Source organism: Astatotilapia calliptera, unplaced genomic scaffold (genome assembly GCF_900246225.1).
Source record: "Astatotilapia calliptera unplaced genomic scaffold, fAstCal1.2 U_scaffold_27, whole genome shotgun sequence".
In the NCBI taxonomy this organism is placed as follows: Eukaryota; Metazoa; Chordata; class Actinopteri; order Cichliformes; family Cichlidae; genus Astatotilapia; species Astatotilapia calliptera.
Genome location: NW_020535764.1, coordinates 52,292 through 124,380, shown reverse-complemented (window position 1 = coordinate 124,380; position 72,089 = coordinate 52,292). Strand labels below are relative to the sequence as shown.

At 42.4% G+C, this 72,089-nt stretch overlaps 2 protein-coding genes across 6 annotated transcripts; one reads left to right on the top strand and one right to left on the bottom strand.

Annotated features, from left to right (window-relative positions):
- Positions 1–16,764: 16,764 nt before the first annotated feature.
- LOC113017908 (phospholipase D1-like) lies at positions 16,765–38,078 on the bottom strand. 5 transcript variants are annotated; one of them, XM_026161005.1, is made up of 4 exons: positions 18,784–19,349; positions 18,246–18,494; positions 17,729–17,822; positions 16,765–17,390 (listed from the first exon to the last, which is right to left on the bottom strand). In XM_026161005.1, the coding sequence occupies exons 1-3, from the start codon at positions 19,003–19,005 to the stop codon at positions 17,769–17,771; spliced, it is 525 nt and encodes a 174-aa protein (XP_026016790.1). In that variant the 5' UTR covers positions 19,006–19,349; the 3' UTR covers positions 16,765–17,390; positions 17,729–17,768. The 5 variants fall into 5 exon arrangements, 2 of the variants coding, with proteins under 2 accessions (XP_026016790.1, XP_026016791.1); XM_026161006.1 differs by having other exon boundaries at positions 16,765–17,386; XR_003271621.1 differs by lacking the exons at positions 18,246–18,494; positions 18,784–19,349 and adding an exon at positions 38,047–38,078.
- A 23,019-nt stretch (positions 38,079–61,097) lies between these two features.
- Positions 61,098–63,753, top strand: LOC113017911 (interleukin-17C-like). Its single transcript, XM_026161015.1, has 3 exons — positions 61,098–61,203; positions 61,339–61,574; positions 63,191–63,753. Exons 1-3 carry the CDS (start codon positions 61,189–61,191, stop codon positions 63,432–63,434), a joined length of 495 nt encoding a protein of 164 aa, XP_026016800.1. The 5' UTR covers positions 61,098–61,188; the 3' UTR covers positions 63,435–63,753.
- Positions 63,754–72,089: the final 8,336 nt, after the last annotated feature.

Below are 72,089 nucleotides of genomic sequence, written 5' to 3'. Positions count from 1 at the left end.
AATATTAAAATTATCTATAGAAATTAAGAAGCTCTACCGTATTTTCACGACCATAAGACGCACTGTGCTAAAAGGCGCAGTCTCAGTTATGTGTGCCCTTACTGTATTTAACACACACATAAGGCGCACTGGATCATAGGGCGCATACAAGTACCGTATGCGTATTTAAAAATAAAGCGGGAGCAAACCTGAGTTCGGTACCTTACTCACATTTCTATTGCCGGTAATCGTCATCATCAACAACACACAAGCATACAAGTGTGCATATTTAAAAATAAAGCAGGAGCAAAACAAAGTTTGGTACTCACATTTTTATCATCAATCAAACCCATCGAAGTCCTCATCCTCTGTGTCTGAATTGAACAGCTGCGCTAAATCTCCATCAAACATTCCAGGTTCACTTTCTTCACTGTCAGAGTCACTTTTCGTGCCGTGCGGCTCCTCGGAAACGATGCCGGCTTTTGCGAAAGCTCGAACAACAGTGCCAGCAGACATGTTAGCCCAAGCATCTACAATCCATTGGCAAATTGTGGCGTAACTCTCCCGGCGCTGCCTTCCACTCTTGGTGAAACTGTGGTCTCCACCGGTCATCCATCGTTCCCAGGCCGCTCGCAGCCTTACTTTGAACGGGCGGTTCACACTGATGTCCAGCGGTTGGAGTTCCTTTGTCAGGCCTCCTCCCGGAATGACAGCAAGCTCACAGTTCATTTGCTTCACAAGTTTTTTCACATCGGCTGTGAGATGGGCACGCATAGAGTCACAGATCAACAGCGATGGTGATGCGTGGAAAAAACCACCTGGTCTCCTTACATACACCTCCCTCAGCCACTCTTTCATCATTTCCTCATCCATCCAGCCCTTTTCATTTGCCTTAATGATGATTCCTGCTGGAAACTTCTCTTTAGGCAAAGTCTTTCGCTTAAAAATCACCATAGGCGGCAGTTTCTGTCCATTAGCATGGCAGCCAAGCACAACAGTAAAAGAAGACTTTTCATACCCCGTTGTGCGTATTGCTACCGTGCTGGTCCCCTTCTTCTCCACAGTGTGACTCACCGGGATGTCAAAAGTGAGCGAGACCTCGTCCATGTTTGTGATGTGGCTGGGCTGGATGTGTTTGTCGCCGATGTGTTTGCTGCAGTAGGAGCGGAAGACGGCCAGCTTTTCCTTATAATCCGCTGGAAGTTGCTGCGCTATCGTAGTCCTGGTCCGGATGAAAAAATGGCACCGTTTCATAAAAAGTGAAAGTGAAACTGCTTTTAGCCGAATGGTGACCGTCGAAACGCTTCTCCCGCTCGTTCTTTGCTCGATGATCGCCTTATGTCCGCGGAAACTCAGCTGCGTCTTCTTGACCTGTCGGAGCTTGTTTTCCAGCTTCCTCCACTTGCGAACCATCGATTCGTTAATCTTAAATTCTCTCGCCGCTGCTCGATTTCCATGTTCCTCCGCGTAGCTGATGGCCTTCAGTTTAAACTGTGCTTCGTAAGCGTGTCTCTTTGCCATTTTCAGGGTTGTTAAAACAACGATGTCCTGCATAATGCACATACCTGTTCTTTTATACAGGTATGTGCGATTGTCCCGGTATATACGATCAACGCCCACACTTCACCCTTTAACGTTCTCATGGTGTTCTCTACTACGTCCTCCTTACAACACATAGGGCGCACTGCGCTATAGGGCGCGCCGCACTTTTTGAAGAAAATCTAAGACTTTTAAGTGCGCCTTATGGTCGTGAAAATACGGTAATTTGAAAATGCTGAGAATTTTGACTTAGACTTTTTGACCACATGAGAACTAAAATGAACAAGAAATATATAATTATTACAACTAAAACGTAAAAATGATTCATGATGTATCAGGATTTTGCCTCTATATGATCTTATGACCTGCACACTAAATTTGGATTTGACCTAGCTAGTAACAGGAAATTTGCAACACTGAAAGCATGGTTACATGTTTTAAGCTGCAGCTCACAAAGCTCAGCTGCTGCCCCCAGTTATGAGTTTAAATAAATCGTTAATCATGATCTTTTCCCTCTCAGCACTTTCACTTGGCCTTGGGCTGTTTCGACTGAGCTACACAGTATGTTTCAAATGTTGTAAATAACCAAAGTCTTGAACTGGGAGTGATTTGGTTGTATTATTGGTTTGTTTGTTGGTGATATATTTCCATGTAGATGAATGAAGACAGATTCATTCTTACCTTTTCCAAATGACTGTGAGGTCCAGCACGTCTGTGCTTTTCTGCCTCTTCCTGCGATCACCCCAGTGATTTTCCCTCGGTCTGAAATCTCACCTGATCTTGTGTAATTGTGAGTCATCTGGCAGCGAACCATTCTTACTAGACTGTATCACATCATCTCAATAAGAACTGAGACGTGTTAAGTAGTTAAGTTTCATGCGGATCGTATACAGGGAGTGCAGAATTATTAGGCAAATGAGTATTTTGTCCACATCATCCTCTTCATGCATGTTGTCTTACTCCAAGCTGTATAGGCTCGAAAGCCTACTACCAATTAAGCATATTAGGTGATGTGCATCTCTGTAATGAGAAGGGGTGTGGTCTAATGACATCAACACCCTATATCAGGTGTGCATAATTATTAGGCAACGTCCTTTCCTTTGGCAAAATGGGTCAAAAGAAGGACTTGACAGGCTCAGAAAAGTAAAAAATAGTGAGATATCTTGCAGAGGGATGCAGCAGTCTCAAAATTGCAAAGCTTCTGAAGCGTGATCATCGAACAATCAAGCGTTTCATTCAAAATAGTCAACAGGGTCGCAAGAAGCGTGTGGAAAAACCAAGGCGCAAAATAACTGCCCATGAACTGAGAAAAGTCAAGCGTGCAGCTGCCAAGATGCCACTTGCCACCAGTTTGGCCATATTTCAGAGCTGCAACATCACTGGAGTGCCCAAAAGCACAAGGTGTGCAATACTCAGAGACATGGCCAAGGTAAGAAAGGCTGAAAGACGACCACCACTGAACAAGACACACAAGCTGAAACGTCAAGACTGGGCCAAGAAATATCTCAAGACTGGTTTTTCTAAGGTTTTATGGACTGATGAAATGAGAGTGAGTCTTGATGGGCCAGATGGATGGGCCCGTGGCTGGATTGGTAAAGGGCAGAGAGCTCCAGTCCCACTCAGACGCCAGCAAGGTGGAGGTGGAGTACTGGTTTGGGCTGGTATCATCAAAGATGAGCTTGTGGGGCCTTTTCGGGTTGAGGATGGAGTCAAGCTCAACTCCCAGTCCTACTGCCAGTTTCTGGAAGACACCTTCTTCAAGCAGTGGTACAGGAAGAAGTCTGCATCCTTCAAGAAAAACATGATTTTCATGCAGGACAATGCTCCATCACACGCGTCCAAGTACTCCACAGCGTGGCTGCAAGAAAGGGTATAAAAGAAGAAAAACTAATGACATGGCCTCCTTGTTCACCTGATCTGAACCCCATTGAGAACCTGTGGTCCATCATCAAATGTGAGATTTACAAGGAGGGAAAACAGTACACCTCTCTGAACAGTGTCTGGGAGGCTGTGGTTGCTGCTGCACGCAATGTTGATGGTGAACAGATCAAAACACTGACAGAATCCATGGATGGCAGGCTTTTGAGTGTCCTTGCAAAGAAAGGTGGCTATATTGGTCGCTGATTTGTTTTTGTTTTGTTTTTGAATGTCAGAAATGTATATTTGTGAATGTGGAGATGTTATATTGGTGTCACTGGTAAAAATAAATCAATGAAATGGGTATATATTTGTTTTTTGTTAAGTTGCCTAATAATTCTGCACAGTAATAGTCACCTGCACACACAGATATCCCCCTAAAATAGCTAAAACTAAAAACAAACTAAAAACTACTTCCAAAAACATTCAGCTTTGATATTAATGAGTTTTTTGGGTTCATTGAGAACATGGTTGTTGTTCAATAATAACATTATTCCTCAAAAATACAACTTGCCTAATAATTCTGCACTCCCTGTATGATTTAATTATGTTCATTTCAGAAACATGTTTTCTTCAAACTCCTGTAAATGTAACAGGCATCCAGTTTCTCTTTTTTGAGTGAGTGATTAAGAACAAACAGATGTTTCTATATGGAAACACTCTGATTGTTCTTCAGTCCATCGTCTGATTAACCTGACGTTCATATTTCTGAGTGGAACTAAATGATTCCTCCATCATTTCTCTTCTCTCTGTATTCAAGTGCAACATTTGGACTTCTGTTGCTTCTGTTTGATAACTTTAAGTATTAAAAAACAAACCCAGTCTTCCACGTGTCACTTTACACCTGATCCCAGTGATATTTCATTCATTTCTGATAAAGTCCAATGGTGTTCATTTATCTGTGCTTAGAGAATCAAAGGCAAACAGTGTTCTGTAAACTTCATTTATAACTTTAATTCTGTGCCAGTAGCTCCTTAATATGACTTTAGTTTGATCAACCTGCAGCAGGTTTCTGCTCAGACTCTGCCACACACACATGTTCTGACCCTGCTGATTCCTGCAGGTCATTTAAAGGAGAGCAGCCTGTGAGTTTAAAGAAAAAAGAACATTTCGGGTCAGATTTACTAACGTCTGCAGCAGCACAAATACTTCTTTAGATGGTAAAAAGCTGATGGGTTTACTGACGAGGCTCAGAGTCAGTTTGGGACTGAAAGCTGTGGACACGAGGATTTTTGTGTCCTTATGTGTTTGTAAGAGTTTCACTTTCAGGAGGAGAAGATTTAAACGAGTCACACAAATGTGAACTACAAAGTCTGTGACACACAATTTATGCAAACTGCATGAAATCTGACCTGAAGAAATTCAGTCTTCTGCCTGTTGTGGTTGTGACAGCTGCTCGTAGGAGAGTTTGTTTGTAGGAGGTGGAGATGTTCTCAGATCAAGTGCGTAATCGTCTCTTTGTGTAGACGCTAAAAGCTGTGAGCCAAAACTCTCTGCTCTGAAACTCTTCACTCAGTCCTCATGCTGAGAGTTTAGAGGCTGAACTTCTTGTTCCTCCATAACACTTTTCATGAAACAGCAGAAATGAGCTTGTGTTTCTCAGCAGTGCGCACACAGAGAACCGATCCTCTCTGCTCAGTCTGAACAAATCAAAGTGAAACGTCAGTGAAAACACAGCTGCTGATCAAACTGTGTCAGATTAATGCCTCAATGTTTCACTGTGAGGTTAAAAAATACATAAAAATGATTTAAAGAAGTAGGAGGCAGATTTTCACAATAAGAGCACTTTGTTTTTAATTCAGTTAATGTCAAACTGTCATCAACACCTCTGTGTTGTCTCCGTCTCTGAGCAGATTCAGGCATTACTCAAATAATAAAGGCTTTTTTTCACTATTATACTTTTCATTAGTCTCCAGGTTGATGATTATAAACAGAATTATTAAAGTTTTTATCATTTCAGGCTGAAAATCAACATGAATTTGGTTCTAATCAAAGAAGCTCCTTTAATGTGTGTCATTAAAATCCTCACACAGACTTAAAAAGGCGACATTAACATTAAAATAAATGAAAGAAGCTTCAGCTGAGAGCTTCATGCAGTCATCATCAGCAGCTCATAGCAGTCACAGCTCTTTATTACGCAGCTTTGCAGGAATTAAAGTGGCTGAAGTGTCAGAGTTTGTGTGAGAAGCTGCTTCATGGACAGCTGTACACACGTCTTTATTATTTCTTCATAAATCAAACACACAGGTTTGTCTGCAGATGATTTAAAGTGTGTCGTTGTGCAGTTAAAGCTGTTTGTGTGACGCCCTGACCTCCTGTGAATGAAACAGCCAATCAGATCCATCAGAGAGAGAGCAGGAAGTGTTGTGTGTTTGTGACAGAACAAGGAAACAGTGATGATGATGAACATAAAGGTCCTCTGATGTTTCCTGTTACAGTAACGCTTGTTCATCTGTTGCTCTCCTACACTTTCCTATAAATAAAGGAGAAAAAGTCCGTTTAGTTTCATTTCCTACAGCTCAGAGTTACACTTCACATTCCTGCTGTCACATCAAAAAGCTTCACTTTGGTCCAACATCTACATGTTAACATGAAACACAGACAGACTCAGAACATCTGGAACATCTGCACTTTGACCCAAACTGTTATAGCAGGATATTTTCTGCATATTTCTTATGTTGGACCTGTTTGAACTGTAAACGACCTGTAATCATCTGTAAATGGTGTGAGACACACTGAGGCCACCTACAGGGCAGCTGGGGAACAGCAGGGATCTGAAATCATATGAGACGTTAGTGAGTGAGAAGAACAAACGGACTTAAGATGGCTCGAAGTGATCAAAGTTGATCTAAAACAGAAGATAAATCCACTGATTCTTTGTAAAGTTCATCTGCTGCTCACATGAATCCATGAAAGATTTATTTCACTGAATGTTTCTTCAAAGCTCATTTCAACCTGTTGAAGTCATGAATGAAAGTGCAGACTGAGAGTGGATCACATGATGTTTGAGGTGTGTCATGTGACATGTTCAGTATTGTCACACATGTCTAGATTGTCCCTGATATCATAACTGCTCAAACACTGATGATTATATTTGAAGAATTATTCCTGATGGCAGCAAAGTTTGAATGGAGCTCTCTGTCTGTGCTGATTTGTCGCCCTCTGGAGGTCAAAGCACAAACCTACAGGGCAGCTGGGGAACAGCAGGGATCTGAAATCATACGAGATGTTAGTGAGAAGTTAGAACAAACGGACTTAAGATGGCTCGAAGTGATCAAAGTTGGTCTAAAACAGAAGATAAATCCAAAGCAGCATCAGATGAATGTTACCATTTCCACTTACGGTGCCCTTCATCTAATATGGAAATGTGTTGGGTTTTTTTTAGCCGTGTTGTTGTTCTTCCTATTGTGTTTAGGCCAGAGATGCTCTTCAAACAGCTGACAGACATGACCACATTACAAGAACATGGTGTGAGTCCGATTTGATATTCCAGTCAACGCTGAGAGACCTTAACCAGGAAGTCAGAGGTCAGCTGATGCTGCGAGCAGGAAGTGAACCAAGGGAAAGGTTCACTCTACTCAATCTCAAAGAAAATATGCTGGTATTTGTTGATGTTGATGGTACAATAAAAATATATAATATAATAAATAATAAAATATCATGTGATGATGAGATGTGTTGTTGGTGTTTGTATTTTCTGTAAATGTCTTTTTAATGTAAATGCTTTGTTCCAGACGGACAGGGAATCAGTTGCTGTACGATGACATCATCTTGATGTTGACGAGGAGGGCGAGAAAAACTAGTTTTGTCCTGCAGATGGCGATCTTGCACCGTGTTCAGAGAGCCGACACTTTGATGGTGCTGCTCTACTCAGCTTACTTTAGCCTGGGTTGGACTCTATATGAGCAGCTTCCACTCTGGTTTCACTCTTAAACACACTTGTTTGATTTCACTTGTAAAAGTTGAAGAATAAATATTTTATTACAAAATTATTTGTTGATGCATTTTTTTAGGGTCAAATATCTTGTTTGATTTGAGGAATGAACTGTTAGGGTGGAAAAAGTGAATCAGGTTAAAATAGTGGTGCTTTATATCAGTGAAGATGTATAATGTAATTTAAAATGTTGATGATGGGTTGTAGTGGGCTTGTACTTACAAAACTGCCTCATTTTATTGGAACGATCCACAGTTGCATCCATTCACGGATGACATCTGACATCATTTGACATCTGGTCTGAACACGTTTGTACACAAGATGCCTCAGTTCTGGATGTTCCCACAGACTCCTCTGTGCACCTAAAGAAAAGGTCAAGGGTCAGCAGCACATGTAGTTGGGACAATTCTTCAGTCGCACAAACTACACAATCATTTTCCTCCAATGACGACTTTTCACTTGCAGAAATGGTCCTGTGTGATTTCCAGGCTGTGATATAAAAACTAGTTCCTAATGGCAGCGACTCACTCAGTAAACATGTGTTTCCTTCACCAACCTCACACACAGATCCAATAAGATCAGGAAGTGGGCAGTATAGTACAATATGTGTTATTCTGTGCTGCACTGCCCAAACTAAAGATCTGCTGAAGTGTTGGAAATGATCCAGATGTTTATTTTGGACGATACAGCAGAAGATCAGACATGAAAGTGGAGATAACACAGAAGACCTGCAGCAAAGGTCAGAGGTCAGACTGGGCCCTGGATTCAACAATGAGCCAATGATCATCAAGCAGTGACTAAAGCAGAGCCCTGACGTTCTGACATTCATCACACAGTCAGAACAAATGTCTGCTGATGACTTCATCTCATGAAACGACTGATAGATGTCAGTTCATTGATCAGCTGAGCTGCTGATCTTCATCGTCACAGAAACATTCAGCTTGTTTCAATCAGTAAATAACTCCCACTACTCCCAGTTTGAACTGTTCCCACTCAAAATGCTGTGAGAACAATGATCATTGTAGAACTTCACAAACATCACGTGTTGTTTTCCACATGTAAGATCAGCAAACACACAGAAACTTCCTGTTGCCACACACGGCCTCTAAAATCTCTTCCACGCTTTCTGTCTGAAGTCCACTCTCTGTGTCGGATCCACAGGAAACAACAAGATCTTATTAACATGGTTTTCAATGTGTCTCCTTCCAAAAAGTCCAACCAATGAACAAATGTGTGTATTTGTGGAGGCCGAACAAAAGCATGACACATTTCTCTGTTTCTATAAACTGGAGTCAAACACAAACATGAAGAGTTTCACTGACAGACTCCAAAATGCCCCCACAGTGGATCAAAGGGAAATCCTACAGTGTGGCCAGAGACTCTTAATGGCTCCAACATCAACACATCCACAATGTTGGATCCAGTTCTGCCTCACAGAGTTACTAAGACACACCCTCTGCCAGCATCACAACAGCTCCACCTGCTTCACCTGCCTCCTCAGCATCTGTACACCTGAAGAGAAAAGAAAGGCTCCAACAGCTCAAATCTACAAAGGATTCATGAAGTTTCATCCAACAATAACATGTTTGCCTTCCACAGTGTGCTGTTAGACACCACTGTACCTCTGCCATTTCAAAAAGAGCAGCTTGGGAACATTTTGGCTCCAAACACTTTGTGTTTAAGTTCTTTGTTTTCTTTGTGAAGCCGACAACATCTGGAGCTTTGTGACTCATAGAAACATCATTTTGTTCTTTAGATGACAGCAGATTGGGACTGAATAATCAATCACTATCAAACCAATAAAGACAAACATGCTGATTTTACAGGAACTTTGTTGGAGAAGCTGCAAAGACATGAAACTGGTGGAGATCCCAAACCAGTTGATAGTGCTGGTTATTCCAAATAAAGCTGTTTCCCTTTGAGATGAAATGACTTTGTGTCCTGATATATAATAAAGATGTTGTTGTTTTTGAGCCCCTGTATTAAAAGTAGTTTAAAGTCAGCTTGAGTTTGATGTCTTTATGTCAAAGCTGCTCATGATGTTGAGCTGCTGATGGAATAAAAACAATATAAAAGCATGTAGTCCAGACTTAAATGTAGCCTGTTGTTAGCTGAGGTCCACACACAGTGTTTGACAGTGTAAAGTGTGTGAAAGGGCTGCTGGTGGAGCTCACTAGGATGAGCAGGTGACCACGAGGTGGAGAGCAGCTGGCCTGGCTTTGACCCGGGCCACGCCCCCTTTCTCTCTGCTTTGCTGTCACTTATCTTCACTGCTCTGTCCAATAAAGCTGAAAAAGGCCCCGAATCAAAGAAATCTGCTGCAGCCTCTGAAATGTCTTCTGTTTCCTTCCCGACGGCTTTTTCACCGTCAGCCCATCAGACAGTCCAGCAGCATTTATGATGATGTCATGATGTTGAAGAGGCTGCTACGGTGGCCTCCCGTGACCCCCAGCCTCATCACAGCTGAGATGCAGACATTTGAAAACATTCAGCAGACAACTGAATAACAGTCCAACACAACAGTCTGTGTGCAGACACACACTGACCTTTCATATAGTCAAACACAGCTGGTTGAGTCATTTCTCTGTGAGTCTAAAGTGAATCTAGTATTTGAAAGTCCACTTCCTGTATTTGTTGTTGAAGACTTCTTCAGCTTCTTCTCAAGGACATCAGCTGCTTGTTTGGCAGCAGAGGCAGTTAAGAAGCTTCCTGAAAAACACTGAACAGTGAGTTCACTGTGGCATATGACAGATTCAGCTTTCTGTGTGCAAATGTGTCTGTGTCGACCTTTCAAATGCTGTTGAATCCAAAACATCAGCGGCTCCTCGGCTGCTCACTTCATGCACTTCTGTCTGTGTGACAGTCCAATGACATCACAGCTGTTTCCAGCCCCAGTGTCTCAGGACTGGACACCTTTAAACATGTCGAGGATCAAACAGCGTCCAGCTAAACACACATGAAACTATCAGAGCTGACAATCATTCCAATAACATCTAATGGTTCATGTATGTAGACACAGGACTACAAGGAAATGGCTCTCAGCATCTGGCTGTGGGAACACATGAGTCCCTGTTTGTGTTCAGATTGTGTGCATGTTTTAGACGTGTGTCACATGTAGAAACACAACAATCCCACAATGACACACAGATGTGTTTGACACAGCTGTGCAGCTGTAAGTTGTTTCTAATGATTCATTGAAGCTCTTCTAACATTCTGGAGACGATCAGTACATGAATCTGTTCAACACGACAACAATTTGACTTCAGTGTGAACGTTTGCATTAAATAACCTTCTTCATCCAGCTGACAGCATCTTCATCCTATGATGTGAACAGTTCCTCCTGTTGATGACAAACCTCTGACAGGATCTGCTTGAGGAGCTTTTTCATGTGCAGCTCTCTGAGCTCAGGGCTGAGCTGCTGTTTCATCTTTAAGAGCTGCTGCCTCCTCGCCGGACTTGTTCTCCTCTTCTTCTCCTAATGACACCATTTCTGCTTCATATTAAATTCAATAAAGATGCTGACATGTATCTGTAGCAACAACATCATTGAATCTAGAACAACTGGAGCCAAACCAGTGGCTCTGCTGGGATCACTGGTGAGCCAACACTTCCTTGTTGATGCAGATTTCAGGGCTTCCTTTTGCTCCTCCGTTATAACTGTTCTCTCTTCTCAACACATGATGACACAAAGGAATCAGCAGTGACAAAGATGATGCTGAAGAGAAGCACACACTTCACACATATAACAGAGCAGTGCAGTTACACACACCTCTGCTCGACATCAGGCCTCAAACAAAGACACAAAACACTAACTTGACTCTAAACAGAAGAAACGAGCAGCTGTTTCTGTTCTGTGCTTATTTATATTTGACACACATGCTTCTCTTTGTGCAAACACACATCGCACTATAAGGGTAACCTCGCACACAATGATTGGACAGCACAGTGATGATGCTGGGAGATCCTATACGCAGCAACACAGAAACACTGAGAACTTTAAACAATGATGGAAAGTGTTATAAATGACTTGTTGGCCTCTGATCTGTCACAAACAGCTGAAACGTGTCTCTCATGAGTCACATGAAGGTTTTTGACAGAAAGGACAAAAAGTAGCTGCAGTCAGTTTGTGTCATTTTTATATTTATTCATCTGGGAGAAAAATCTGAGGGACATTAAAATGTGTTTTCAACAGAGACAAGAACATGAATATAACAGAACAGGTAAATGAACATGTTTCAAGTAAACAGCTGGACTGATCAGGTCCAAACACAGAGTGATAAACTTGTCAAACAGCTGTCATATCTTTATATAGAAGCTCTTTATAAATGCTGCTCACTGCAGTCTGTTTACTAATAATGTCAAAGTGTTAGAAACACAGAAACATCAGAATGGTCTTTGTTCACAGAAACCTGTCTGGGATCCTTTGTTGTTCTTTTGATGCAGAGTTACATTATAAATATAAAGAGTTATTTCAGAGTCTCATCAGTTTTCCTGCATGTCTTTATTTAACACATCAGCAGGGCTGAAGCTCTCATGTTAAACACACACTGATCTATGGACACGTTCATGTGTTTCTAACAGAACCAGGCTGTTATCAGCCTGCACTAACATTATGTCACACACACTGAATGTAACAGTGACAGTTTACATCATCACACAATCAGCTGTGATTGTTTCACTGTCATCAAACGAGTCAACAGGAAGTAGAATCAATAGAAACCAATCATTTACTGACAGCATGTCTGATGGAAATAAGTGCAGATTATGTATGAAGTCTAACTGCACACAGTAACTGTGTTACAATAAGGACTTAACAGCGCCCTCTGCTGGAGTGTTTCAGTACTGCGTTAACTACAATACACCACCTCCTCCTCACACCACCTGCTACAGCTCTACTCTTCTATGACTACAGTCATCCACAGCACTGATGTGAGGTCACATGGTTCATATGTAAGGAGCACAGCTGACCTCAGGTCAGTTTAATGACTGTGAGCAGCAGCTGTGTTATTGTCACTGTGACAGGGAGACACTCTCAGACACAGCGCTCATGTCAGCTTGTTCTCATGCAGGAGGATCAGGAGCTCCATGTTTGTCTTTCTGTTTGAATCATGATGTGTTTGTGCCATCAGAGTCTGTCATGAGTACTCAGGGTTTCACAGCAGCTCTTCTGGATGCTGACGAGGACTCCAACCTCATGTTTCACCTCTCTGAGCTTCTGATGTCTGTGAACACTCGTGTTTCTTCTCTGGGCTCATCTGGACAAAAACACCTTTCTGTGTTTGGCTGCAGCCTCATTCTGACTGACAGGAAGTGTGTTATCCATGAGCTGCACTTCTGTGAGGAAGTTTCCTGCTGTGTTTCCTGTCTGTGGACAAACACGAGTGTTCCAGCTGAGGACTTGCTTCCTTCCACCTGTCCATACAGGACATCACGCTGTCTGCAGCTCTGTAAATGCAGCTCCAGGTCCTTCCACGTGCTGCTCTGTATTTGTGCAGTTTGTAGTGTGTCCTGGGAAACGTAGCACACATGGTGTTCTTCTGCTGTTTCCTCCTTTCACTGAGTGTGAAACACTGACGCTGTGCTGTTGTTCACAGAGGGGAGCTGATTCTAGCTGCAGCTGGACTCTGTCATCTAACTGAATGTGTTGGTGCTGATCACGGGGCTCTGAGGGGGGAGCAGCAGGAGGACTCTGGATGCTGACGTCAGTGTATCTGTGGAAGCTCCCACAGCGTGTCTGTCATTCAATATTGTGCTGTATATTGTATCTATGCAAAGATGAACAGACTGTGTGTTCACTGGTCTCTGTGCTGCAGCTCTGATGTCATCATCACTCCCTCCTCCACCCTCAGCAGTCCCAGCATGCTGCTGTGGTGCACCCCACCCTCACTCTACACCTGAGCCACAGACCACACCCTCCACCTCAATATACACCACAGTTTTCTCTGCTGTGGAAATGAGATCAGGAGGAAATCATCATTATTATTATTTAATAAACGCTCACATTAATGTGGGCTTATTTGTTTCATATTAGAAACATTAGTTGAGTGTTTTCAGTATAAAATGGTCAAAGTCCCTCTTTTTGCTCCTCCCCTCACCTGTGGATGGGCGGTGCTGTTACCGTGGTGACAGCTTGGATGTGTTTCAGTCCTGCCTGGTTATCACTGCAGGAATCTTTCACATTTATTACAGGTAATAACTCTGATTTTTCTGTGTATTATGAACCAAATGTATCCTGATACACACAGAGATGGATGAGCAGAGGTTGTTTTTGCAGTTTATGTAGTTACTATGGACTTAATGCATACATATTATTAAAATTAGGGCTATAACAGTTGTATTGATGTATAGCAACTTGAAATGCTCCCACAAATGGCTCCACAGCATGTAAAAATATAACAAAAGCTCTGGCGGACTTGGTTCTGTGGTCAGTCTTAAAGGGTGAAGTTAAACTCTGTAATCTTCACTGTGTCACAGAGTTCAGTGAGTCCCGTTATTCACAGTATCAATCAGATCATCAGAGAACAGCTGATCAGCAATCAGTGGTGCCAACAGCGCCTCCTGTGGTGAGAGGATGCAATAATGCAATGTAGCATTTTTCCACTCAACACTTGCAGTCATGGAAACTGTCTGTTGGATCTGTGTGACGTTGCTTTCTTGGTTAGAGTTCCTCACAAATGTCCAGATGATTCTTCTAATGAGGCGTCGACCATGTTTGCAGCTCTTTGGAAGAAAACGTCGCCCTTTGCCATCCTTACTTTTCTTTGACTTCTTCAAATGCAGCTGAACTCCAGCTGGTATTTTCTTGGACTTTGCAGCTGTTTCTGGTCATCAGTTCATTCCTGCAAACCTCTGAAGCTGAACAACAATGATGCTGCATTGCTGGCTGATCCCAAAAGGTTGATTCTGTTCATCTGGACCTTTTCAGAAACGTTTGCTCACTGATCAGGTGACTTCTTCAGTCTCAGCTGACTGCAGCTTTACAAGCTTACAAACAGCACATTTGCACAATGACTGAAAGCAGCAGCACCTGATATATATGATACTAATATAATACATATACATATATAATCCATACTAATGATGAAGGAACTGAGCTCACAGTCCATTGTTCATTCAGTGAACTACTCAGTTTATTTTGGGCCTCAGAAATGCTCACTCTGTTTGTACATCACTGTCAGCAATAGACTCATTCTGCTGTGTGGACAGGAACACATGTGACATCACTTCCTGTTTGTTTGTGACTGAAGAGGAAGAAGTTTACAAGGAATCATTTAGAAGAGTTTCAAACATCAACTGATTGAATCCATGAATCTGAAAACGTGTTTGTGAGTGAAAGAGACAGACATGTACAGACTGAACTATCTGTTCAACAGTCAGAGTGTTTCTGTAACAGGAGACACTCTTTACACTCCACTCAGCACAGGGACACTGAGGAACCAGGAGACAAGAACCAAAACCCAGGATAAAGAGTTTGAGTGAATGTGGTGTTGAAGGTGTGGAGGTGGATCAGAGTGTCAGAGGAGACTCTGTAGAAGGACAGAGTGCCAACAGGACAGTCCACATACACTGCTGCTCTGTTAGAGACAGAGGAGGAGGAGGAGGAGGAGGAGGAGATGGATGAGTTTTGTATGTATCAGAATCAGAATCAGAATCAGAATACTTTATTGATCCCTGGGGGAAATTATTTTTTGTTACAGTGCTCCATTTTAAACCAACATTAAGACAAGACAGACAATACGCTAACTAAGAATGTATTGTGTGTAACACAATAATGTGTTTAATATGCAAAAGAAGAAGAAGAAGTAAACACATATGGGACAAATGGAGACCATTGCAGCTCATCCACTTTGTCACACAGTAACAGTATAACTGGAACACATTTGCAATTTAGATCCAATGTTTCTGAGAGAAAGAAAAACTGATAGAGATATATGCATGTGTTATTATATTTATGTGTCCCAGATAATTGTTTTTCATCTAGTCATGGGACACCCACCCCTTCCTCCCAAGTTAACTGCAGCCAAAGCGAGCTAGTGGGGGTATTTAGACACTCACAACCAGTGGGGTAAAAAGAGCAACCAAGAAAGTGGCAGCCTGCACGGCCACAGATGTGCTGGAGGAGCTAGAAGCTCTACCCATGGAGAAACTCCTGGAGAACCTTGCTAAGCCTAACAGGGGACAGGTACTTCTGCCCAACCTGGCAGCCACAAAGTGAACTCATTTAGGTAAAGATAACCACATGCACCTAACCAGCCTGCACCAGCCTGACATTTCTTCCTCCTAAGTAAAAACGAATGGATGGATTGAACTTAAGAGTCTCAGCTCAGTTTTCTATTTTGACCACCTACACCCCAAGATACTCTTTTAAAAAGTGTTGTTTTCAGATCCCTTTGAAGTTCATAAAGGGCCTGTTCATTTTCATTCAGATGTTTTATTACATAAATGTTACTGTTTTCTTTTGATTTATGCTCCCACTACACTGCACCTCTACAAACAACAATGCCACGGACTGTCAGCTGCTTTTACATGCTGTGAACATGAGTAGGTTTGATCAGAGTTTCAATTATCAAAGAAAAGACAAACTGAGCAGAAAGAAGGAAAAAAAGACCAACTTCTTCCCAACTGACAAGAAAAATACTCGTCATGTTTTCATAATAAAGGATCAGGCTCCCCATTTATGACAGCTTGGACCAATAATGTATGTTACACTGATGCTACTGTAGAGACAGGGTCAACATCTCTATTTAAATATAATTAATATACAAAACACAATAAAAGTTATACATGAATTATTCATTATTTTGACTATTGATAAAATTCATGTATACTAATCAAAGTTATACATGAGTAACGACATTATTAATAATGATTAATAATAATAATTCTAATGCCAACATGATGACTGTTCATAGCTCCTGCTTTGAAATACTGAACTTAAACATTGACCTGATGAAAGATCACAATTCACAGTGGCCCACTGTCAGAATCATTCTGAATATAAACTCATCGAGTTAATCTGAACCTTTCTCAAATGTGCTGTGAATAAATGCTGCTGCAAGCCACTGTGGGAAAGCTGTGTTATTATCATGGAAACATCTGTGACACATTCACAGAGGACGAGGACACAAAGGGACGACACGCAGAGGCTGTGTTAAAGTCAAAAATCCAAATCTTTAGTCCTAAACAGGCAGTGGTTACAAACAGGAAGACGAGCAGTCCATTAAACAGTCTACAGGGTCAAACATACAGAGAATTCAAACAGCTATTAAAAACAAATAACTGGACACTGAAAAACTTCAGTGATGTGTGAGGCACCAAAGGGAAGCAGCTGAGTATATTCAATGAATTCTCTTCAAATACAAAGACAGAAACTCCTACAGGCAGCATGTAAACTGAGCAGGATACACAAAGATCAGAGATTACAAAAGAAATCAGAAAAGGATTTCAAACTTACTGAGAGCAAGGCCTCTGTTACAAATCTGTCTAATAGAAAAACATGCTGTACAGATACAATACGCTCAGTGTTCATGGTCATTTAAAAACTGGCTCTACCTGAACCACTTCAATATTTTATGAAGTCACTGAGTCGACCATTTCTACAGTTTGTTTCCTTCATTGCAGTTAGAGTGCGGCTGGTAAGGATGAAAACACACACAGAGCGTAAATTGTCTTTGTTAGTAACAAACGTCAGCAAAGAAAAGACAAAACACACAAACACTCTCATGATATTCATGAATCATTAGAAAGCATCCAAACATTCTGCTCGTGGACTTTTACAGTCTTATTTGCACTCGCTCATCTTCATAATCATCCTGATCAATACATGACAGGGGAGGCTTTGAGGTAGGCGGGGCTCTCTGCTGATGTCAGCATGAAAGGCAGGACCAGCGTCTGCCACATGTTGGTGAAACATCACAGTACACTGGCGTGGTTTCCTTTCCAGATGTTGGACGTTTGACACTTCAACGTTGAGGCCAACAAGAAGACACAGTTTTGGGTCGGGTTGCTGCAGGGTTTCTAACTGAGCAAAAGCAGAAGCACACAGACCAACAGGGATCAGATGCTGAGTGTTAGAGGAACATCTGTGCTGATCACTGAATGCTGCTGTGGTCTCTTGTTGAAGTTGGCTGGTGGGACAGTCTAATAGTGATATCCTGCCCATCGGAGGAACACTTTTAAAAACACATGCAATACTTTGTTTGTATTACAGTCACAGTTTATCTTATTTTTGTCCTTTAAAAGTGTTGCTGTACTATAAAGTCCTATAATTTGAGGCTAAAATGGCTCAGAGAGTCTCTCTCTCAGAGGATCTCCTTTGAAAGTGGAGACGGCTTTATCCGCTGATCCACATCACTTTACCTGGATGTTTTCTTTGAAGCTGGATGAAGACTCCTCTCCCTCACTCCTGCTGCAGCTGTGTGGTCCAGTTGGCCTCTGAGGTCACAGTCAACATCTGTAGCAGAAGAGGGGAAATAAAAGTCCAGGTTACCAAAACTGGGAGCTTTTCCAAAATAGAGTGTAACTGGACTTTTTCAGCCTTACAGGCAGATAGTCGTCTGAAGCTGCAGCTTTTTCTTTTTAGCTTTTTCCAATCTCTGCTCTCGGCTTTCTTTGAGAACATGTCTGCTTTCTTGGCATGGGTCTGTCTGCTGTTGGTGAAGAGACTAAATCCACATACTCGCTACTAAGATCTCCTCAAGTAGTCTCAACCAGATTACAGTTTAAGAGTAAACGTCTCCTGAGAGTTTCACCTTGGGGAGATGCTGTCTTGCTAACATGCAATCATGAGCATTAATCTATGAGGTGAAAAAGTCATTTTAAAAGCTCCAGCCACAAGTTTTATTTCATCTGTGTTTTGGTCAGAGTCCCATCAGACCTCCAGAATGGTGTCAGAGTGTTTTCTATCCACGTGATGAGCACAGGCCTCAGGTCCAGACCTCCAGGGGCACCATAGCCTCTTTGGAGCTAATAGGTGCAAGAAGGTTTTGTTGGGATAGGAACTGAAGAGGAAACTGACGAGGAAGGCAAGGATCTTCTTCAGCTCCTCCAAGCCGGGACCTCTTTGTGTAGGCCAGCATTGGCCAGGTAGCCCTCCAGCATCGCTGGATGGCCGACAGTGGAAAACCTAGAGGAGTAGGAGAGAAACAGCAGCTTGGAGCATGTCTTTATACTGTTTAGTTTTTAGAGCCACAGACTTTCTTTTAATGTCATTGTTCAGGATCTATGACTGATTATGTATTTATTGTATTCCTCCATGACTGTGTGACAGCAAGTGGAAAAAACCAGCTTCACCTTTGTTGATATGCTTGTAATTTTAATAGTGATTAAATGGCCATGAAATAATAGAAAGCTCATATATGAAAATGTATTTTAAGAAGTAAAATGTTAATCTGAGTACAAAGGAGTACACTCACCTTCTGGTAGATGGAGGTGTAGCGAGCGCTGGTGAACATCCAGGCCTCCTCGTAGAACTGATCACTGATTGGATCCAAAACATCGATGGAGGATCTGTGTAAGCACTGAGGATCGTCCTGATGGACAGAACAGAAGGAGAGTGAGACAAGTGAAGATATACTAAACAACACTGTGACATGAACTGAGCCACACACAGTTTGATTCACAGGTGATTGACACATTATTTGACCACGAGCAATCTTTTCTGGTTTGACGCCGTCTTTGTAGCCAGAAACCAGCTCTCTCCTCGGCTTCCTCCACTACACGCTTCCCCCACGCCAGTCTCCTCCGTCACTATAAAGGGGAGAGTCATGAGCTCCATCACCCTCACCTGTGCCGTCCAACGTCCCGCCACCAGCCTCCACTGCAGCAGGCCAGAGACCACACCCCTGCCACAATAAGTAAAAGTATATCCTTGCTGTACCCTTAATGCTAAATGTGCTAAATTAACCGCTGCCTTTGCCCCTTTGGGATTATTCTTATGTCACTGGGATGTTGACCTTTGACCTTCACATTAGAGTGATGGGCAGACATAATTAGTGTATGAATTTTAAAGTAACAGGTAATAAAGAGAGTGTAGCAAATGTAGTCAGGTTTATTACTCTGTATCACACATGAGTGCCCGAGGGAGGCGGGGCTGACTGGGGAGACACAGGAAACAGAGAGACAGGGCTGACTCGACATGAAACGATGAAACGTGGGACACGGGAACAGAAACTAAACACAGGCTGAAATGAACACTGAGGGAGGGAGAACTAAGATTACTGAGAGCCTGATAAATAAGAAGAACAAAAACCAAGAAAAACAAGAGTCAAAGAAAACCAAAAACACAAAGCATTGGGCCAGGACCCACTGCTGTGACATTTATATGTGATAAAAACATTAAAAACTGCTCAGATGTTGAAATCTTTCTACGTATACTTTAGGTTCAGCTCTCCAGCCTGGCATTTGGTTAAGCATGATTCAAACATTTGATTTTGTTTAACTGGTTTTAATTATAGTTACTTTTTGTGAACATTTGTTGCAGCATTTAAAAATACATCATTTATTTTCAAACTTTTATTTGATTTAGAGCATCATATTTGACCAACGTAAATGTTTTAATTTCATATAAAATAACTGAAACAGTGAACTAAATATCTGAAATCTTTCCTTCCTTAAAAGTTATAATCCTACTTAAGTTATAGTGCAAACGCTTAAGCAACAAATATACTTGATGCTAATTAATTAATATTTCCCTTTGATGTTGCAACTATGCGGTCACTTCTGTCTTTAAACAAAATAATATTTTCCAGTTACAGAAATCATAAAGTCCAAACTAAAGTGCTACTGTTGCTATATGCATTTTATATAAATCATGGATGATGGTCCTGACATGAAGGAAGAGAAAGTTACAGGTTGCATCCTTTGACTTTGTCTCCGTGCCTTTGGGCGATTTTCAGAAGGACAGATGTTTCTGTTCAATTCTTAAATCAATTTTTTCAAACACAAACACTATTTTAAAGCTTCTAGAGAGTAAAATATTAATGATAATTATAATAACAATAATAAAAACAAAAGCTCTCAGATCCATCAAACCAAGCAGCAGAAAGAACAATAACTGAAGAGAAAACTTTAACCTTGTAGACTTCATTATGTTCCAGCTGCTCTACAGACGCTGTGACCTCGAACTTAAGCAGGTCGTAAAGTATGTGCAGCTCAATAACTTCATAATCAGACCCTGTGGTATTTAGGCAGCAGAACAACTAAGAATAACAACTACAAATAATGTTTTTAGGTTTCTGTTGTACTGCAAGGTTCTGTACAGGAGAACCAAACCAAGAGCAAATATTACGTCTCATTTACACCTGAGCACGAAGAGCCATCAACATTTAGCAAATTGAATCATCTTTGTTTAGATGCAAGAAGAATCATATAGAAATGAAAAAGTAGAAATAGAAATCCAGAGCAAAGATATCCTCTAATTCAGCGTAGCACATGTGCAGCTGCTGCGATTCACGTAAGCATTCGGCTCGTCGCTGTTGCAGATTTTTCTCTCGCTGTTCTGGCTCACAGCGCTGCAAACACAAAAATAAATATCCCCAAAGCTGTGGAAGGGAGCTAATTAGTAAGAGTATTGTTACTCTCCGCAGGAGTAGTCCAGCAGTAGAAATCAGTCCAATAACAAGGTGTGTAACATCTAGCAGGGTGACAGAAAAACCCAGGGTAACTTCTAAGGACCTCAACGTCTTTCACATTGTGTTTTTTAAACATGCTTCCATTTGTCACTTCAGTCTTTACTCTGAAATACAGGAAGAGAAATCATGGCTGAAACAATTTCTCATGAAACCAGGGGTGTGGTCCAACAGTCAGTTTGGTGAGGAAGGTTCCTAACTGAGAGAAGTGACCCAGAAGTATCTGTGTAGCAGCCACAATGAATCCAGATCATGAGCTTTATTAACTGATCAAAGTCTCTTCTTTCATCTTCTGTATCATTCAGTTTGCATTGGTAATGCCCATTATTGTAATGCTTTTTTAAGACGAGCAAAACTTTATTTCACTTTGGGTTAGCTGGGATAAGTGATGGATGGAGGGAATTTTACTTCAGCCACAGAAATCCTAAACAGGAAGGAGGAGCAGAGTTACAGTGGATCACTATCCAGCAGGGAAACAAGGTTTATTTCAATTTCTTGGCCATGAGTGAGATTTACTGAGTGGGCAAATTAGGGAGACGACACCATCAGATCCCGAGCCCTCCATGTGTTAATCAAGAGACGGCTGCTGTGCTACATCCATAAATAATGAATAAATTAGGAGCTAAAGCTGAAAGGACAGTTGTTAAAGAAGAAACGCTTTTATGAGTTTTATGTTGCATTAAAGTATATGTTCATATTTTACTCTTAATAGGAAAAGAACAAAATGTACTACTCGCTCTGTTTATAGAAAGAGGAAGTTCACCCTATGACATTTATACGAACTTAGACACACACACACACACACACACACACACACACACACACACACACACACACACACATATATGCAAAATTAGAGGAAACTGCTATGCTTGTGTAACCCACATAAAAATAAAAAGAACTGCGTCTATAACTAAATTGGAATCTTAAATTCCAACCGGAGCGTGTCCGTGAAGGCATCGTGACGCGTCATGACGCACGCCACGCCGCGAGGCTGCACGTGCCTGTTGTGACCAATCCTATTCGTGAGGCACTATCATATGCCTTCCGGGTTGTCACCTCGAAACGACGCGGGGGAGAGGCGTTAGCGGATGGAAGCAACAGGTACGTAGGGCGAGCGCTTTTCGCTGTTTACTATCTTGGCTTGGCTTTGAATTAATTGTGGATTGCGTTCAACAGTACTTTGATACCGCCGTGGGTAGATACGTGGGGGGCTCGTATGTGACATCGCACGTAGTGAATGGTGAGTTGAGTCTGAATGTCTGTTTGTATTTGTAACCTGTATCAGTATGCCAGTGCTATTAGCTGATGGGATAGCTAAGGCTGAGGCCTACTACATTACTACTACTCTCACTCTACGTGGCTGTAGTCTTGTTATTAGAGATTGTCATTTATTTTAATTTATTACAATGGTTGTATTTGTTGTATATTGGTATTTTCTCATGAACTTTATTGTGTACACTGGAACTAAAGCTCGCTTGGGAAATTTAGATGAATTTTGCTAATAGTGGTCCTGTGATTATAGTGCAGGCTAGTGGTGCCCTGGAGAGACCACAGCGACACCACTACTTTGGATGGCGAGCTAGGCCCAACGAGCCAGAACCCCAGCTACAACTTTCTGCGGTCTGGTAGGAGGCTGCTGCGGCCTACACTCTCCCCTCTTGGTTTTCAGTCCCCTAAATCTCACTTCCGAGATTTCCGTCTTGGAATCTTAGTGCTGATCATCATACTTCAAATTTCAACCTGTCTAGACTGTCATACGCGTTGGACTTCTATCAATCATGAAATAAACTTTATGGACATTGTTTGCCAGAGGTTGGACGAGGTTGCTGCACCGCTGTGCAGCGGATATTTTAAAAGCTTGAATTATGTTTTATCTTTTCCCTGTCTGCAGAATTTGTAAATATTGGTATTTGGTAATTGCACTTTATTTTCACTATAAATAATAACTGTAATCACAATATCTGTGGTTGTATGTTTATTGTACTTCACTCACCTCCTAGAGCCGAATCTGATATCTTCTGAATTAGCCCAACTACTCACAACCAACTTAAATTATTTTAGCTTATGTACTTGCTACATAAGACAAATTAGTGGCGAGCCAGCCAGTAGGTTGTGTCAAGTATAATATTGTTGTGTACATTCAGTCTCACTATCTCACCATATTACTATGAACATGGACTTGTTGGAGTCATTAGGTGTTAAAATACCAAACGCGGTATTGGTCAGTGGCGTCCCCGCATATGAGGTTGAGGAGGTTGAAGATTTTCTTCTCCAGTATGGTGCTATTGAACGCTCTGTGCCAATAAACTCACCCGGCTCTGAGTTTAATAATATGCTCGTTGTTGAGTTTAAAACAGGGTCTGCTTTTGATTTATTGGGTCCGATTCTGCCGTATACATTTAAGCCCTTAAATAATGAATATCATATAAAAAGCTATGCGGCTACTGTCGGGTGCACAAAGACTAAGACTTATTTAGCTGACTTAAAACAAGTAGCAAAACTGTCTGGTCAGGATTTTGCTGAAGTTCTCCAAGAACTAATGACCCAAATAAATGGAGCTGTTTCAGAACTGCGCCCAGGAAAACCAGAAGGGCTCAAGCAGGAATGCACTGCCGCATCTGAACACAAAACGGCTGCCACTCCGGATCAACAAACCCACAACACGGCTATTCCTGTCACTTCTTCAGCTACCCCACATCCTACAACAACAGAAGGACATTCTATCAGTATGTCTGCAGCTGAGTTGAATCCACCTGAAGTACAGAGGTATGTTGTGGAGCATATAGTAAAGAGCGAAGATGTAAACATACGTTCATCTCATAAGCTGCGCATGTTTTCTGGGAGACTGCCACACCCACAGCATGAGGTGGACTATGATACTGTACATGTCGCTCTGGAGTGGATCTCATCTTAAAGGATCCAGCCATTTCAGAACTGCGAAGATCCAGACACATCCTTGATAGTCTTTTACCACCTGCAGCGGACATAATCAAGCACCTTAACCCCGACCTACCAGCAGAGACTTATATTCAACATCTTGATTCTGCTTATGGAATTGTACAGGACGGGGAAGAACTTTATGCAAAGTTCATGGACACGCTGCAGAACTCGGGTGAGAAGCCATTCGGCTACCTACAGCGACTTCAGGTGGCCCTGAGTTTAGCTGTTAAGCAGGGAGGGGTCAAGCAGGGTGAAGTGAACAGGCACCTGCTCAGCCAATTCTGTAGGGGATGTTGGGATAGCAATCTTATCTCTGAGCTTCAGCTGAAGCAGAGAAAATCCAACCCACCTTCTTTTGCAGAACTGTTACTCCTATTAAGAACTGAAGAAGACAGAGAAGCTAGCAAAACTCTGAGGATGAAGCAACATCTGGGAACACCAAGACACAGAGTTGCAGCTCAAGCTCAGTTCGCAGTAGAAGAAGAAAAGGGGGTCTGTGCTGCGTTGTCCACTCTCACCCAGCAGATGGCGGAGATACAAAAGCAACTTGCCGCCTTAACTGCCTCCCAGTCTCACCAGCTCTGTACTCCTGCTCCTAAGCAGCACCAGAAGCAAAGAACGGATACACAGGGGAATATATCACCTAACCCCAAGCCTGGTTTCTGTTTCAGGTGTGGGGAAGATGGACACATTAGACCACAGTGTGAGAACAGACCCAATCCCGCATTGGTCAATACAAAACGCAAACAGTTCAGTGAAAGGAAACCAAAATGGCAGAAGTGGAATTCATCAACTGGACATTTAAACTAGATACAGTTCCTGTAATGGGACGTACAGGAACTGTGCAGGACCCACATTGTCCCGCAAAGGAGGAAAGGAACAAGGAGGAAATTGTTCACACTGTAGACCTACACACTTGTCTGAAGGCAACCACAATGCTACCTCATGGGTTAGTTGGGTCAAGATGCACAACAGAGGTGACCCTAGCAGGCCATCCACAGAAATGCCTGCTTGATACAGGATCACAGGTTACTACAATATCTGTATCCTTTTACAACAATCATCTTCATGAACAACAAATTCAACCACTCCGTGATCTTCTCCAGGTGGAAGGTGCTGCGGGTCAAACCATTCCATATCTTGGATACATTGAGATTTCTGTCAAGTTCCCCAGAGATTTTGTTGGTGAAGAATATGAAGTAACAACATTGGCTCTAGTTGTTCCGGACGTACACCCTGACGTCCCCGCTACTGTGCTAATTGGGATGAACACCCTGGAACCTCTGTATGAACAGCATCTTAACCAGCATCCGAGCTATCAGCCTAGCACTCATGGGTACAGAGCGGTGTTGAAAACACTACAGCTGTCACACAAGCAGAAGGAGAATGGCAGCATTGGGAATGTGAGGCTACTAAGCAAAGCTCCAGTGCGTGTTCCGGCCGGCCGCACTATTGTCATCCAGGGCTCTGCCAAAGTTTCCACCCCATTGTTTAGCCAGAGTGTTCTCCTACAGCATCCTGCTTCCACCTTACCTGGGGATTTGTGCGTCAGCAGTTGTCTCATCAACTTCCCAGTTCTTTCTCCATACAAGGTTCCTGTGGTTATTACGAATGAGTCGGAGCAAGATACCTTCATTCCACCTCACAGTGTCATTGCGGATTTGGAAACCTACCACTGTATCTTGTCTGAACACCGCGTGACCCATCTTCCAGTCAGGAACACTATCACCAGCCTGAATTTTGATTTTGGTGATTCCCCACTGTCACCTGAATGGAGGACGCGAGTCATAGGCAAGCTGAATGACATCTCGGAGGTCTTTTCGCATCATGACTTGGATTTTGGATGTACATCAGCTGTCAAACATCATATTCCACTCCATGACAATACACCGCTCAAGCAACGTGCCCGGCCAATCCATCCACAAGATTTCGAAGCTGTCCGCCGTCACCTGCGTGAGCTTCTGGAAGCCGGCATTATAAGGGAATCATCGTCTCCTTTTGCTTTGCCTATCGTGGTGGTCAGGAAGAAGAACGGTGAGGTCCGGCTGTGCATAGACTACCGGAAACTAAACCTTCAAACTATCAAGGATGCATACCCCTTACCTAATTTGGAGGAATCCTTTTCAGCACTCACTGGTTCTAAGTGGTTTTCAGTACTCGACCTGAAGTCCGGTTGCTACCAGATCCAGATGGAGGAGGAAGACAAGGCAAAGACTGCTTTTGTGACTCCTCTTGGGTTCTGGGAGTTTCACCAAATGCCTCAAGGTGTTACCAACGCCCCAAGCACCTTTCAGCGAATGATGGAGCGATGCATGGGGGACCTTCACCTAAAGGAAGTGCTCGTTTTCCTGGATGACTTAATCATCTATTCGGACACTCTTGAGGAAGACGAACGAAGGCTGCTGAGAGTCCTGAACCGGTTGAAGGAATATGGGCTGAAACTGGCACCGGAGAAATGTCGATTCTTCCAAAAGTCTGTAAAGTACTTGGGTCATATTGTCTCTGAGGAAGGAGTTCAAACAGACCCCGAGAAGATAGAGACCATCAAGACATGGCCGGTTCCACAGACTTTGAAACAATTGAGGTCTTTTCTGGGTTTCGCTGGTTATTACCGCCGGTTTATAAAAGACTATTCCGTCATTGCCAAACCCCTCAATGACCTGACTCGTGGATATTCTCCAGTTCAAAGATCAAAGACCCTGAAAGCTCGCAAGACATCCACACACGGGCCAAATCAATCCTTCGGTGAGAGGTGGAATACCAACTGTCAAGTTGCATTTGAGACCCTGATTGAGAAGCTTACAACTGCCCCGGTCCTTAGGTTTGCAGACCCGTCTCGCCCATACATTCTGCACACCGATGCGAGTGTGACCGGACTTGGAGCTGTGTTGTATCAAGAGCAAGAGGAGAAACTCTGGGTTATAGCTTATGCTAGCCGCGGATTGTCGCAGAGTGAGAGCCGTTATGCAGCCCACAAGTTGGAATTCCTCGCCCTTAAGTGGAGTGTGACCGAGAAATTCCAAGATTACCTGTACGGGGCAGATTTTACAGTGGTGACGGACAGTAATCCACTGACCTACGTTTTGACAACAGCTAAACTGGATGCTACTGGACACCGTTGGTTGGCTGCATTGTCAACGTACTCTTTTAAACTTCTGTACAGAGCTGGCAAACAGAATTGTGACGCTGATGCGCTTTCGCGGCGACCTTACTCCTGCTCCAATGATGAAGTTTCTAATGACCATGAACTCATTCGTCAGTTCATTTCTCAACACACAGCTGATTCTGATGTCCTCCCAGAAGAGACTGTGAGAGCAATCTGCCAAAGTCATTTGGTCAGAGCCACACGGCCGGGTGACTGCGGTGAGGTTGGCTTCACACTTGTCGAGTCTTTGTCAGTTCAAATGGATACCATCCCTGACAGTTACTGTTCCGAGGACTGTCATCAGCTGCCTGTCGTTTCTACTCTTAACATCAAAGAGAAACAACACTCAGATCCCTGCATTCGAGAGCTTATTCACCAGCTTGAGACGGGGGAGAGGGTTCCACCAACAGCAAGAGCTGAGCTCCCTGAACTTCCGTTCCTGCTCAGAGAATGGTCCAGGTTGGAGCTGGTGGATGGAGTCCTGTACAGGAGGAGACAGGACAATGGAGACCTTTCATACCAGCTTGTCCTTCCAGAGGAGTTGCGACCATCAGTCCTGAAAAGCCTCCATGAGGATATGGGCCATATGGGGATTGAACGTACACTTGACCTTGTCCATACGAGATTCTACTGGCCCAAAATGGCAAAGGATGTTGAGCAGAAGATTAAGACTTGTGGCCGCTGTGTGCGCCGAAAAGCCCTGCCGGAAAAAGCTGCTCCACTTGTCAGCATAAAAACATCTCGACCCCTTGAGCTTTTGTGTATGGATTTTCTTGCTCTTGAGCCTGACACTAGTGGCACTCGTGATATCTTAGTCCTGACGGACCATTTCACTAAATTCGCTGTTGCCATTCCAACACCCAATCAAAAGGCAAGAACTGTGGCGAAGTGTCTATGGGAGAATTATATCATTTATTATGGCATTCCTGAGCGAATCCATACCGACCAAGGGCAAGATTTTGAGTCAAGACTAATAAAAGAATTGTGTGAGTTTGCAGGCATTCAGAAGAGCCGTACAACCCCTTACCATCCGAGGGGAAATCCAGTGGAGCGATTCAACAGGACGTTGCTGACAATGTTGGGGACCTTGGAGACAAAACAAAAAACAAGGTGGAAAGAGCATGTGAAACCGCTGGTTCACGCCTATAATTGTACCAGGAACGAGGTTACAGGGTTTACTCCTTACAAACTCATGTTCGGTAGAACACCTCGTCTACCTGTGGACCTGGCGTTCAATCTGCCACTGCGGGAATCCAAGCAAAAGAGTCACTCACAGTACATTAAGTCACTCAAATCGAGATTGGAGGAAAGTTTCAGTATTGCCTCCAGTAACGCTACAAAGGCTGCCGACCGAAATAAGAAACGCTTTGACAACCGTGTGATACCATCAGCATTGGAACCAGGTGATCGTGTGCTTGTGAGGAATGTCCGCCTTCGAGTTAAGCATAAACTTTCAGATAAATGGGAGGAAGAAGTTTATGTGGTTGTCCATCGGGCTGGGGACCTCCCGGTCTACAAGGTAAAACCTGAGAACAGCAATGGACCTATGCGGACCCTTCACCGCGATCTCCTCCTTCCATGCGGCTTCCTCACGGGCAGTGAGGTTAACTTGGAATTACCAGAGCAATCACTTCCTCATAGACCAAGAACTCGGCAGCAGAACCCGGATTTAAATTCCCTCACAGAACCTCTGGTTGAGGATGAGGACACAGGAAGCTTGGTTTCATTGTATGTTAATCCTCCAACGTTGCACTTCACTGTGGAAAAACAGAATCAATTTCCAGATTCATCTGACGGTGGGAGCCTAGGACCACTGATTTTGGATCCTTCAGTTGAAGTGGAAGTGCAAGGAGAACCAGCCTCTGTGTCCAGTGTTCTTCCTCCAGCAGTGGAGTCTGGTGGTGAGCAATCTGACTCTGATGTGGAAGACATCCTACTTGAACTTGTTGAAAGTCACCCTGAAAACAGAAATGGCTTACCTGAAAACTTACCTGGAAATGGAGACATACTTGTCAACATTCCTGTCGTTGCTGTTGAAGATTCTCCTGAAGAGTCTAGTGTTATTGAGCAGGACACTGACATAAGTGACGGGCTAAGACGTTCACAACGACAAAGAGCACCACCTGATCGACTTCACTATTTCACTCGTGGTAATCCTCTGATTTCCGTGGTCCAAACGATGTTGCATAGTCTTTCCGATGCATTGGGCCATAATGCTAGCCGTCCTTCGTCTGTTCACGTTGTCTAGCGTTTAACATGCGACGGGACGTGCATGGTTAAGGCGGGGAGGATGTAACCCACATAAAAATAAAAAGAACTGCGTCTATAACTAAATTGGAATCTTAAATTCCAACCGGAGCGTGTCCGTGAAGGCATCGTGACGCGTCATGACGCACGCCACGCCACGAGGCTGCACGTGCCTGTTGTGACCAATCCTATTTGCGAGGCACTATTATATGCTGATAGGTTTGTATTGTTGATTGTCATTTATGCTTAGAAATATTTACTCATATATGCTTAGAAGTATATAATCATTGGTGGATTGAAAGAATGTCTCATCCTAAAGAGGTCTGTATTAACTCTGTGTAGCTGTAGAAGGGAGTGCATACATTCCTCAGAGTGTCCTTGGTATAAATCACATACTCCCTAGGAGAGTTTATCCTTGATTTATGGTATAGCAAGCACATGTATATCTGTTTAAATATAAGAGCCTTTTGTTAGATGGACCTAGACGTCCTGGCACCAGCTTTGGGGAGTCTTCACAGGGTCACATCTTGACCACACACACACACACACACACACACACTCACACACACACACACACAGGCAAGGTACTCTTTGTGTGTATGTAGACGTCATATGTTAATGGACCTATGCATATTCATGTAACCTCAATAAAAGGGCAGCGGTACGGGAGAACGGACGAGAGCAACTGGGGCCAAGCGAAGGAACGGCGTTTGTCCGGTTCTCTCCCGTGCACGAGTAACATGAAGAAATTCGCCTACTTCGTGTCTTGCTTTGCGGTGTAATTATATTGTCTTCAACGTTCCAGCGAATAGGTTTATGCTACAAACCTATCATATGCCTTCCGGGTTGTCGCCTCGAAACGACGCGGGGGAGAGGCGTTAGCGGATGGAAGCAACAGGTACGTGGGGCGAGCGCTTTTCGCTGTTTACTATCTTGGCTTGGCTTTGAATTAATTGTGGATTGTGTTCAACAGTACTTTGATACCACCGTGGGTAGATGTGTGGGGGGCTCGTATGTGACATCGCACGTAGTGAATGGTGAGTTGAGTCTGAATGTCTGTTTGTATTTGTAACCTGTATCAGTATGCCAGTGCTATTAGATGATGGGATAGCTAAGGCTGAGGCCTACTACATTACTACTACTCTCACTCTACGTGGCTGTAGTCTTGTTATTAGAGATTGTCATTTATTTTAATTTATTACAATGGTTGTATTTGTTGTATATTGGTATTTTCTCATGAACTTTATTGTGTACACTGGAACTAAAGCTCGCTTGGGAAATTTAGATGAATTTTGCTAATAGTGGTCCTGTGATTATAGTGCAGGCTAGTGGTGCCCTGGAGAGACCACAGCGACACCACTACTTTGGATGGCGAGCTAGGCCCAACGAGCCAGAACCCCAGCTACAACTTTCTGTGGTCTGGTAGGAGGCTGCTGCGGCCTACACTCTCCTCTCTTGGTTTTCAGTCCCCTAAATCTCACTTCCGAGATTTCCGTCTTGGAATCTTAGTGCTGATCATCATACTTCAAATTTCAACCTGTCTAGACTGTCATACGCGTTGGACTTCTATCAATCATGAAATAAACTTTATGGACATTGTTTGCCAGAGGTTGGACGAGGTTGCTGCACCGCTGTGCAGCGGATATTTTACAAGCTTGAATTGTTTTATCTTTTCCCTGTCTGCAGAATTTGTAAATATTGGTATTTGGTAATTGCACTTTATTTTCACTATAAATAATAACTGTAATCACAATATCTGTGGTTGTATGTTTATTGTACTTCACTCACCTCCTAGAGCCGAATCTGATATCTTCTGAATTAGCCCAACTACTCATAACCAACTTAAAATATTTTAGCTTATGTACTTCCTACACTTGTTTCACCCTGCTATAAATAATAAACGACTACTGCAGCTCGGTGTGAGTCCTCTCTGAGCCCTCACCCGTGCAGCACGTTAACCGTCTCCAAGTGTCTCAGTGTTGTTTATTCACCTAACTGTTTGACAACTGTAAATCTCTGACAACAGTTTATACCATCTTCACATGAACACATTCAAGAACATAACAGATGAAGAAACATTAAAAACTTCCACACTACATGAAGCAAGAAAAATAGTTTATTCCTTTATGTAGAAAAAACAGAAACATCAAACATCACAACAGACTCTCTTTGAAAGAACTAAAAACCTTTGTTCTCATGGTCCAATCATGAGTGAACTCCCCGATGAAGCCTTGTGTGCTAAAACATGTCAGAGTTTTAAAGGTTAAACATGAGTTTCCAAAACGTTTTGCTGGAGAACAATGAACTATTTGACTGAGTTTCAATCATTTACAGACGAGCAAAACCAGGACAGAGAAAAAAGGACAAAACTGACTCAGTAAAACAACAGGAAAGAAGATCCCATGTAGATCTGTATTATGTAGAAGTTCAGCCCAGCAACCAGTTCAGTTCAACACAAGTTTAAATGATTCTATCTGAACTCTGTGGAGCCTGATCTCAAGCTTTTTGAGTCTGACACAGAAACCAGAGGATCTTTCTGTGTCTTCAGATTCACTGTGATCCAGTGATGGGAGTGATTTCAGCCCTGAGTGATCGCGCTGAAGTTTGCACAGAGCAGACAATGAGGTGAATGTTTGGGCACATTGGTAACAGTGAAACAGTTTATTAGTAACGTGGGATCGTTTGTGTGCAGAGTATGAACTGAGATTCCTGAAGCTCTTGTCACACTGGTCACAGCTGTAGTTTCCTTCCATGTGTGCACGTACGTGTGTATTTTGGCTCCATCTCTGGCTGAAAGTTTTTCCACAGATGTCACAGCTGTATGGCTTAATTCCAGAGTGGGTAACTAGATGCCTCTGTAAGCTGCTACTGTGAGTAAAAGCTCTGCCACACTGATCACAGCTGTACGCTTTAACTCCACTGTGGATGAGTTGGTGTTTTTTTAGGGAATCCTTCAAGGAAAAAGACTTTCCACACAAGTCACAGCTGAACGGTCTCTCTTCAGTGTGGATGACCTGATGCTGTTTTAGTTTATCCCTCACAGTAAAACCCTTCCCACACTCGTCACAGCTGTATGCCTTAATTCCAGAGTGGGTAACTAGATGCTTCTGTAAGCTGCTACTGCGAGTAAAAGCTCTGCCACACTGATCACAGCTGTATGGCTTAATTCCAGAGTGGGTAACTAGATGACTCTGTAAGTGGCTACTGCGAGTAAAAGCTCTGCCACACTGATCACAGCTGTACGCTTTAACTCCACTGTGGATGAGTTGGTGTTTTTTTAGGGAACCCTTCAAGGAAAAAGACTTTCCACACATGTCACAGCTGAACGGTCTCTCTCCAGTGTGGATGACCTGATGCTGTTTTAGTTTATCCCTCACAGTAAACTCCTTCCCACACTCGTCACAGCTGTATGGCTTAATTCCAGAGTGGGTAACAAGATGACTCTGTAAGTGGCTACTTTGAGTAAAAGCTCTGCCACACTGATCACAGCTGTACGCTTTAACTCCACTGTGGATGAGTTGGTGTGTTTTTAGGGAACGCATCCAGGAAAAAGACTTTCCACACTGTTCACAGCTGAACGGTCTCTCTCCAGTGTGGATGACCTGATGCTGTTTTAGTTTAGCCCTCACAGTAAAACCCTTCCCACACTCGTCACAGGTGTGTTTTTTCTCTCCCTTTCTTCTGTGAGGTTTGTCGGCCTCCTGAGAGCGCTGACTTCTGGCTCCATGTTGGTCCTGCAGTGACAGAGATACAAACAGAGGCAGTGAGTGAAATGCAGTCGTGGAACAAACTCAGCCTTCAAACTCCATTAACACTAGTTTTAAACCTGAAGGTGGAGCGTGGCACCAAACACCTTAAAGGTCTCTTATCCCCACCTGCTGGTAGTTCTAACACATTACATCCAACCTGCTGTTAAAGATAATTCATGACTGTTCAAACACTAAAATCATGCCCATCCCTCCTGATTGCACGCACACACACACACACACACACACACACACACACACACACACACACACACACATTATTTTATAATTTAGATCATTTTGTTGTTTCCTATTACATATTTCTATAATTTGTATAGATTTATACAGAATTATTCAGTGATAATAAATCCTATGTTTGTTTATTCTAAAGGAACCCCGTTAGCTTCCACAACAGATGTTGCTCGTCTTCCGTCAAATACTCCCATAAAATATTACACAATAAAGTGGATTCAAGATATCCACATAATTTCACTCTTACATCCACAGTGAGGTTTCACAATTGTTCAAATATAAGCAATCAATAATAATAATAATATCAATAACATTGAGGCACATTACACAAATTTCAAAAACAAATCATGTCTTACAATATTTACAACAACTAAAAGCTCTGTAAATCGGCTTTTAAGTGTTCATTGAAGTTTTGAATAATTCTCTAATTTTTTAAGGCAACTTATTCCACTTAAAAGTTGCTCTAAATGTAACAGTTTTACAAAACGTTACTTTTAACTCGAGCATTAACTAAATTGCAGCTTGTTGAAAACTGTGTAATATGATGATGTATTTCATCTGGATACTGCAGCTGAGCAGAATAAATGTGGTGTGTTTAACAGAATTGCTTTCTTTAGAACTACAAGTAAGCCATAGAATATTTTAGCCTGTACAGGAAGCCAAGAAAGGTTATTATGCATTTTATCAATATTAGTATAGTATGAACATCTTCACACATCTGGACGCCTTATTCTGGACTAACTGAAGTCTGTTAAGATCTGTCTTATTAGCTGCTGACCAAATGATTGAACAATACTCCAGATGAGACATTACTAGTGCATTAATGACATCTTTCATAATGAAGAAGTGATACACAAAGAGCATTTCATAGCCATAGCTATGCCTTGTCGGCAGAGTTATGTGATGTTTGTACTTTCAGCGTTAACTTGGTTTTAAAGCCTTTAAAATATACGCCGTTCAATAGTCGACCTTAATCTGACAGAGAATGTGATGATTTTGTGGATAATTAAAGTCAGTCATATATCCACAAACACAACAAGCTGAAAGTCAGTGATGCTGCTCGGTTTGCAGTCCTGAACATCACGGCACAAGCAGGATTCACTGCCCTGTTAATGTTAGCTGTGTTATATTGCTGCCTCTGTTCGGTGGTGTCGAGCCAAACGCACTTTAACGTGTGTTTGAACGAGCTGACGGTTCACTCGTTAAGCTGAAAGAAAGATGCTTTAATCACAGCAGTCACACATGTGTCCACTGCACCATCTGGAACTCTTCTTGTTTACACTCGTAATAACACAAACACTAAATCCTGCTTCTCTGGTGCTGTTGTGTAGCAGTGTGTACACCTGAGACTGTCACCTGTCATGCACACAGGTGTACACATGGGTATTCACAGACGCGGACTACAGCTTTCTTGGCTGCTGCCTCAAAGCACCCTGTGCGCTGTCTATCTTGAGTGTTGCACAATATCGTTTATTATTTAGTAACTATTGATATCTATGGCTAGCTAGTTTATTGTGATGGTGCTTTTTTTTCTATTATTATGTTGCTCTTTGTTGTTTGCTGTCGCCTCTGTTTTTTTTTTTCTCCATACAGGTGACCCAGGAGTTTTTTTTGTTTTTGGTTTTTTTTGTTTGTTTTTTTTCTCTCTTCCCCCCCTTCTCACCGTCTCTTCTCCCCTTTGGTTTTCTTTCTTTGTCTCCCCCTCTTTCTTTCATTCTTTCCCCCTGTCCTATCCCACAGTTATGTCTGTCCCGTTTGCAACTGAAAATAAAATAAATTCATAATTATAATAAAGGTCAATCAAATGGACCAATATGGCAAGGCCATGATGATCCACTTGGTAAAATAAATCCGCTTGGCATCTTTCTTGGCCTCAAGACAACAATTCTGATGGCTATAGATCCAAACGGGACAAAAAAAAAAAAAAAAAAAAAAAAGAGACTGTCACCTGTCTGTCTGTCCTGCACTCTCTCTCTGTTTCTTTCTCTCTGATTGTGGAATAAAAGTATGAACATGTGTTTATAAGTTACACTTGTGTTTGAATCCTGCAGCTTATCACACATTTGATTTCCATGTGTGACGACTGCAAGTGTCCAGAGTGAGGACAGACTGAGGGACCCACTGCTGCACATCATCTGTGAGGCTTTGCAGCCCTGATGATCCACCAGGACAAACTCAGCAGTGTGTGAGGAAGAGGAGGAGGAAGAGCCAGCAGCAGCTGACAGATGGAGAGAATAGACAGACTGTTCCCTGTTTGTGAAGGACTGCTAGGAAAGTTTAACATAACTGTCTGTGCTGAATCAGTCTTATTAGGTAATGTTCAAATAATGTGATCATCCCAGTGTTTCCAGTGTGGGAGAAAGTACTCAGGGCCTTCAAGTTACACACTATGAAAGGCAGCAACAAGTTTAATGTTCAGAAACCTAAAGTCTGTATCAGCAGCAGGATGGAGCTAAAAATAAATGTTGGTTTCAGTTCTATGAAGCTTTGAGTATTTTGGATCAGTAGCTGCTGTGTTTGTTGCATCATATTGCTGTAACTGTTTATATGCTTTATATATTCTGAGCTAAGTTGATCTATAGTGTTACATCATATTCTATAAGGATGTTATGTGTTTGTAGACTTTCTGCCCAGTTTGACCCATTTAGCAGAAGTCAGCCTGTTTAAGGCTCTGATATCTATTCTGTGTGACTTACAGCAGTTATGACATGGTCTAATTTTCTCACCCATCCATCCATCCATCCATCCATCTTCATCCGCTTTATCCGGGGCCGGGTCGCAGGGGCAGCAGCCTAAGCAAAGAGGCCCAGACCTCCCTCTCCCCAGCCACCTCCTCCAGCTTGTCCGGGGGAATACCAAGGCGTTCCCAGGCCAGCCGAGAGATATAATCTCTCCAGCGTGTCCTGGGTCTGCCCCGGGGCCTCCTCCCGGTGGGACATGCCTGGAACACCTCGCCCAGGAGGCGCCCAGGGGGCATCCTTATCAGATGCCCGAACCACCTCAGCTGGCTCCTTTCGATGTGGAGCAGCAGCTGCTCTACTCTGAGCCCCTCCCGGATGGCCGAACTTCTCACCCTATCTCTAAGGGAGAGGCCAGCCACCCTTCGGAGGAAGCTCATTTCCGCCGCTTGTATCCGCGATCTCGTTCTTTCGGTCACTACCCACAGCTCGTGGCCATAGGTGAGGGTAGGGACGTAGATCGACCGGTAAATTGAGAGCTTCGCTTTTACACTCAGCTCCCTCTTCACCAAGACTGACCGGTGCAGCGTCCGCATTGCTGCAGCTGCAGCCCCAATCCGTCTGTCGATCTCCGGCTCCCTTCTCCCATCACTCGCGAACAAGACCCCGAGATACTTGAACTCCTCCACTTGGGGCAGGAACTCATCCCCGACCCGGAGTGGGCACTCCACCCTTTTCCGGCTGAGAACCATGGCCTCAGATTTGAAGGTGCTGATCCTCATTCCCGCTGCTTCACACTCGGCTGCGAACCGTTCCAGTGCGAGCTGGAGGCCCTCACCCGATGAAGCCAACAGAACCACATCATCTGCAAAATTTTTTCTCACCCAATAAAGGAATATTTCATATATCAGTCTACTCTTCATTCTATCAGACACAGTTATCACAGCTCCTACATTTGCTTTTTACACATATATGTAAGCATTGAGCCACATTTAGTACCAACATATTAAACGAACAATATTTGTCTCTTATATATGATACATCTATATACACACTGTCACAGATACTTGTCTGTGAGTGAAGTGATTAATATAATAACTATAATATTGGCCATATTATATTTACATTACCACAGTGAGATGACTTTAGTCTCATGAACAACACCAGCTAATTGTTATTTACAGCTAATCTTAAACGACTGTTCAGCACAGAAATGAAGCCCAACAATCATGTTTCACAGTCCTGTGGTCTCAGCCTCAGATACTCATCAAATCACACAGAGCTCATGTAGAAACAAATGAACTAAATATGTTCTCCTTCATTTCTGTCAAACAAAGCTGTATGAAACGTTTCCAGCTGTTAGTATCATGGTTGCTAGGCAACCTGGGCAGCGCGACGGAGGATAGACGTCCCATTTCACGAGCCTACGAGCCTCGCACTTCGGCCTTAGCGGTCTTTGAGTACGCGGCCCTTGAGGACTTTAAAGCTGCAGAACCTGAATCGGGATACAGCCATGATGATCTCCAGCCTCGTGCTCGCCAACATTCTCACCTGAGTTAAGAAGACGATCACTGAAATGGTCTCAGCAGGTCCTTTGATGACAGCAATGAAATGCAGTGGTAAGGCTTTTTGGGGATTAAGTTCGTTTTCATGGCAAAGAAGGACGATGCAGTTCATCTGATCACTCCTCATAACATTCTGGAGTGCAGGCAAAATGCTATTATAAAAACTTAAGCAGCAACTTTATACATGGTTATGCTCAGGATGTGTCGGCCAGTTTCCACTGGAAACGCCTTTTGGTTAAACTGTCAGCGAGGAATTTGCATTTGCACTGTTACATTTTTATATAACTTTAATGCACATAAACAACAGCTGCTTGTTTCAGTGAAAATACATTGATGGGTTTTTAATAAAGTTGTGCAGCTGTAAAGTATTTTGTCTGGTGTCAATTCTATCGTCAGCTACATCGTTATGGCAAATGTTCAAATGTATATGGTGATAAATATCTTTGGTCATATGGTCCTGCTCTGTCTGTCACCTTCTGTGTTGAGCTCATTGTTTCCTCTGTAGTGGCTGAGCTGAGTCCAAGTAGCTGAAAATGTTCCTCTGCTGCTCCGTCAGACTCTCCTCCTCCTGCTGATCAGCTGGGACACAAAACAGATCTTTGTTAGGCTCCGCACTGCACTGAAGAGTCAAAGTGTCTCATATGTTCATCTGACAAGTAAAAGAACACATTTTTGTTTCCCGAGGTGGGCAACTTGTTGGAAACAAACACAAAAGGTTTGAGCACTGATACCTGCCATTGCTGGCATTGAAAGATGCAACGCCAGCAATGTGGATTGTCAAGACTCAAACCAATCATCAAGCAAAGACAACAGGGATCAAATGTACCGCATTTTGATCCGGGACGTACTCTGCATGAAAACAAGCGCTCACTCTTCCTGCTCAACAAATGACAAGGGCGGAGCCTTATACCACGTGATACAGAAGCTGTGCCGTGTGTAGGGCTGAACGATTATGGAAAATAATCTAATTGCGATTTTTTCCCCCAATATTGCGATTGCGATGCGATATGCGATTATTTTTTAAGGTCTTTGTCTTCTGTATTATTAAACAAAGACAAGCAATACATCATATAGTATGGCCAATACTATATTACATTAATTTTAAACTGTTCTTTCCTGGAAGACAGACCTCTGTTATGATGACATGAGGTGATGCATGAATTGATGACTGACATTTTTATTTAACTTCTTCAATCACAACAGTATATTTGAACATACACAATAGTTTATTTTTAGCTTACAAACATCTGAGCATAAAGTGCTGACAAGGAACCCTGGTGTAAACATTAAAATGAAAGTCAGTACAATGTGCAGATTGCAGAAATATACATAAAAAAAAAAATCAGTGGCTTTACCACACTCAGTTTTTCGACATCTGTGAACTACTAGACAGTCATTAAATTAAAAAATAATATTAAATAAATAAAACTAATAAATAAAAAATACACACATCTTACTGATCTCTGCAGTCAGTAACATTACACATAAAGTGCAAACATAATAGCAATTGTATAAACACACACACAAACACGCCTTTAAAGTTTAAAGGTGTGAAATTGGACGGTCTAGCCTTCTGAATCAGAAGGCTAGTTCTGATTAGCGTCACCGCTGTCTCGGTGGAGTTTAATAAACTCGGCCGTCTGCTTCTTGCTATCTAAAATATAACCAGACACTGGTGTAAATTCTCGACTGTCTCATACTTCTGTTTAATAAGTCTTCTGTTTGACGTTTAGTCAGCTGTGTGAAAACCAAGGAGGAACCCACCCGGGGGATTAATAAAGTTTTATTTTATCTAATCTAATAACTTTAATCTCAGCCAAACCGATTTACTCACGAACAAACAAAACACTGAAAAAAGCCCAACAATAACATTTTTAGGTTGTCTAAGTGACTTATATATTACGTTTAACCCGAGCAGCGAAACTCCGCGGTGATCTGAAAATGATGTGCCGGGAGTTGTGCCGTTCTCGGCCGCATCAGTAACCCTCGAGCTCCCGGCTAGCTGTCGAGCTGGTGGGTAGCAGACGCCTCTGAAAACGTCGAAGCACTTTTGCAAATATGGGATATCTTGATAAACCGAGCAGATATTTGATGTTTACACAACTACTTTCTCGCCTGAAAATATGTTAAAAGTTTATTTTGTGACCCAGAAAGATTAGTATGAGTAATTTTAAAACTCAGTAGCGGCCGCCATTGCTGGAAACTGGAGTTTGGCTGGGCCGCGCTATGAATTCTGGGATATGGTAGTAATTTGGACAGCCTTCGGCGCGTCGCTGTGACGTAATCGGTCTACAAATGCGGCCTCAGGAGGATGCAGCCCATGAATTTGGACATGTCCAGAGTATAATCGCAGCCTTTGCGGTTAGAAAATTGCACTTGATCATGTCGCGATATTATCGCAAATGCGATATATCGTTCAGCCCTAGCCGTGTGATGCTAAAATTAGCAGGGAAAAAACAACGGAGAGCACGTCAGGGATGACGAGAAAGTGACAGGAGAAAATCCGTCCCGGTCAACCACCCAAACATCAATAACGGGAACCTTATACAGCGCTTCCCTATACACGTCGAACTCCCGCAGGCACAAAGACATTACGGAGGCTATCACTTATCACCTGACCAAAGATATGGCTCCATCAACACTGTGCAAAACGAGGGATTTAGGAAAACGATCAACACCCTAGACAAACGCTACACAGTGCCGTCCCGCAACTATTTTTCTATTGTTGCACTACCTGCTCTGTACACGCAGCGTCGAGCAATGGTGGAGACGGAATTTCAAGCAGGACAACATTTTGCTGCAACAACAAAACGTGAGACATTTGTTGTTTTATGTTTATTTATTGTTATGAGAGAATCATGATCTCAATTCTAAGCCAAAAAATCGTGATTCTCATTTTATGCAAAATCGTGCAGCCCTAACATTAACACAAAACTATTGTTTCACCAGAGAAACAAACATGAAGAGTGTTAGATTATTCTGTTATTATATGTTACCTTATATATGTAATCAAAGTAGTTGAATTAGAATACTGCTGTAGATCATATTATACCCTTTAATATAGAGTGTGTGAGCTGTATGTAGTTTAGTTCTCATTATACTTTTGAGTTAACAGAACATATTCACATATTAGTTCATTAGATAAATGTGCATCACTCTGTATCCTTGATCTGCTGGGAATGTGTTACACTGTTTTCTTGACATGCTTAATTGTTGAATCATGAAGAGAAGGTTGTAAGCAGGAGACTCTGTGTCTAAAGACAGGGAAGATAGATAGACCACATTCCACACCCCCACCTTACAGAAAGCAGAGAAACAACTGCCGAGGTCATAACTTAGGCGCTGTAACAGAGAAAGAATGTGATGTTTTGGCTTTTACGACTAGCTGGGGGCCACTAGAGACTATAAAAAGGTGAGCAACCCATCACCATTTTGAGACATGTGCCTGACCCTCTGGTAGCATCTCTCCCGTCCGGACGTTGTAATGCTCTGACTGTTGAATTGTATGGAAATAAATGATTGTTGATTGAGCATTGATACACCGAGTATTGTCCCTCCTTCAGCCCAAAGATTCAAAGAATTGGGAGATTTCAACAACTTGGTGCCGTGTGACCCGGATCTTTGGTGTGCTGAGGAGGTGTAGATTTGGCCTTTGGTGAGATCGTGGGGCAAAGTGAACAGAAGGCCGGCCTAAAACAGAAAGGTAAGCACAGCCTGTTGTATTATAAATACCAAATGTGCATATTGGGCTTTCCAAATTAATCTGTTCGCTGAGTCACATGTATTTTCACAGTAAATTTGTCGGTGTCTGGTTTTTGGCGCAAGATACTAACAACACAAGTTGAGGCTGAATTCCAGTGTGTTACATAAACTGCTTCTACCGAGAAACTAATAAGACACTACGTTGAGCTAGTTGCAGTAAACTGCTTCTACCGAGAAACTAATAAGATACTACGTTGAGCTAGTTGCAGCCACTTTACCTTCCACATTTAATTTTGTCTAATACTGGCTTCTGTAGCAATAATACATTAGAATTTCTTCTGAAGACGCGGCCATTAGTTCAGTACATTGAAGTCGAGGTTTTGAAGTTGTTTATGGTGTCGGTAAAGTCCTGGCTCTTGCCGGCTATGAAATAGAAGTTGATTTAAGGAAAAGCAGATGCTGGCTCATGGTGCAGTTGAACACTGGCAACGCGGAAGCGAAACACGTCCGTAGGTTTGGTTTATGATACGGCCGTGTTCCGGTGGTACGGCCGTGGAGTGCAGTAGTGGTTGGTGCTAGTTTTAGTACATTGGATAGAGGTTTGACGGTGGTTTGTGGCGTCAGTCGAGTCTCAAGGGCTGCGGTCATAAAACAAAGTAAAATTTTACTTGCCAAGAAGTACATAGAGCAAAACCTGGTTTATGATGTCAGGTATAACTTCGGGGATGCAAGCATCACTTTTATGATGCGACTTTGCCCCGTTGTGGCGGTCATAAGCGCAGAGAAAGGGGTATTTTGGTCTATGGTGCAGTGTGCTTTAAGAAGACCTAATAGTTGAGCTCAGAGGTTTCTGTGCAAATTTCTGCTGATGAGAGGCGCTCTCTGTGTGTCACACTGATGGTGTAACGCGCTGTGTGTGTAAGGCGCGCTCTGGCTGTGGGTGAGGCGCGCGCTGAGTGTGTTTCTGTGTGTGAAGTCTGAACACAGTGACAGTGACGGTTGATGTGTTTGATTAGGAGGACGCTAGAGCAAAGACACATTTTAGGATCAAAGGTTGATGCCTAGTGTACCTGTGGAAATAATTTTGTTCATGGTTTGGCAACCCCCCTGTCTGTAGACGTGCAGGCAGGTTAAGTGCCGAGGTGGCGACTTGGGAACTGAGGACTCCCGCATAGCTACGGAATAACACTGGGACCGCAGCGTAATCGCGGGTTCACATTTATTCCGGACTAGAACAAGACACATTTTGCGAACAAAGGTTGAGTCTAGATTAGTAAAGAAATATAAAAAGGTTGAATTCCTCGTTTCAGTGGTTGAAATTGTTGTGTGCCTGTCCCCTGACGAGTGTGAAATTAAAATAAATAGGGAATTTGGAGCCACATAGAGATAGACGGGCATAATTGGGTGTATTACTCTGTGGTGTAATAAAAATAAAAAGGAGAGATAGTAAGAGGTGTGTAGTGGAGAATTATGGAGGAGTACAGAGAGGAATGTGTTGGGAGACTGGCGTACAGTTTACGCTGTCAAGGTAGGCGGGTTGCCTGCTTATCTGTTTAACATGTGATGAAAATGAAATTAAATAAATCTCTTAGTGTGTTAATACAGGAAGCTGCGGACCTGGACCAACTGCCCCCACAAGCACAGCGGCCGAAGCAAAATTATAGGTAATGGGAACCACACCCAGCACGAATCAGCAGCTGTGAAACAGACAGCAGCAAGGAGAGAATTAGAGGAGGAATTAAGAGAAGTTTTAACACATAAAATTGGGGCCAACGGACTTGTGGAGGTTGGGAAGGCGTCCGGAGCATCACAACAAAAAGGTGAAACAAAAACACGCACAAGCAGAGAAATCTGAGAGAAAGGCTCCTTTTAAGGTAACGCCTAGTTTGAGAAAAGATAAAATTAACCTGCCTGCCTACAAATGCACATACACGCAATGAAGAAACAGCTTACACTCATGAACACGTGAAGATTTTCCAGCAAGGCTAAAGCAGCGAAACTTAACATACATCTGTTGTTAAAGGATAAATACATTACTGACAAATAAACTCTCTGGGTTGCAGGACAACAATTTAACTTCAAAGAAAAAGACACTGGTCTGACCAACCAGTGAAGACACGACAAATTTAGTGGTAAAAGATTCAAATTGTGACATGTTTTCTGCTGATTGATTGATACAAGTGATTACTGAATGAAAGAAAATTTCCTTTTGGGCTTTTAAACATGATCTTAAGAATTTTAACAGGTGCATGTTGTCCTGTCAACTTGGTGGGTTAGGAGTTGATTATATCGGGAGAGAAAAAACAAAAAAAGGGGGCGAGAAGGCTGACACAGGGCCTGGCCCCGTTGTCTCCCCTCTGAATAACACAGCCAACACAACATCATTTTCCTGTTCGTTTGTTTTTGTTTTTCGTTTGTTTTTGTTTTGTTTTGTTTTTGTTTTTTCTATACATATTTAATTACAGGCTGCTTTGCCGGCCCTGAAAGCCGAGGCTGACTGGACTCCTGCTCTCCCCCATACGTGACACTGACCAAATGCTGCAACAGCTGGACCCACAACAACGACCTGAGAATGTCAACAGACCTGCAGGAATGTGATCTCATGCAGCCGAGACGGAGAGCACTAAACCTAAGGCCCGTTTCACTACACGGGGGAAAAATTCCCAGACTGCGTCAGCTGACAGAGCTCAGCTGTGACGAGACGCCCGCCAAGCCCGAATGAAAAGTAAGGCCGAGCGAAAGAATGCTGACCTTGATAACTTTGCATTCACACTGTGCAGGACAGTGATGGACCAACACGGATGATCGGGCGGCAAAAAGGGCGTGACCGAGACAGGAGGAGTAACTGAGGTCAGAAGGCACCTCAGAATGGACAAAAAACACAGAAGAAGATGCAGGTTTCACCTGTGGTGAACATCGACACTGGAGAAAGGACTGCCCCAATTGGGGTCAGAACCAGGACGGACAGAACTTTGAGCAGCAGCAGCAGCAATGGTCGCAAACAAACTGAAAAGGAGGGGGGCAGGACCCCAGGGCATGCTTCAGGCTGTGGTTTACCCAGAACACCAGAACAGGAAAGTGATGAACACACACACACACACACACACACACACACACACACGTCTCAAAACACACAGATTCAGAATGAAGTGAAATACACACATGAACACGTGCACTCGTTGAGTGAGAAATGACACACACACACATATACACACACACACACATACACATACACACACACATTGGAATGCTGATTCACTGAGAAGTGATGCACACATACACATGCACACGCTTGTGCAATGAAGAGTGATCCACACACACACATGCTCGTGCAATGAAGAATGCTTTGCTTATGCTGATATGCAAAATGCTGCACACAAACATCCCAATGCATAATTTTTATGAGGAGCCATTGATTACTTAGAATGTGTTATATGTCACCCAGAGGGCATTTATGTAGATTTTAGGAATAAGCTCTAAAACGGTTTGGTTATGAAAACAATGTCTGTGCGTGATGTCTGTTTATGGCTCAAGGCCTTGACTGAATTCTTTGCTGTGCTTCACACAGCCCTGATGAGGAACAGTGGCACAGAGTGAAAATGATGAATTAATAGTGTAAGTTTAGGTTGGAGTACGGCATTTTCTGTGATTGAGATTTAATTCAAGGAGGAACAAAAGGTGTTACGGCACCTGAGCTTCTCATTCCCACACAATATTGTCCCGGCAGGAAGCAAAACGTTCCTGTGAATTTCTGGTTGATTGTTTGTTTTTGCTTAGCGCTAGCTTGATGTTATCAGTGAGCTTTGGCTTGTGTTCTTTCTCGTAAGCGAGAGAGGGATAGTTTTATGCTTGGACATGTCTGCAACGGGCCCTAGTTTGTGTTATTTTAGTAGTATTTTGTTGGTTATGTCTGTTTTCGTTTTTGTTACAGTGCACTGGAGAAAAACAAATGAGAGGTGTGATCCACCGGTGGTGATATGTTTATATTTTGTGAGTTCATGATTTAACAATCAGCTCTTTAAACCAGGCCTGAAAGATTGAGATTTAAAGCGCTATGAAATATTCTTACAAAAACAGTTGCAAAGTGTGCTTCTCCATGATTGTAATTGGCTTGGGAGAAATTCACCTATAGGGAACACTGATCTAAAAGGATTGCACCGAGTCAATCCGGTCCAAAAAACAACAAGGAATTGTTTTCCTTTTAAAATGATGACGTCATCTTGCTGGTGATGGATGCTCGAATAGGTTGCGCGTGAGACTCCATTATCAGCAACTTCTGGTATGAATGTGTATGGATGTATGCATGTGACTGGACTGTGATGGACGGACTGGAAGCTTTGACTGACTTGATACTGAGACAATGACTGCACCCACTTTAGGATTAGTAAATGCCAATAAACAATTCACCCAGCCGACAAGAGAAGGGTGGATGCTTCGCTTTGTTTTGTTTTTTCAGGAGCAGGAGGATAAGAGAGACTGGAGGAGGAGACTGTAGCTTCACATAAGTATGAACTGCAGACTTAACACTGTGGTTGCTGATTTTGAGTTACTGATGTTTGCATTAAGAAAACTGTGCTATATTAGCTGTGTTTTGATTAAGGTATCATGTTATATTATTGGGAATGCCAAATGCTACAGTGGAGAAGACTTTTGATACCACTCATGACTGGAATATGTTATTATTAACCATAGCAGGCCACTGTAAAAAGTCAATTAAATTTTATAGAGGAAAATCGCCAAAACCTTAACAATACCTATGAATGGCTTGCCACATTCAGAATAGAGATATGCCATAACAAACATTGGTCCACGTGATTTAGGTTCTCATTTGAAATAGTAAGTTATTAGATGTAGAATATAATTGACAGGGACATTTGATAGGATGTGGTACTGCAAAAGAACAAGAGCAAAGTAAAGAAAGAAAACCTATTGTGTTTAGTTTGGATAAATTCAGATTAAAATGTACCATTATGCTCAGAGGATCAATACGAAATAAAACATATGCAAAATTTGTATGAAGTACATGACTGATAACTGTTCTGTCCTGAGCTTTTGTTTCTATAGCACCCACTTGACCACACCAACAGTTTCTCGCCACCAACAGGGGGTATTTGCAAAGAATAGGGAGGAATATCATCAAAACTGGGAAAGGTAAGCCCCGAAGGGGGTGATGACACCATAACTTTCACTTATGGTCAAATTCTTAAAATTTGACCCCAAACTTGAAAATTCTTCAAACATTTAGAGACGGAGTGGATAAACCTGATGTCACAAACCACATAAGGATGGAGCATTTGAATCAATAAGATGGTGAAATAACACGCAGTAAAATGTGGATCATGTTGCTTATGTTTATTCCAGTGTGCAGAGGAGTCAATTCCCTTCACAAAGTTTGTAAATTCACTTGAACCAAAATTGGGAGCACCCGGTGCTGCAAGAGTTAATAGTCACAATACCCAAGAATAAGCACAAGAGCATGACTGATATGATGGGACTGGGATTTTTCTACACTTAATTATTGCAGACACAACTAAAACTATAACTGAAACTAATCAAAACTAAACTAAACTAGCAAACAATTGGTAAAAACTGATTTATACTGATATAAAATTGAAAATCTGAAGTCGAAGCTAAATAAAAATAAAAACTAATGAAAATTGCAAAACTATTACAACCCTGGTCCAGACTAAGATGGCGTTTGACATCTCCAGGGCAGAAAAGGCTTGGTGTGACCAAGGTGTGGTTTGGCTTGTTGTATGTACATTTCAAAATGTTACAGCTCTGGATGGACCAGTTACCAGGGCATGGAAGGATGACAGACTTTATTACATGAGGAGAAGGGAAATTTCCGGGATTGAGGATCCTCTGGGATGACAAGGCTGGAGCAACGGTACTCGAGAGAAGAATTTCTGATACTTTCTGAGATATGATGTCACTAACCTTCTCTTTTAATTGTCTAGCTCCAATGAATTGACACATGGGAGTGTGTCAAAAAGGGGGAGTTGAGTCCGAACATCAAACAATGGTTTTATGAACATCTTATGACGTTATTTCTGTGTTTAATAAATTAGCTATGGTAAAACTTAAGCTTATAATGTGTTAGACTTAGAAAGGGTTCACTAATTTTTGATTTCTTTTACATACACATAGATTATGATTAGAATAAGTCCCTGGGTCAGAGAGTCCTGAACATAATATTTTAAACCAAATTTGAATCATTAGAAGAACAATGGATAACAATATTAGATTATTAAGCCTAGGGAGAGAGGTGTTTTGGTTTTCTGTCTCTTGCAGAGAAAGGAACAGACACCAGACGGGGACACGGAGATGTGAGGACCCTTCACAGCAGAGACAGATGTAGGGACTGCCGAGACAGCAACTGGGGTCAAGTGTCATAACGTTTGGGCTCCTGGAGAAGATGGATCCCACAAACACAGCAATAACCATGAAGGGGTTGGCGAAAACCAGGAACACCAGACCAACGAGGTTCAAGAGGCTCTTGGAAAAAAGGGGGACACGGAGGTGACCCCAAAACACACAGATCTTTGTTTGAAATCGGGGCAGAATAATCCCCAGAACTGTGCAATGACTAAAGGGTGGTCTAACCCCGGAGGTCGAAGAAAGAAGCTGAGAATCACCCAACTGGAAGACACTGGTAGCTGCAGCAATAAAAATGAAGGTTAAAAGCTCCTTAGACAGAGGTTCTAGTCTAAGTACATTTGAAAGGTATAAGGGGGCATTAAAATGGGAGTGGAAAACTGGAGCACCAAAATAAAGCTGTGGGAAAATTGGGAATGATGGGAGTGTCATCTGTAACTGCTGTTATGGTTGTAAATCTAACTTTGCTTGCATCTGAACTGCGTGAACACAGAGGTCATCCCACAGATGGTCAACCCGTTAAAGGGGACAGAGGGCCTCAGGATCAAGAAAACCTGGACCTTGCAAATGCGGGAGTGCATGTTGTAAGTGATCTCTTTCAGAGATCAAAAGGGGGAATTGTTAGATTATTCTGTTATTATATGTTACCTTATATATGTAATCAAAGTAGTTGAATTAGAATACTGCTGTAGATCATATTATACCCTTTAATATAGAGTGTGTGAGCTGTATGTAGTTTAGTTCTCATTATACTTTTGAGTTAACAGAACATATTCACATATTAGTTCATTAGATAAATGTGCATCACTCTGTATCCTTGATCTGCTGGGAATGTGTTACACTGTTTTCTTGACATGCTTAATTGTTGAATCATGAAGAGAAGGTTGTAAGCAGGAGACTCTGTGTCTAAAGACAGGGAAGATAGATAGACCACATTCCACACCCCCACCTTACAGAAAGCAGAGAAACAACTGCCGAGGTCATAACTTAGGCGCTGTAACAGAGAAAGAATGTGATGTTTTGGCTTTTACGACTAGCTGGGGGCCACTAGAGACTATAAAAAGCTGAGCAACCCGTCACCATTTTGAGACATGTGCCTGACCCTCTGGTAGCATCTCTCCCGTCCGGACGTTGTAATGCTCTGACTGTTGAATTGTATGGAAATAAATGATTGTTGATTGAGCATTGATACACCGAGTATTGTCCTTCCTTCAGCCCAAAGATTCAAAGAATTGGGAGATTTCAACAAGAGAGAGAGAGAGAGACAATAACAGCTACCAAACAGTCGTCATAATTCGTCACACAATGAGAAAAGGACAAATCAACAAGTAACAATATTAAAATCTGTAACATAATGTATTGTTTGGAGTTTAGTCTGACTGGTTCAGGATGACCTGCCATTATCCAATCACACGTCTGCTTACCTGCATCTTTTCTCTTTTTTCTAACCTGAGCACCTGATGGCTTTGAACTTTTGTTGTCCATCTTCCATTGGTTTGAATTTTGCGCTCCAGTACAAACACAAATCCCCCAACCCGAGGATCAGCACAATTAACCTAACAGACCTACACCTTAGTTCACAGATTCACTTTGTCTAAGGTTGATTTCTGGGATTTCACACAACCCAGGATTCAGATCGTGAATCCATGATGGGCTTGGATTTACATCATTATAAATGAAATGCGCTCTACTTGGCAGCCGGCCCCGCCCCTTTTGATGGGTTGTGTGAGACTTTAAATCATCAAACTGTAAATTATAAATTTAAATTGTTATTGATCCTTTACCCCGAGTCCTAAAGTGTAGATTTATTTTCTTACTCTTCTTATATTTATTGTTTGTTTACTTGCACCGCTGTAACTGCAGCCTCGTCGTCTCGTCTCTCTATATGCTGGACTGTCTGTAGCGGAGATGACAATAAAGTTTACTTTGACTTCAGCAGCGCGCAGGCGCACCGAGGGCTCTCGCGCTCACTTTAAAGAATTTAGAAAAAACATCGGTGCAGATTATAAGTCTGTATCATAATATCTGTTTGTTGTGTTGTTTTTATTTTGTTTTGCGAGTTGGTTATTAGATGCCGCTCCAGCCAGCCAGACTCCCCGCCGCCCTGCCCTCTCCTCCCTGTGCCGCCAGCAGCAGGCGCACCTCGCAAACGGAGGGCGCCCTTACTCCCAGCAAATGGCTGATAGAAAACCGATCGGTGCCTATGAATTTCCCAATATGCGCTGGCTCTGGAGAGCCCCGCCTTTAACGCTCTTCTCTCACAGAGAGCAACAGAAAACTTGGAAAAACTCCAGATTGACTGAACTCAGTTCAAAGTTACCTTGACACCTTTAGATGTGAGACGTAGTGATGGTCCGCTTGAAGCTGACGCTCCGGTGCGTGTGTCAGAAAGATCAACGCGCTGCTTCAGAAGCACCGTGTCGAGGCTTGATTCGTTTGGCCAGAGTCACGTGATCAGTGACGTCTGAAGCTTCGTTTAGAATGTACCTTTTTTTAAATCGAACTTTATTGAAACACAATGAGTATACAACATACAAACAGATGAAGTTTACAAAAGAACAGAACATGAACATACAGAACCAGGAGTAAAAAAATTATGATATGAGTAGGCGAAAAAAATCAACATATTGTAACGTGCAGTGGAGATGAAGCCAGCCGCGGAGGTGTGCAGGTGGATAGCGAATGAGCAACAGCTTCTGACTTTCCAAAAAGTACTCATTTATTTACAATATCAAAAATAAAAGTGTTACCTCTACCACACATTACTAAAGAGCACACTAGTCCGCGTACACACGGGAGCATCCATTACAGGAGGAGTGCGAAGAAGAACAAAAAGGGGGAGACACCAGTTGTGAGACAGGAGGCGCCGCCATGTGGTGATACACTGCATTACAATAGCAACTGTTACATAGTCCCCCCCTGGTGAGAAAAAGGCTGTCCTCAGCCGTACACAGCTGAAAAAGCACACACAACAGTACCCTATACATAGAGGTTACAGCTAAGATTGGTGCACACACACAGGGCAAAAGACCATTTAAAAATGAAATTGGTGAAAATAAGACGAATATGTACAGTGGAAAATCAGTTTTCTTAGTTTTTTTCACTTTTTTCTTTTGTTCTTTTTTTTGTTCCTAAGTAAATGCCAAGAATGAACCTTAACGCACAAAAGAGCCATAAAACTGGATTAAGTAGAGCAAACAAAAACATCTACATATCATGACTCAAAGTAGCAATGCAACAAGACAGCATCAAACAGGTTTAACCAAAACATTTCACTTCAGATCAAGCCTGGTTGTGTGAAAATCATTAGTCCATCTTTTGTTGCTCCAGCCAGACGTAACTCTGGGGCAACGTCTGGGCCTGAGATTGTAATGTCCACCAGCAGCTGGGTGCTGGACAGATCTGGGTGAAACACTCTCTGGAACAGCGCCCACACCAGAAGAAGAGTCAATGTCCGGTAAATCAAAGGGGAATGGCTCAGAGTCAATGTCAGTGTCTGCAGGGGGGCCAGGGTGGGCCTGAGAGTCAGAGTTCAGACCCTCTGCGGTCTCTCTCTCAGCAGGCAATGAAACAGAATGTTCTTTGGAAGTGAGAGAGTCCCAGGTATGGAACGGTTGCATGTTCACAACATGATAAACACCTGCATCCACACCGGAGTCCACCCAAGTGAGCCTGTAATTAACATCACTGAGTCTCTGAGATACACACAATGGTCCCTGAAACAGTGGTGCAAGTTTAGCAGTAAAGTTAGACTGAGCGTCTGACCTGGGGTGCGTCTTAACTCTCACAAGGTCACCAACACGAAACGTGGCATGTCGATGTCTGAAGTCTAGGGATGGGTATTGATAAGATTTTAACGATTCCGATTCCATTTTCGATTCTGTTTAACGATTCGATTCTTTATCGATTCTCTTATCGATTCTTTTTTTATTTTTTAAAAAGGAGAACACTAAGGTCGATTAGCTTAGAACTTTGTTTTATATCTTCTCTTTGAACAAGATAGAAATTTAGGAGTGACATGGCCTTACAAACCCAACAGTGAGATCTTAAGAGATCCAGCCTACGGCTCTTCAATGGGGTGTCACAGGGTCCCCAGGAAAAAAAATTGTAAATGTAAAATAATAAAATAAATATTCTTCTGTAGCAATAACAAAGTATAACATAAATTGTTCTGTGGCAATTACACAAGAATATCCAGTAATGTCCCTGCCTACAATTAAACACATTCACTTACCAAAAATCGGGGGCATCTGCTGTGGCAAATGGGTTCAAGCCTTTGACCACAAACTTAGACACTGCTCGGTGACATTCGTCTATCCTGGCCTGAAAGGAGACGCTACCGGTAGACTGCAGCGAGAACTGCCAGCGAGCGCTAGCCAGACTCTGTCTGTCTCTCTCATCATGGTCACCTACATGTACAGTAATGGCAGGTCTTGTAATAAGGCAGATCGCGCTAACATAATATGCACTGTTAGTTGATTATTTACCTGCCGCATTAACGGGAGAGGACGTGCAAACGTTACCGCTGCTGCTGGGTTGAGAGTCACGAGTCCGGAGCGGAATTAAAAACACGTGTCATCGCGTGTTTTGTGAGCAAATGCTTTTGCATATTCGTAGTGTTTCCTCCCTTAAATGCAATATCTACTTTGCAAGTTGCCCTGTTGTCATCGGTTCTCATAAAGTATAATCAAACTTTTGAGCGTTTGAGCCGCTTAGGCGCCGTGTTTCCTGCCAGGTAAATGACACTCCGCAACGTGGTGACGTCATTCGGGGCGACTGGAATCGATAAGGGAATCGTTTGCAAAAATGGCAAACGATTCCAAGGAATTGAAACAGTGGGAACCGGTTCTCAACAAGAACCGGTTTTCGATACCCATCCCTACTCAAGTCATAGTAATGTTTTTGTCTGTCATGGCTATAGTCCAAAGCTGCTTTGGCGTGGTCGTGAGCTTCCTGCATGGAGGCTCTCAGAGTCTCAGGGTAAGGCACACCCGGTTCATCAACACCTGCTGTAGAAGGCTGAGTGATAAGGTCAAGCGGGGTGTCTAACTCACAACCATAAAGCATCATGGCAGGAGTCATACCTGTACTGTCATGGGGGGCGGTGCGCAGAGCAAAGCAAATCTGAGGGAGAAACTTGTCCCATGATGTGTGCTTATCACCTACATAAGCGCGGATTGCAGTTTTCAGAGTCCGGTTGACGCGTTCAGTAGCATTTGTCTGAGGGTGATATACCGTAGTGAGTCTGTGCACCGAGCCTAAGGCAGAAACAACATGTTCAAAAAGCTCACTCACAGAAGGAGACCCTCTGTCAGAAATGAGGTAAGTGGGTGTACCATGCCTAGCAAAAATGTCAGTGACGAATTTACCAGCTGCTACCTGAGATGTAGCTTCTTTGACAGCACTGGCTTCAACACATTTAGTCAAATAGTCAACAAACATGATTAAATAAGCATTACCAGTGGGGGTGCGGGGAAGTGGCCCAACAAAATCCACACCCACATACTCCCAGGGTTTCTGGGGGACAATGGGAACCATAAGACCGGCTGCTTTTTTCTGACTTGGCTTGGTGAGTTGACACACTGAGCATGAAATCACATAGCGTTTCACATCAGCTGCCATTTTGGGCCAGAAAAACCTAAAACGCAGTCTAGCCAATGTCTTAGAAACACCCAAGTGACCTGCTGTGGGGTGGTCATGGTAATAGTCCAGCAAGGTGCCTCTCATGGAAGTAGGGGCAAACCGTTTCAGCTCTTTCAAAGGGTGCAAAGCACATGTGGACTTGGGTTCTCTGTGATACAAAAGAGAGTCATACACAACATACTGTAACAAGGTGGCATTGTCCGAGCTGTTCAGAGAGTCTGCTTCAATGTCTCTGAGGAGTGGACCTGTGACATGATCGTCTAACTGCAGCTGCCTCAATTGTGAACGGTCAGCCAGAATGACGGGGGGCAGAGTACGAATGTCCAGGCTGCCCATAACAGCATGATCTGGTAAAAGATCAGTCGGCCTGTCACAGGTCAGAGGCAAAGGGTTGCGTGACAGTGCGTCAGGAACTTTGTTCTGTGCACCAGGTTTGTGCACTATTGTGAAATCAAAGTCCTGCAAACGAAGTGACCAGCGGGCGAGTCGGCCCGTTGGGTTTTGACGAGACATGAGCCACCTGAGACTGTTGTGGTCAGTGAAGATAGTAACATGAACACCTTCAACATATGGGCGGAAGTGTTCCAGAGCCCATATCACAGCGAGGCACTCCTTCTCTGAAGTGCAGTAGGGGAGTTCAGCTTTGTGAAGGGAGCGACTAGCAAAAGCCACAACGTACTCACGACCCTTGTCATCCTTTTGCATCAACACTGCCCCAAGACCAATGTTACATGCATCGGCGTGAATGGAAAAGGGATGGTTGAAGTCTGGAAATGACAGGATTGGGGCTGATGTGACATGATCCTTCAAAGTGTCCATGGCCCTTCGACAGCTGTCGTCCCAGTGGAAAGCATTGTCCTTTCTGGTGATGGCGTGAAGAGGTTCAGCATGGTGGGCATAATTCTGAATGAAGCGTCGATAATAGCCAGTCAAGCCAAGGAACTGACGGACGTGTTTCACTGAGGTTGGGGTATCAAACTCCTTAACCGCCTTTACTTTGTCCGGATCGGGCTTAACACCTAATGATGTGATGCGGTACCCAAGAAAGGTGAATTCATCGAGGCAGAATTGGCACTTTTTGAGCTTCAATGACAAGCCAGCAGCCTGGAGTCTGCCCAGCACCTCCTCAAGATCCACTAAGTGCTGTTCAAAGGTAGGTGAGGCGATAACAATGTCATCCAGGTAGACCGCGCACGTTTTGCAAATGAGGCCAGCAAGCACAGAGTTCATGAGTCTCTGAAAAGTTGCAGGTGCGTTGCAGAGCCCAAAGGGCAGCACCCGAAACTGGAAGAGACCGCAGTGAGAGATGAAGGCAGTTTTAGGCTTCGAGTCCTCTGCTACAGCAAACCTGCCAATAGCCTGCGCTAAGATGTTGCGATACCGAATAACAGCAACATCAGGAAGAAGGAACACGAGAAGCTAGAGAAGTATCAATAGCTCGAGATGATGTGAGGGGCGAAGGTAACTGGTCCCAGTGGGAATCGAAGCACTTGGTGCGGTTACTCCCAAGCTAGGCGAGTGGCTCCAGCAGATCCCAGGAACAACATCGGAGATCTCTGTCCAGAAGAGCGCAGTCCTGGGAACAGCAAAGATACTGCACCGGATTGCGCAGGACCCTTAAGTCCCAGGCCTCTGGTAGAGGACTCGAGCTTGAAGGATAGACCGCCCACAGGGAGAGAGGGGAATTTTATTTATTCATACATATAGATAGATAGACAGGTGTGTTGTACCTCGTGTGTGTGTGTGGATAGATAGATATATTCAAAGCTATGTGATCTATGTGGGGTATTTTCTGGATGCATGAAGTGTTTTGCATTTAGGAATTCCTCTTCCAAACATGTGACCTGTATCTGAACCAAAAAATTTGTTTAGTTTTCCATAACGTCGACATAACTGAATAAACAACTCTCTAACATTGAACACCCCATTTGGCATGTAGTGGAAACACTTTTATTGCAATTTTGGAGAAATTTTAGAAAAATGAACCACATCAACTTTGCAGTCATGGGAAAAAGTTGCCTACAGACTCAAGAAATAATCCTGGAGGAAGTCATAAATAGGAACTACTTTGAGCACCCAGAGCACATAGTTTAGGGGAAATACCAGATCACAATAAACAAACAAATCTGCCAACAGGTAAGTGACGCTTCCAACATGGTTATGACTTGTCATTGAATTTAAGGATTTAGACTGATGGATGTCCATATTAACCTGTGAGTCTCCTTGGCTGCATCTCTGTTATGCAAATATTATATTGTTTTTGGACATGGACTGCTGCCAACACCACAGAAGAGTCGCTATTCCTGTTATACTTCTTTGAAGTTTGTCTGAAGGGTGATGTCATGCATTGTTGTTTAGAGGACACAAGTTAAGGTGATCAAGTCCCAAATCAAAATATTAACTCTCAAATCATGACTTATGAGTCCAAAGTTAAGACCCCAAAGTCTTTTGTCAAGTTTTAAGTCATTACTAAAGTCTACAATTAATTCTTCATTGTTTTACATACTAACCATCATCAATTAAAAATTCACAATAGCAATAATATGTTTAGAACTGGTAGCAAATTATATATAATGAATGGTTGTAAAACTGAAAACATAATGAACTTCAAACATTTACATTAAGATCTGAGTGCCTGCCAGCTGAGATGTTTTAATGTTTGCAGTAATAATAATGTGCATGGCCAAACTATGCAGCAAGGTTGGCTATATAGGCCTGCATTTATAACATTAACTTAAATGAGTGCAGACAGGATTATTAAGTCAGTGAAACAGCCAACTCTAGTGAAGTCACTTTGGCTCTTTTGTAATTTGCAGATGTCTAGAGACATTCACGTTTGCATCTGCAAAAGCTTTTCAATCCCACATAGCAAAATTGGTATGGCCCAGATCTGTCCCACACACCGCAAAGAATGACGGCCCTTTGGTGGCCCAGCACAAGGCCAGTTGCATAGACACTGGAGATCCTGTGCTGGCCCATGTGTGGATTACCTCTGGCAAACCTGATCTGGGCCACCAAAGGGCCGTCATTCTTTGCAGTATGTGGGCAGCCACGGGCCAGTTGTAGACAAACTGGTGGTCCTGTGCTGGTCCAAGATGTCATCCTAATGTGTACCTTAATCAAGCCATGTAATAACAACATGTGTTGGAACATGACGAAACTGTTCAGACAGTGAATGGACTTAATCTTATATAGTGCTTTTCTAGTCTCCCACTTAAAGTACTCTATACAATATGCCACAGTCACAAATCACACACTTTCTCTTAACTGGGTGCTTCCTAACTACATTCATACACATTCACACTCTTGACATGCAGACTGGAGGAGCCAGGGATCGAGCCACTAACCTTCAGATCAGTAGGTGACCTGCTCTACCTCCTGAGCTACAGCCACACAGTGGAAAACACGAGTAAACCCTAACTAGGTTTTGGATAAAGTGTACACTCACAAACCTGTCAAACCTGCATTTGAAACGTTGGCTACTATAGCAGTATAGTATTGCAAAATGACATTTGGGTCTTCTAACTAAAATAGGAGATAAATAGTGCCATCATTGCCAGACCTAGCCCACATCTGGTTGACATACACTCTGCCATGACACCAGTCAGTCAGAAGTGCCAGCTTGATGCCAGATCCGGGCCAGACCTGTTTTCTATGAGACTGGGCCACATAAACCGAATCACAATCGAGCCAGATGTGGCATGCCATCACATAGACAGTGCCATCTATGCCAGGCCTGGCCCATATCTGGATGACATACGCCTTATCATGCCAGAAGTCAGCCAGCAGTGCCGGCTTGATACCAGATCCGGGCCAGACCTGCTTGCTATGTGGGATGTTGAATGGCCTCTAAGTAGAATGACCATTGGAAAGTTACCTGCAAATGCCCCTGAAACACTTGTGCAGATAAGAGAACATTCCCCTCTGTTGATAAATTAACAGCATATCGACAAAATGCCCCAATGCGGTCAGACACTGTGACAGTAAGATTCCCAGGCAAAATACAACAAATTTTGAGTACTCTTGTAGAGTAGATATAGTTAATTTAAAAAAACAAAACGAAACCACACACATCTTTTTTTAAGCCATTTGGAGTCTTTGTTAAGTCTCTTTAAACTGGACATGAACTACACTTTTTTATTTTCATGCTGTACTCAATATTACTGCTAATATACAGCATCCCATGTCTTCATACCTTTCATCTACGGGAGAAACTGAACAGGACAGAAACAACATCAAAAGACAAATAACTCGTGAAAAAAGTGACTCGTGCCAAATCTGACAACACGAGCAACAAGGTCAGCTGGAGAAGGTGACGGTGAATACTTTTTTTTCTTGTTCTACTGTCTTTACTATTTGGGTAATAATAACAATTATTACAGTAGCATTCATTGACATGTCATAAGAGTATATGAGGAAATATGAGAAGGAGATGATGCTAAGATGCGAGCAAAAATATTCACTGAAGATACTTCACACTTACTTTTATGGGGCAGGGCAGTGATAGTTTCCCATTTTCTTGTTGACACTCATTCATGCCAAGATATAATGACTTGTTATATTTACATATTTTAATGGGAAGTTTAAATGGAGGGTTTTTTTTGTTTGTTTGTTTTTGTTTTGTTTTGTTTTGTTTTATAATTCATGTGTTGGAAAGGGGTTTGTTTGAAAACACTGAATGTCCTTGAGGGAAGAAAGGGGAACAGTGGAATCTACATGGACATAACAGCATGGTACATGTGCTCTCTGGACACTGTGGTTAGGCTGGCAGGTGCTTTCTTACATTTATTGCACGTTTCCTGAAAAACAAGAAAGACATCATTGGTAGTGTTTGTGCCGAGGCAAATAGGAACTGTGGAAATCGAAATAACATCAGCATAATACACAGGAGAATGTAGGAGCTTTCATTGTTGGTTGTGATTGGATAGAACCTTATTTATTAGAGGTCCAAACAGTGACAGCTCCAGGGAGCCTTCTTTTTTATGTTACTAAGAATAATTAGGACAGAGTTTAGTACTGAAGCTTAAAGGGTAGGTGCATGTGTCAACCTCTGGGACTAGTAATTGAAGTCAGTTTGGAGGTGGCATAAACTTAAATTACTCTCAAAAAGTAAGTTGATTTCCATAGACTCCTGTGTTAAATACCCAATTTTATAGCATGGGCATGACCAGTTCTACTTGTCAATGGAATTATCTGACAAATAATATGTCTTGCTGTGCAGTACAGACACTACAAGAAGAATTGCTCAGAACTTAGTATGTCTGTCTAGGTGTTGTACCGGCATATTTTATGAATGCCGCTTGCTAACCAAGGTTTGCTACCACTCCTGGTTACCCAACACGGCGACAGACAAAATACCAATCTTTAAGGAGCATTTACAAAGGAAAAAGCAACATGGTGATCAGACACTTCAAATTAGCAAAAAACTATTTAAGCATAAAAACTCACATAGACAGAACAATATAAATCCCCAGATGCAAAGAGTAGTAAACAGTGAAATGTGGATCATTAAACATTATGTTGTTCACTTCTAAGTTCTTGTTAAATAATTATTTAATAACTGATCAAAGTGTTTTAATTATTGTGCCTTACAAAGTCCTGATTGCAACATTGTAATATGCTAATGTGAATGAATCATCATAAATCATACTAACTGTCAGAATCCCTGAGACACAGGACAAGGGAGGGAAATTAGGGACGGTGAATCTGAATGGACCATGTTCTGCATCTCCATTGCTTTTGGGTCTGTGCTGAGTCGTGTCTCCAAAGCAGCTAGTGCTTGTCATGACAGTAATCCTCAAACCAAATGGAGGTGAAAGGAGCTGCTAAGCTTCAGGAGGAGTTCCATCAAGCATGGCTAGTTTGTGGGACTCTAGAGGCAGCTGGAAGCTATTGGCAGGCCAAGCAGAATGCGACAAATATGGTGAAGCAATTGAGCAGGGCTCGAAGTGGTTCTGGTAAGCCTTTAGACAATTCAGGAGAAAAAGCAGCTTCCTCTCTACACTGTGTATATTGGGGGTGGGACTATTCTGTCATTCCAGATATTATTCCTTCAACCACTCCCCCAACTATATCAGGCAGTGAAAGGAATGATTTGTCCATCAATGGAGGTGAGGTCACAGAGACAGTTAACAACTCCATGGTGGCAGGGCTTCTGGAATGGATGAGATTCACCCGGCTCTAGATGCTGTGGGGCTGTCATGGCTGACGCACCTCTGCAACACTGACTGCAACAGTCAGGGACAGGGCCTCTGGATTGGTAGACTGGGGTGGTTCCCCTTGTCAAGAAGGGTGTCAGCAAAGCGTGTTCACTTGATTTTAGAAGCTTTGGACGTTACAAAGTTAAAGAACTTCACTGCACAGCAGTGGTTTGTGCTTTGTCTTAATAAAAGTATGAAACTGAGGAATTTATGCTTTCTAAATAAAACTGCTATGTTTAGAAATTCTGTGTTGAAAATCCCTTGCTCTGTTAAAAAACAAAAAAAATTAATTAAATAAAATTAAAAGACTTTTTGACAAAAACTTTGAATTTCAGATGTGGGCTAACAGGGTTTTCCTCATCTGTATGTCCTGATGCGAGTGTTCTCTTCCAGGATGACACTGCACACATCCATAGCATACAAAAGGTGATGACAACAACCAGATCTCAGCTCAGCTATGACAAATTAGAAAGTCCTCTCCAGCAGCATCATCAAAAACCCACATGAGGAAATGTCTTTTGAAACAATAGTGTTCATCCCTTCAGTAGAGTCAGACTTGGAATCAGTACTAGAAGCTACTCTGGCAGAGCATGGTAGCCTGACACTTCACAGGAACTGGGATCAGCAGTGTGTGTTTAGGGTTTTTAATCTTAAAAGCTATAGCAAGAGTCAACTTTCTTCATTTATTTCTTTTCTATTATTTTTGCTAATAATTGGAGAAAAATAAAGATTCTTCATTACGGTAGGGGATTTTTAATTTATCATTGTAAAGCTTTAGGAAGAATTTAGTTGTAAATTATCATTTAGACTTTGTTAGAGTAAAAACACGTTTCAGTCCCATGTAAAAATTAAGCTACTGGTTAAGCTTCAGGGGAATCACACAAATGTCCACTGTGTCTACTGTAGCTCTTGAGATTTTATAAAGTCGCATTAACTTCAAAAGAAAAAGTTACAACTTATCGCCAGGTGAGTTGGTGTGGATAGCCCCACGGGAATGTCGGATTGACCCACTTGTTTAATCCCTGTAGTGCCCCCTAGTGTGTGGACGTGAATTTCTGAAATTAAAAATGTATAAGTGAATAACTCTATTGAGTAATTTACAATGTCTTTAAAACCTAACTACACCCAACCATCACAGGAACTGGGATGATTTTTCTTTGTACAGTTTCGGTCAGAGGCTCTCTCCCTGCGCAGGTATAAACATTTATAGATGCATTTGAGTGACAACATGTTTGCTGATATTCTTCACCAAGATCTTCTATAAATATTTATAACATTTATTTGTTTCGACAGTAATGCTGATAGTAGGATACCCCTGCTCGAAAGATTAGTTTGTGTTTCTCTAATGTTACTGTTATAACATTAAATAGAAGGTGTGAAAGGCACCACACAGGTGATTCAGTTGTCAGTGTGTGTGTGTGTGTGTGTGTGTGTGTGTGTGTGTGTGTGTGTGTGTGTGTGTGTGTGAGTGAGAGAAGAAATTCCAGGTCTGTGTTCTCTATGACAGTATCCTCACCTACTGCCGGTGCTACAGCTGCTTCACTGCCGGAAACAAGGAAGTTAAAGCACCCCCCCCCCCCCTCCCCTCCCACGCCCCCATCTTTTGTATACATAAATAAGAGATGAATGACTGGATGTCATGAACCGACCGGTTAATCTTGGAAAGAATCAGACAGAGCTCAGAGTCGGAGGATGGACTATAAACCGGTGAGTCGAATGCGGGACATCTGCCTCTGCTACCTCCATCACTGTTTTCCCTTTGCTTCTGCTTTCACCTCCAGACTGCTGCTTTTTTTCACATCTGTATGAATGAAATGACATGGTTTGCCTGCGTCTCCCCAGGTTCTCATCTTCGTACTGTTCATCGTGCCCATGTGGTCGTCCAAGATGTTCCGGTGCTATAACGACCAGGAGCTACAGGCAGCGGCGGACAGGAAGCTGAGGACGCACTACCTGCGGCCCACAGAGGCTCCGCGGTCAACGGCTCGCAGCTCATCTTACTCTTGTCCCCTGGAACTTTACAAGACGCCGCTGTCAGATGAGCAGCGAGACAGGTCTCTGTCCCCCTGGAGATTCGTGTAAGCAGCAGCCTGAAGCACATTTTTAAATCCCGATGTTATTCAGTATTTAACACCGCAGCATATGAAGCAAATGATGTTTTAAAATATATAAAAGTCCTTTCTAACCTCGCACAAACAGCGGGTGAGAGAAGTTCCCGAAAGATAAAAAAGTGTGAAGAGATTTTACAAAAATTCCATCTTTACATTTTGTTTGGGGTCTTTGTCACGTCAGACTTGAGTCAAACCTTTACACAGAGTGAGGCGCAAACTAGAAGCTCGATTTTCATTTTTATGACGTAGTAAAATCCTTAACAACAGCTAATTACAAACCGGTCTACTGCGCGCAAATATAAATGAACAGCAGTTAGAAACTAGAACTTCTTGTTTTGAATTTTGAAAGAGACATAACAGCTAAACAGATAAGAGAATAAATAACTCGGGGATCACACGGCTACACGGTAAAATAAAGCCATAATCAGCGCACAGTCGAGCTTATTTGCGTGCCTTGAGCAGTGTTGCCAACTCCTCAGTAAGGAAAATCGCTATTGGCTGTCCTAAAAGTCGCTAGAAGTCGCTAAATGACGTCATCGCCTAATTTGCATAATTGGTCATGCTAATCCTATGTTGTTGGAGAGAGAAATAACATCGTGGAAGAGATATAAAGTGAGTAAAAAAAACGTCCTAAATGCATTTAGAGTTTATTTAGAACTACAAATTAAATTTCTTTTAGCAATTATTGTTTTTTTTTAATGTCACAATTCCAACCCCTGCTCCTTTACCCGGGCTTGGACCGGCAAAAGTGACCCGAAATAGGCACTCTGGTGGAGTTACTTTGTGTGTGTTTATAAGTAGTTTTAAACCTTGTGATCCACAAAACAGCATACGAGTAAAAGACTAAAAGAACTGACTGCGTTACAGCACCCGCTGCTTGTTGAGAGTAAAAGCGATACGCGCTTTCATGTCTTTGAAAGGACTCAAAGACTCTTTTTTTTTTAGAAAAAAAAAGTCGCTAAGGGGTCTGAAAACTCGCTAAATATAGCGACAAAGTCGCTAAGTTGGCCTTGAGTGATAATTGGCGCTGGTCCTTCCAGCGCAAGTGACGCAAGCATTGGATGAATCGGGGGATTTTTCCCCCGATTCATCCAATGCTTGCGTCACCTACTGCGAATGAAGCTCTCTTGGTACATAGCTGCCGGGAATGACTGCATCCTGTGTCTTCATTAACCATAACTGGAGAGAACAGAAAACAGATAAATAAATGAGATTTACGAGTCGTCTCTTCAGGTAACGATAAAAAAGTCACTTCAAAAGAACAAAATAGTATAATTCTGTATCAAATGACGCTAAAACCTTCAAGCCAAACGCTGCCATCTTGTGGTGAATGGTTTGATTAAATTTTGTTGACAGCTTGATGTTTGTTTGTTTGTTTGTTTTGTTTTAAGAAAAGAAAAGAAAAGAAAAGAAAGAAAATAGCACAGGATGAATGTGCCCTGTTCTTAGGATTGCTTTCCTAACATTTTGGACGGGGCTTCTGTATTTACTAAGACCATCTGCTGTTACTGACATATAGAACCACATGCTCCACATGTCTGAATAAACTGTAGCTCACAGAGTCCTCTTTTTGTTTTTAACAGAACTCACATCAAGGAAGATCACTTTCCTTCGACATATGTTGGTGCTCAGTGCCTGTGTTCAGGATGCATCCAGCTCAAAGACAATAAAATGATTGAGGACTATGACTACAACTCAGTTCCCATCGTTCAGAACAGAGTGTTTCTCAAAAAGGAGCTTTGTGACGATAAGAAGACTTACCGTCTGAGGCCAGTGAATGTGGAAGTAGCTGTGGGGTGTACCTGTGTCAGACCCCAGAGCTCCTAGGGGAGAACCATCCAGACCTGCTATCACATGACACGCATAAAATGCATGAAGTTCATGAAATGCACCAAGTCTAATCAGCGGTGTGAAGTCCTGCAGCATGCTCATAGTGAGCAGGCTGTGACTTAGAAGGAACATCGCTGGGAATATTTAATGCGGCTTCAAAAGTCACACAAGCCTATTTATACACTTAGCTATTTACTGTTTATTTATCAATAATATGTTTTGTAGATGTTTGCTCTCTTAGTTCTGTTTACAGACTCCTCCTGCATAGTGCAGTAAATGTAATCTGGGTATTTTATTACTTGATTTAATTCATATTGATGACCTTCTCATTGAAAAAAGCTATTATATAGTTTTGTTACATAACAATAACTTCAAATGGTATTTGAAGAATGATCTATTTATTTGGTCTGCTACTCTACTTTGTATTTATTTATGCTCAAGGTTTTGTCCTAGTGGGACTATATAAGTCTAGTGAAGACTTCAAGTTTAGCTTCTTTGAAGCAAAATAAAGAAAATGTCTGCATTTCAAAAAAAAAAAAAAGAGTATGTGTTTCTGTTATACTGGATCGTGTAAAACAACCACACAATCTTCCAAAATACCCAGTGTCAGTAGGTTTCAGTGATTTGAATATGTAAAACATGTTTACTATTGTTAACACATCTCTAGTATTTATTCTAATGTTGGAATTTCCACTTATAGTCTTATAGCCACCACGTGCTTCACAATAAAAAAAACAGAAAAAAAAAACTACAGAACTTAATTTTAATATTGTTAAAAAATTTCCAAATGTAAGTCTAAAAAGATGCATTTTTACCTGCCTCTTGAAAGAGACCACTGAGTCCACAGATCTCAAGATCTCAGAGTCTGGGGGACACTGTGGCAAAGCTCCAGTTTTCAGTCTCGTATTATTCAAAACAAGTAGTCCCTGATCACATGACTTCAAGGAGCTGCTGGGAATGTATGGAGGAGCTCCGGAAGTCAAAAACAGAATCTTAAAATGGACCCAGAATTCAGTGTGGAGCTGGGTCAGCAATGGTGAGGTATGAAAGTACTTAGAACAATAAGCCTCACAGTAGTGTTCTGAATGTGATGGCATCAGCCACACATGGGTAAATCAGTCCATTTGTTCACTTTATTAGTTTGGTTTGCAGTTTTCTTCATTACTATAATTCATGAATCATTTTTAAATGGTTTGGCCAAACCACCATAAAAGCTACCCTCTTGTGTCTTTGTAATTAGGTCAGTTTGTGAGTTAAGTTGTGTCCGATTTGTTTAAGTTTCTGGAAAATACTTTTTGTAGAGTTATATTTAGTTGACCTCTTTTATGGGCCTGCTAGTTGTGTTTTTAAATTTTTGTCTTTTGAACTTTTTTGAGGGTTAAAAGAAAGAAAACCATTTTTTCCTGTGTCCTCTGTGCCTGGGCTGCTTGGTCCCTCACACTGAACAACCTGCAGGTGTTCCAAGGAGTTTCTGCTTAGACAAGTGAACAATGAATTTCAATAATCTACACAAGATGAAAAATGCATCAATAATAATCTCAGGTTCAGAGCGTGACACAATGGGACTTAACTTGGCAAGTGAAAACAAAAAGAGCAAACTAGAGATTACACATGAACATCAAGAATGAACAAAGAGTCAAAATTCTAAGGTTCCTGACAGATGATTTACCAAATGTTGTAAGGGGACAAAGGAGCTACCTTTGGCAGAAATCTGTCAGGGCACACACAGGAACTTCTGTTTTTTCTTCATTAAGTTGCAGGAAGTTGTCAGCCATCCAACTTTGAAGAGAGTCTAAGAAATTATTTTGGATCAGCAGCTTAGAAACATCTTGGGGTTAAAAAGAGATGTATATTTGAATTTCATCTGCATAGCAGTGATATTAAATGTCCTTGAAGGTGCTCAGAATATGCAGAAGAGGGAGCAGACATAATAGAAACAAGAAGAGCCAAATGTGGCACACCATAGGTAAGAGAAATAGATGAGGAACTCTTACTCTCCTACTTAGAAAAGCATTTTATGATCTGAACCAATGCAGAAGGTAAGGTACAACACCAGTAAAACAGAACATTCTCCTGCATCACTTTGAATCTAAATATTAAAATATCAGTATAGACCACTCTATCAGGAGCTGTTGCACGAGACTGTGACCTTTCAGCTTTTGGTACTGACAACACTACTTGCCCTGCAGAGAGGTGGTCAGTCTTTTTAATGTTAAGACAAACACTGCAGTCGGAAATGCCCATTTCAACTGCTGCTACAAGCAACTCTATTGAGTATTTAAAAAATGTAAATCAATTAACAAAGAAACGTGTCCACTGGTTCTACTATGAATTCAGTTGGGAATCAACCAGACAGACTACACACAATTCCACTACCACACCAGTTTCCACCACAAAACTTCATAAACCTGCCGGCTGTTACCAGAAAACCCCAATGATAACAACAGGACCAGGGTTAAATCACTAACACAATATCTGAAGTGGACAATATGGGGGAAAAAAAGAAGTTAAAAGTAGGGATGGGAAGCTCGAAACTAATGTTTCGAGACTGCATCAAGCTTCCGAAGCACAGATGTTTCAGTTCAATTTTATTTATACAGTGCCAAATCAGAACAGCAGTCGCATCAAGACGCTATATATTGAAAGGTAGACTCAGTAATAATACATACAACTAACTACCCAATATGACCCCCTATGAGCAAGCACAATGGCAACAGTAGGAAGGAATAACTCCGATTTGACAGGAAGTAACCGCCAGCAGAAGGGCCTGAAAACTGAAGACTCTCCTCCCATTCTACTTCTAAGCTCCCAGCAGCCTAAATCTATAGCAGCTTAAATAAGGGAAGATTTGTGCTTACCTGATCCAGCCCTAACTATAAACTTAACCCAAAAAGGAAAATTTTAAGGCTCTTAAAGCTTAAAAGTAGAGACGGTGTCTGCATCCTGAATCTAAACAGGGGACTGTTTTCATAGAAGAGGGGCCTGAAAGCTTCGCCTCCCATTGCACTTTTAAATAATCTAGGAACAACAATAACCCCACAATCTGAGAGCAAAGTGCTCTAATTGGGGTGATACGGTCCAATAAGTTCATTAAGATAACCTTGGGGCCTGATTGTTCCAGTTCTGGATTTAACAGGGAGCCAATGAAGGGAAGCCAGTACAGGAGAAGTCTGCTTCTCTCTTTCCTGTCAGGACTCTTGCTGCAGTATTTTGGATCAACTGAAGGCTTTTCAGGGAGTTTTTAGGGACATCCTGATAATAATGAATTTTCAGGAGTCCAGCCAAGAAGGAATAAATGCATGAACTAGTTTTTCAGCATCACTCTGAGACAGGATGTTTCTAATTTTAGAGATGTTGCGTAAATGGAAGAAAGCAGTCCTACATTGCCAAGGTAATGCCATCCAGAGTACGAATCTGGTTATGTACCATATTTCATTGAGTTTTAGGGTCGGGTAATAACCGTAGTTTTAGAATTTAGAATTTACAAGATTTCGAAACACTGCTCCAAAGCGTGGCTCAAAACGCGTCAGCCCACTTCTGACAGATGGCGTACCCGCTGCTTCTGGCCATTGCGAGGCGCCAGCATGATTTTTTAATGAACCACAGTCATTGTAATTACTGAATTAATGTTTGTGATACTACCGCTTACACGTGCATGTTTAAAAAGAAGCAATACCCTCTTTTTTGTTGTGGATTGTGAAGACCAATATCTGATCTGATCTGAATATCTGATGCTTAAAGACTGGAATTCAAAGTGTAATCAAAGAAATATTTAGAGACAATGTATAAGTATCTCATTCAGTGATTGCTGTCATATAGATGAGAGAAAGCGAGAAAAACAGAGATTCGTTAAAATATCTGAATTTAAAAAAAAACGCCTCTGCTTTCAGTGAGGACATAAAACGGGAGGACTCTTCAGCTCTGACTCCGTCTGTTCTCTAGTTGTTTTCTACTTTCAACAGAAAATGTTATTTGCTGACGTATCAAGTGACTCACTCTAACCCTTTACTCACAAACTGTGCTGCCATAAGGAATATATTTATACTGCAGTATGTATACTGAAAATGTAGAAAAACACGTCCATTAATTACAGGCGAACTATTTCTTATTTCTTTTTTCCTTTTCCCACTTTTTTTAATTCCCACTGGTGCGAACATCTCATAAACAACAGGAAGCTGCAGGGTCACTATGACCAAAACTGTAGGTTCAAGCATCATGCCAGTGTCACAGATACAGCATCCACAGCAGTGTGGACTTACGGAAGGTTTCTTCATGGTTCAGAGGCTGCTCAGCAGAAGATGATCACACGAACTAGAAAACTTAAAAATCAACCAAACACATCCAGAGTTTGAGTCCAAAAAGAAGCTGTAAACCAGTGTCCTTATTACGGTAAACACAGCAGTCTTTTCTCTGTATGTTTGACTTTGTAAAACGAGTTACTGTGGGGGGAAAGGAGTTTTAACAGGTGGAGATATTTGGGCTTGCTGTCTTTAACAGTCACAATATTTTTCTAGCCTTGTTTCTGTGGCAATTTCTCTAAAACATAAAATGTAAATCAATATTACCAGAATTATTGAAATTCTGGTATCATACCAGTAAATTATATATATATTCATTTGTTTGGAATTGTGCTGTGCTTGTCTATTCTATTCAGTTTTATTTAGTCTCAAGGCGCTTTATACTGATATAGAACCTAGTGCAGGGGTCAGCAACCTTTAGCACCCAAAGAGCCATTTGGACGCGATTTCCACGCAAAAGAAAACACTGGGCAGTAGGGGAGTTCACAAAGCTGAACTCCCCTACTGCACTTCAGAGAAGGAGTGCCCTCGCTGTGATGTGGGCTCTGGAACACTTCCGCCCGTATGTTGAAGGTGTTCATGTTACTATCTTCACTGACCACAACAGTCTCAGGTGGCTCATGTCTCGTCAAAACCCAACGGGCCACTTCGTTTGCAGGACTTTGATTTCACAATAGTGCACAAACCTGGTGCACGAAACAAAGTTCCCGATGCACTGTCACACAACCCTTTGCCTCTGACCTGTGACAGGCTGACTGATCTTTTACCAGATCATGCTGTCATGGGCAGCCTGGACATTCGTACTCTACCCCCCGTCATTCTGGTTGATCATTCACAATTGAGACAGCTGCAGTTAGACGATCATGTCACAGGTCCACTCCTCAGAGACATTGAAGCAGACTCTCTGAACAGCTGGGACAATGCCACCTTGTTACAGTATGTTGTGTATGACTCTCTTTTGTATCACAGAGAACCCAAGTCCAACATGTGCTTTGCACCCTTTGAAAGAGCTGAAACTGTTTGCCCCTACTTCCATGAGAGGCACCTTGCTGGACTATTACCATGACCACCCCACAGCAGGTCACTTGGGTGTTTCTAAGACATTGGCTAGACTGCGTTTTAGGTTTTTCTGGCCCAAAATGGCAGCTGATGTGAAACACTATGTGATTTCATGCTCAGTGTGCCAACTCAACCAAGCCAAGTCAAAAAAAAGCAGCCGGTCTTATGGTTCCCATTGTCCCTCAGAAACCCTGGGAGTATGTGGGTGTGGATTTTGTTGGGCCACTTCCCTGCACCCCCACTGGTAATGCATATTTGATCGTGTTTGTTGACTATTTGACTAAGTGGGTTGAAGCCAGTGCTGTCAAAGAAGCTACCTCTCAGGTAGCAGCTGATAAATTCGTCACTGACATTTTTGCTAGACATGGTACACCCACTTACCTCATTTCTGACAGAGGGTCTCCTTCTGTGAGTGAGCTTTTTGAACATGTTGTTTCTGCCTTAGGCTCGGTGCACAGACTCACTACGGCATATCACCCTCAGACAAATGCTACTGAACGCGTCAACCGGACTCTGAAAACTGCAATCCGCGCTTATGTAGGTGATAAGCACACATCATGGGACAAGTTTCTCCCTCAGATTTGCTTTGCTCTGCGCACCGCCCCCATGACAGTACAGGTATGACTCCTGCCATGATGCTTTATGGTCGTGAGTTAGACACCCCGCTTGACCTTATCACTCAGCCTTCTACAGCAGGTGTTGATGAACCGGGTGTGCCTTACCCTGAGACTCTGAGAGCCTCCCTGCAGGAAGCTCACGACCACGCCAAAGCAGCTTTGGACTATAGCCATGACAGACAAAAACATTACTATGACTTGAGTAGGGATGGGTATCGAAAACCGGTTCTTGTTGAGAACCGGTTCCCACTGTTTCAATTCCTTGGAATCGTTTGCCATTTTTGCAAACGATTCCCTTATCGATTCCAGTCGCCCGAATGACGTCACCACGTTGCGGAGTGTCATTTACCTGGCAGGAAACACGGCGCCTAAGCGGCTCAAACGCTCAAAAGTTTGATTATACTTTATGAGAACCGATGACAACAGGGCAACTTGCAAAGTAGATATTGCATTTAAGGGAGGAAACACTACGAATATGCAAAAGCATTTGCTCACAAAACACGCGATGACACGTGTTTTTAATTCCGCTCTGGACTCGTGACTCTCAACCCAGCAGCAGCGGTAACGTTTGCACGTCCTCTCCCGTTAATGCGGCAGGTAAATAATCAACTAACAGTGCATATTATGTTAGCGCGATCTGCCTTATTACAAGACCTGCCATTACTGTACATGTAGGTGACCATGATGAGAGAGACAGACAGAGTCTGGCTAGCGCTCGCTGGCAGTTCTCGCTGCAGTCTACCGGTAGCGTCTCCTTTCAGGCCAGGATAGACGAATGTCACCGAGCAGTGTCTAAGTTTGTGGTCAAAGGCTTGAACCCATTTGCCACAGCAGATGCCCCCGATTTTTGGTAAGTGAATGTGTTTAATTGTAGGCAGGGACATTACTGGATATTCTTGTGTAATTGCCACAGAACAATTTATGTTATACTTTGTTATTGCTACAGAAGAATATTTATTTTATTATTTTACATTTACAATTTTTTTTCCTGGGGACCCTGTGACACCCCATTGAAGAGCCGTAGGCTGGATCTCTTAAGATCTCACTGTTGGGTTTGTAAGGCCATGTCACTCCTAAATTTCTATCTTGTTCAAAGAGAAGATATAAAACAAAGTTCTAAGCTAATCGACCTTAGTGTTCTCCTTTTTAAAAAATAAAAAAAGAATCGATAAGAGAATCGATAAAGAATCGAATCGTTAAACAGAATCGAAAATGGAATCGGAATCGTTAAAATCTTATCAATACCCATCCCTAGACTTCAGACATCGACATGCCACGTTTCGTGTTGGTGACCTTGTGAGAGTTAAGACGCACCCCAGGTCAGACGCTCAGTCTAACTTTACTGCTAAACTTGCACCACTGTTTCAGGGACCATTGTGTGTATCTCAGAGACTCAGTGATGTTAATTACAGGCTCACTTGGGTGGACTCCGGTGTGGATGCAGGTGTTTATCATGTTGTGAACATGCAACCGTTCCATACCTGGGACTCTCTCACTTCCAAAGAACATTCTGTTTCATTGCCTGCTGAGAGAGAGACCGCAGAGGGTCTGAACTCTGACTCTCAGGCCCACCCTGGCCCCCCTGCAGACACTGACATTGACTCTGAGCCATTCCCCTTTGATTTACCGGACATTGACTCTTCTTCTGGTGTGGGCGCTGTTCCAGAGAGTGTTTCACCCAGATCTGTCCAGCACCCAGCTGCTGGTGGACATTACAATCTCAGGCCCAGACGTTGCCCCAGAGTTACGTCTGGCTGGAGCAACAAAAGATGGACTAATGATTTTCACACAACCAGGCTTGATTTGAAGTGAAATGTTTTGGTTAAACCTGTTTGATGCTGTCTTGTTGCATTGCTACTTTGAGTCATGATATGTAGATGTTTTTGTTTGCTCTACTTAATCCAGTTTTATGGCTCTTTTGTGCGTTAAGGTTCATTCTTGGCATTTACTTAGGAACAAAAAAAAGAACAAAAGAAAAAAGTGAAAAAAACTAAGAAAACTGATTTTCCACTGTACATATTCGTCTTATTTTCACCAATTTCATTTTTAAATGGTCTTTTGCCCTGTGTGTGTGCACCAATCTTAGCTGTAACCTCTATGTATAGGGTACTGTTAGGTGTGGTGTGTGCTTTTTCAGCTGTGTACGGCTGAGGACAGCCTTTTTCTCACCAGGGGGGACTATGTAACAGTTGCTATTGTAATGCAGTGTATCACCACATGGCGGCGCCTCCTGTCTCACGACTGGTGTCACCCCCTTTTTGTTCTTCTTCGCACTCCTCCTGTAATGGATGCTCCCGTGTGTACGCGGACTAGTGTGCTCTTTAGTAATGTGTGGTAGAGGTAGCACTTTTATTTTTGATATTGTAAATAAATGAGTACTTTTTGGAAAGTCAGAAGCTGTTGCTCATTCGCTATCCACCTGCACACCTCCGCGGCTGGCTTCATCTCCACTGCACGTTACAATATGTTGATTTTTTTCGCCTACTCATATCATAATTTTTTTACTCCTGGTTCTGTATGTTCATGTTCTGTTCTTTTGTAAACTTCATCTGTTTGTATGTTGTATACTCATTGTGTTTCAATAAAGTTCGATTTAAAAAAAGGTACGTTCTAAACGAAGCTTCAGACGTCACTGATCACGTGACTCTGGCCAAACGAATCAAGCCTCGACACGGTGC

Excerpts from the sequence above, each read along its gene's own strand:
- LOC113017908 (XM_026161005.1), bottom strand. The coding sequence starts at position 19,005 with ATGTGTCAATCACCTGTGAATCAAACTGTGTGTGGCTCAGTTCATGTC. Across the intron at positions 18,495-18,783 it reads ACACCTCCATCTACCAGAAG|GTTTTCCACTGTCGGCCATC; the intron begins GTGAGTGTACTC and ends CTACTCCTCTAG. Across the intron at positions 17,823-18,245 it reads ACTCTGACACCATTCTGGAG|ATGTTGACTGTGACCTCAGA; the intron begins GTCTGATGGGAC and ends CTTCTGCTACAG.
- LOC113017911 (XM_026161015.1), top strand. Across the intron at positions 61,575-63,190 it reads CTGTCCCCCTGGAGATTCGT|AACTCACATCAAGGAAGATC; the intron begins GTAAGCAGCAGC and ends TGTTTTTAACAG.